The 72,089-nt window shown below is 36.6% G+C and overlaps 4 protein-coding genes across 4 annotated transcripts in view; 3 read left to right on the forward strand and 1 right to left on the reverse strand.

Annotated features, from left to right (window-relative positions):
• Positions 1-2,415, forward strand: part of LOC110889968 (kinesin-like protein KIN-14N) — a 7,217-nt gene extending 4,802 nt beyond the window's left edge. Inside the window, exons 11-16 of the mRNA XM_022137537.2 lie at positions 132-293; positions 385-587; positions 671-752; positions 1,618-1,722; positions 1,810-1,914; positions 2,007-2,415. Of these exons, the coding sequence (XP_021993229.1) occupies positions 132-293; positions 385-587; positions 671-752; positions 1,618-1,722; positions 1,810-1,914; positions 2,007-2,186 (837 nt within the window). The 3' untranslated portion in view covers positions 2,187-2,415. The remainder of the gene's footprint in view (positions 1-131; positions 294-384; positions 588-670; positions 753-1,617; positions 1,723-1,809; positions 1,915-2,006) is intronic.
• A 33,088-nt stretch (positions 2,416-35,503) lies between these two features.
• On the forward strand, positions 35,504-38,602 carry LOC110889969 (transcription factor ILR3). Its single transcript, XM_022137538.1, has 5 exons — positions 35,504-35,896; positions 36,652-36,708; positions 36,955-37,032; positions 37,120-37,282; positions 38,157-38,602. Exons 1-5 carry the CDS (start codon positions 35,745-35,747, stop codon positions 38,427-38,429), a joined length of 723 nt encoding a protein of 240 aa, XP_021993230.1. The 5' UTR covers positions 35,504-35,744; the 3' UTR covers positions 38,430-38,602.
• Positions 38,603-39,364: 762 nt separating this feature from the next.
• Positions 39,365-41,843, reverse strand: LOC110889970 (probable galacturonosyltransferase 12). Its single transcript, XM_022137539.2, has 6 exons — positions 41,482-41,843; positions 41,348-41,412; positions 41,109-41,267; positions 40,210-40,800; positions 39,831-40,133; positions 39,365-39,751 (listed from the first exon to the last, which is right to left on the reverse strand). Exons 1-6 carry the CDS (start codon positions 41,690-41,692, stop codon positions 39,467-39,469), a joined length of 1,614 nt encoding a protein of 537 aa, XP_021993231.1. The 5' UTR covers positions 41,693-41,843; the 3' UTR covers positions 39,365-39,466.
• A 6,452-nt stretch (positions 41,844-48,295) lies between these two features.
• On the forward strand, positions 48,296-49,096 carry LOC110888036. Its single transcript, XM_022135581.1, has one exon. It carries the CDS (start codon positions 48,296-48,298, stop codon positions 49,094-49,096), a length of 801 nt encoding a protein of 266 aa, XP_021991273.1.
• The last annotated feature ends 22,993 nt before the right edge of the window (positions 49,097-72,089 follow it).

The following is a 72,089-nucleotide window of genomic DNA, read 5'->3' on the forward strand; positions in this document are numbered from 1 at the left end:
AACAGGTCTTCATATAAACAAGTTAAAATCGCCACTTGTATCGTATTTCATTCTAAAGTGGAAAAGTAGCGTCTTTGAACTCACAAATCAAAGCATACTCGCTTATTCACCAAACGTAATTTTCTCCGTAGGTTTGCATCTTTGCCTATGGTCAAACGGGATCCGGTAAAACACATACAATGATGGGAACACCAGGAAGCTACGACGATAAAGGACTCATACCACGGTCACTTGAACAAATATTTGAGGCCCGACAAAAGCTTAAAGAACAAGGGTGGAAGTACGAAATGCAGGTTTGCAAATGAATTTCATAATCTTATATATCTTTTTCCAGATCATGTCATTGTTTTTTTGTGCGTTTTATTCAATAATTAAACTTTGTAGGTTTCAATGTTGGAAATATACAACGAGACAATACGCGACTTATTATCAGCAAACAAATGTTCGACAGATGGTAGTGCTAATAAACAACAATATGCAATTAAACATGATGCAAATGGCACCACCCATGTTTCGGATTTGACCATTGTTGATGTTCGTAGCAGTAAAGAGGTCTCGTATTTGTTAAACCGTGCCGCACAAAGCAGGTATCTTGATGTTAATAAAAGATCGTGAACTTTATGCACGAATATAGGTTTTTAAAATGGCTTCTTTTCCTTTTTGAATTTAGGTCTGTGGGTAAGACTCAAATGAACGAACAATCATCAAGAAGTCACTTTGTCTTCACTCTACGGATATTCGGCGTTAATGAGGTAAATCACAAGGGTTTGAAAGGAAACGGGTTGAAACCGGAAGTCACCCGAAGTGTATTTGAATTTTTAATGCATAACGCCTCCTAAATCATTTAATTTTAAACGTTGAATTTTTATTCAAGTTTAAAAAATTTTGAGTAAAGTACATGAATGGTCCATGTAGTTTACCAAATTTTTGTATTTGGTCCCTAGCTCGCGCAGGGGCGATGCTTTGAAGGGGCCGGGAGGGGCGCCCGACCCCCCGAACTTTTCGGCCAGTATTGTTATATATGTAGTTTTCGTATAGAAATTTTTGGGTATATATGTTTTCGACCCCCCCCCCCCCCCCCCCCCCCCCCCCGGTTCTATAGAAATTTTTGGGTATATACGTTTTCGACCCCCCGTAAAAAATTTCAAGCTTCGCCACTGAGTACGCGGATGGTCCCTGTAGTTTGCACTTTGTAAGGCAGTTGGTCCCGAGTCAACAAATTTAAAGATTTCATTAGGTCCAAGTTGAAGGCTAAATGTGTTACAAAGTACAAACCATAGGGACCATCCATCTACTTTTGGCAAAGTTGGAGACTAAATGCGTCACAAACTGCAAACTACAGGGACCATCCTTGTACTTTAAGAAAGCTAGGGACCAAATCCAAAATTTGGGTAAACCACAGGGACCATCCGTGTTTTGGAGATAAAAAAGTGTTTTGGCTCACCCCAACCTGACCCGATCATACAAAAATCTGATATGACCAACCGAACAGTCCAGTGGGGTCTGGATTATCACTGATTAGTCCAACCCAACCCGACCCGTTTTGACACTATGCACAATCTAAAATTAATGGTTGCTAACGACCTAACGTTGACCTCTTGGTTTGACTCTTTATAGACTTTGGAGCAACAAGTACAAGGTGTTCTCAACCTTATAGATCTTGCTGGTAGTGAACGCCTTTCCAAGAGCGGGTCAACCGGGGATCGGCTAAAAGAAACTCAGGTATATACTTCACATTCTAGTTCGGGCCGAGCCCGTTTTTAGTTTTCACATTTTATTAAACCAACTCTTACCATGGTTAAAAATCAGGCCATCAACAGGAGTTTGTCATCACTAAGTGATGTTATATTTGCACTAGCAAAGAAGGAAGAACACATTCCATATAGAAACTCAAAGCTCACATATCTTCTTCAGGTATATATAAATAAATAAAAAAAAACTATATTTGTTACAATTTATTTTTCCATCTTAAACTCATGCTGATCCTCTTCAATGGTCAAAACCAGCCTTGCTTAGGTGGCGATTCAAAGACGTTGATGGTGGTCAACGTTTCTCCAGCACCATCTTCGGTCAGCGAGTCACTTTGCTCTCTTCGGTTTGCTGCAAGAGTGAATGCTTGTGAGATCAGCATCCCTAGACGTCAAACCTCGATGAGATACATGGAGCCCCGACTGAGCTATGGTTAAGCGAACCGCTGGATTCAAGTTGTTAGTTATTAACATAGAACCAAAACCGAAAAGTTTGTTGTACGTTTTAACAGTTTGCATGTAACGTGTATAGCCGAAAGGATCTTACATGGTTTGTAACAGTGAAGAATGATAGGATTAGTTGTTTTATGATCATGAGATTTGTACTTGTTGATTTGATGATACTTGACAGTTATAGATCCTGATTAAACATATTTTCTAAGTGTTCTATTTAGTATGTTCCATTCTTTAATATTATAATTGTTTTAGGTTGTTTTGGACTTGGGTATAATGTTTTAGGTTGTTTTGGCAAGAAAAATACCAAACATAACAATGTAAGACACAATGCAGTGAATTCTATGCTTAAAACTTAAAACACCATGCCAATAACGTTAAGTAGTGTGTTTTAAATTTCATGCCCATAATACGTTGCATTGTGTTTTAAATTATTATGTTTGGTGTTTTTCTTGCCAAAACAACCCAAAACATCATGCCTAAGTTCAAAACATGATGCCTACATGTCAATTTCTATGCCTTCTCACACTTCTCACGAAAAAGGTCCTTTTTACAGGAACCTCAATATATATATATATATATACATATATATATAGGACAAAGATCCGTTAGGAACCACCTTTTATTGCGAGAACCGCGAGAACCAGTGTGAACACAAACAGTAATACCTAAAAAAATCTAAAAAACACCCAAATTTTTTTTTTATTTTTTTACTATTTTTTATATAAAAATCGCTACTTTTAGTATCCAAAAAAAAAAATTTTTTTTTTAAATTTTAAAAAAAAAAAAAAATTTTTTTTGGCTACTAAAAGTAGCGATTTGAACATAAAAAATAGTAAAAAATAAAAAAAAAATTTTAGATTTTTTTTGATTTTTTTAGATTTTTTAGGTTTTTTGGGGGATTTAGTTTTTAGCATTTTAGCTGGGGGGGGGGGGGGTGGGGGAGGGGGTTTAGGTTTTGGGGGGGGGGGGGTGGGGTGGGGGGGGGTTAGGTTTTTTTTAGGTTTTTTGAGGGTTTTAGTTTTTAGCATTTAGCTTTGGGGGGGGGGGGTGGGGGGGTTTAGGTTTTTGGGGGGGTGGGGGTTAGGTTTTTTTTAGGGTTTTTTTAGCTATTTTAGCTTGTGTTCACATTGGTTCTCGCGGTTCTCGCAATAAAGGTGGTTCTCGCATGAACCTTACCCTATATATATATATATATATATATATATATATATATATATATATATATATATATATATATATATATATATATATATATATATATATATAGGGTAGGGATCAAGAGTGAACCATGTTTAAATTGTGAACAAAAACGAACAGATCCTGGCCGTTGGATGATGAGATCTTGATTATAAGATTTAAATAGTTTTTTTAATTAATAAATAGAATAAAGTGATACATAGTAACCGTATAAGGGCATTATTGTAAATTTCATTCTCTGAAATCACATTGAAACCCACCTAAAAATGTAATGATTCAACGAAGAAATTTGAAACCCATAATCATAGGATATTAACTCAAGTAATAATAAAAATAATGCCGACGGTACTTAGTGATACAAGGCGTTTAACTAAACAAATTGATGAGTGTTTACGCCCTACAAAGTGAACAATATAGGTTAATTTTAAGAGCAAGTTTTAAAGAGGGCAAGTTTGTCATTCAAAAATTGATATCTAACAAAGCTAATAGTATGTTAGTTATCATATTCCGTTAAACTATCAGGATGCCCATGCCTTCTTTTCTTATCGGTTTGGCTCGTTACACTACCATTACATCAATAAAGAGGTCAAAATTCCTACTGAACAAATGCTAAAAAGATATCAGTTTGTTCGAAATTCACAGATGATAAAAAGATATCAGTTTACTTTGCAGAAGTGTCTTAGAAGTAAAAGATATCAGTTTACTTTATTGAACAAAATCTGCAACTGTAGCTGGCAATACAAACAACACATCCACATATACACCTCTAAAATGCTATCCTACTGGGTTCATAATACACTTATGCAAATATACCATTATAACCTACTAGACTACATGTAAATTTAACATGTAGCATATTTCGCGAGTCAAAATAGGACACGAGAATATTGTCAATAAACAAAGCATGGATAATGGATAAAAATTAAAAAAACTAAAAATACTTCGGTTGTATATGTTAAAACACATCTGAAGATAAACTACAAAAACATGAAATCCAAAACATAAACCATTAGAATGTTAAGAAAAAAAAGGCGAGTGTTGTTACGCTTTACGGAATCCTCAGACCCAGATTCTTGGGTTTCGTCATCTTTGTATATCTCTTCTTCTTCTTCGGTTGTTGAGTCGTCCTTAACCATCTCACCCTTTTTGAGCGGACAGTTCCTCTTATCATGATCCCTAACTCGTTTTTTTGCAGAAATTGCATTTCCTTCTCGGTTTTTTACTCTTCTTGATTGCTTTCTTTCCCGGACCAACTGTTCGTTTATGCTTTCCACATCCTTCGTATACACAACTGTTTTAAGATTATACTTCGATGTTGTTCTCCTGGTCGTTCAGAATTCTGATGAATTAGCAACTTCGCTGAAACAACATGCTGATCATTCGTATGTGTCATGATTAGTAAATCTTCAATGGAACAAATTCGCTGCTCAATTGCTTGTTGATTATCTGAAGAACGAAGTGAATGATGGTTGATGATATGAAGAACGAACTAGAAGATAGACACTGATTTTTTTTGGGTTGATCGATTGAATTTTGAATTTGTTCGAGATGTTGAATCGTGGGTGGTTATCATCATCTGGTAACTGCCAGAAAGAAATTAAAAAAAGAAAATTATATATAAAACTATAGATGTTAAAAGACGATCCTACCCTTGAGTTAAAGTTAAGAAGATCTATGGCCATGATTTGTTCGTTTTGTTCATCACTTGGGAAGTGTTCACAAAAGAACCTAAACCTATATATATATATATATATATATATATAGTGGGAAGTTCAAATGAGAAGAAAAAAATCTTGAGAAACAAAGAAGAAAAGTAAACCAATAAGAATACTTTATTCATAAGGGTAATGAGGTAATTTTAACATTATAATTAATGTAATAATTTCCTATAATCTAGCTATTCAAATTAGTTAATTTATGGTTTTCACTTTTGTAACTTAAAAATAAAACAAGATATATAAGTTAATTAATTTATTAATTCATTTAACCACCCTACTTCATATGACATACTTACTACACAAACATATAATTCAACTTTCTCTAACTCTTTGTGTAGGAACATAACCCTTAAAGAGGTTGTACGAATATTATATGTTTGTGTATGAACATCCAGAGGGTGTGTAGGAACATCCAGGGGGTGTGTAGGATAATAAAACACATTAATGACATATAATTCAACTTTTTCTAACTGTTTGTGTAGTAACATAAGCCTTAAAATGTGTTTAGGAACATTATATGTTTGTCTAGGAACATCTAGGGGTGTGTAGATATATCCTATTTGATATATGAGGTGTGTAGTAACATTTTTTTGTGATGTAGAAACATGATAAAATCCTACACAAACATTAACATAATGTAACCACCAAATTAACATAAATGTTCTTACACTAGTTAAAATATTGTAACCACCAAATTAATAACATAATGTAACCACCAAATTAACATAAATGCAATCTTACACTAACATTACCATAATACCCTTTTCAATTAAGAAAACTCATAAAAAGATTGTTTTATTTACATCTTTGCCACACTAATTTATAACCATTGATCATGTTAATTTATATGTTAATTTATGGCTAAGATATTCTTCTCATTCTTCTCATTTAATTATTTCTTCTCATTTGATCCTCTCCCTATATATATAGGGTCGGGATTTAGAGAAAACGGTGGAAAGTGTGAGAACGGTGAGAACGCTTATGGATCGTCCGATCAAAACAATCTATGGACTAGATTAGCGTGGTGGCGTTTTCAGAAATAACATCAATTTTATTACGTGGACGCGCTTCATTGAGGGTAAAAGCGTCTTTTGACTACTCCAAACAAAACGCCATCTCATGAAAATAAAACTCCAAAACAAAAATCACACACCATTCTAACTAAAAACGCCATTAGATATAAAACGCCAAACTTAATTATAGTAAAATCCCGCCTAAAAAAGCCGCCAAAAAATCCTATATATACAACAACTCAGACCTTCAATTAAAAACACACACAAAAACCCCAAACGCCATATTTAATATATACTATTCGTCTGATAAACGCCAGAAAACCCAAACATCAAATATATTGTTGTCAATAAACTGTAGCTGTATGGGGTGGACAACATTGTCAGTTATCTTTCTTAACTGAGGATTAACAATGTTATCCATCACTATACAGCAACACTTTATTGATATTAGCATGATCAAATTTACAGTTTTAAGATGGTTTATTTTGTGGCGTTCTTTTTCTCGGTAAAACGCCAAAAAAGATAACATTTTGGCTGAAAGGGTGTAAACTCAATAACATTTTGCTGCATGAGATGGACAAAAATTATAGAAAAAGAGGCTGATTTCAGACTTTGTGTTTCCAAACGGCGACAAAAAAACTACTTCAAAAAACAAAAATAAAAAAATCATACGAAAGTCGAAACAACCAGTGAAGATGCTTCAAAAGAAGAAAGAGACTGGTGACAGTGAAGATTTGGAAGATCAATATGTATTTTGTTTAATTTTCTTTTTCAGTTGATTGTTACATAATAACAACACCATATTTAATAAAAACGCCAAAAAGCCAAATGTCTTACACCTTTGGCGTTTATCAAACCATCATAAAATTACTTTGGAAAAAGTGTTAAAAAACCAAAAAAAAAAATAATAAATAAATAAATAAAAAATAAACTTGAAAATGTAACTAGAAACAGTAACTGCAAATCAGTAATAGTGAAGATAGTGAAAATTTCTTATATTAGAATCTAAAACACCAAACTTGAAAGATGAGACGTATTACAGACTTCAAAGATAAAGCTTGTGAAAAACAATAATTACAAACAATAACTGAAAAGACTAATACTTTATTATAATAACGCACCGCCTAACTTAGACGCCAAAAAGAGATCCTATAAAATGATACCGTCTCAGCAACTTCCATTTGATCAAACCAAAAAAACAAACGCCAATGCTACTAAATACTACTCACTGTAAAACGCCAAAAAAAAAAATCAAAGATGGCCAATATGCTTTCTTGGATATTCAGTATTGTTATTCGTGAAGTTTCACTGAATGAATTGTTAGCGGAGTCGAGTAACTCAGTAAGATTTTGCTGCATGAGATGGACAAAAATTCAAGAAAAAGATACTGATGCCAGTCATATGGCATTTTGTATTTTTTGTTCTTGAAGAAGGCTTGGATGAGGAGAAGAGATCAATGACACTGAAGAGTGGGATGATTATAAAGATGAAGATCAACATGAAGAAAAAGCGAAAAACCCACCCACACGTCATAGATCTATTTCTCCAAACATCCACAAAAAAAGCCACTTCAACAGACGAGCAGACAAAAAAATCAAACCGATGGGTTTGTTAAGTTTTACATAAAACGCCATATTTTTTTGTGACAGTTCTTGTACTATTAAAGAACAGAGAGACTGATGACAGTGAAGATTGTGAAGAGAGATCCGATTAAGATTATTAATTTAATTTCTTCGCTTGTATTTTTTTACTGCGACTGAAATATAATCTAACAATTATAAAACGCCAATATAATACAAACGCCAAAATGTTTATAAAAAATAATAGAACAACGGGCCATCTTTTTAAAATGCCTTGAAAAACGCCATTCAGATAGATTTCCTGACCACCCTGGGTTCCAATGGCATACGATTTGAATAAACGCCATAAACGCCAAAATGTTAATACGATGAAACCATTAAACGCCATTAATTATTGAATTTGGTTAACGCCAAAAATCTTAAACCCCAAAAATTAAAACAATATTCGAAAAATCGTAACTGGAAAAGCAGAAGATAAAAGGACAAAAAAGCCCCTCCGCACTTCTCTATGCCGCGTGACGCGTGTTGGGCCAGGATGCGTTCTCACCGTTCTCACACTTTAGTGCGTTTTCTCCTGATCCCGTTTATATATATATATGTATATGTATATATATATATATATATAGGGGACCGCTAAAATGAAAACCACCTCCAGTTGTAAGAACCATGAGAACTACACCGTACGGGGCGAGTTGGACCAAAATTTTTTTTTTCATACATGTAGATGCGTGTATTATAAACACATTTGTAAGAAAAAATTCAAAAAAAAAAATGTCGTGTGTGTAGTTTTGAGCACCACAAGTTTGTGTTTACGGGCACCGTAAATTTTACGATGCCCGTAAACACAAACTTGTGTTGCTCAAAACTACACACACGACATTTTTTTTTTACAAATGTGTTTATAATACACGCATCTACGTTTATGAAAAAAAATTTTGGTCAAACTCGCCCCGGATCAAAAAGTTCTCATGGTTTTTACAACTGGAGGTGGTTTTCATTTTAGCGATCCCCTATATATATAGTGGAGAGTCAAATGAGAAGAAAATTTTTGTAAGAAGAAAAAAGAAGAAATTTCAACCAATAAAAATGCTTTATTTTACTTCATTTAATATAAGTATTTAATGTTACTATAAGGGTACATTGGTAAATCTACATAGGTCATTAATTTGTAGTCTTATACATACATACATACATATATATATATATATATGAACCACCTTTTATTGCGAGAACCAATGTGAACACAACCAAAAATACATAAAAATAGCTAAAAAACACATATTTTTTTCATATTTTTTATAAAAAAATCGCTACTTTTAGTAGCAAAAAATTTTTTTTGGCTACTAAAAGTAGCGATTTTAATGTAAAAAATATATTTTTTTTTGTGTTTTTTTTTATTTTTTTAGGTTTTTTTGGGGTTTAGTTTTTAGCATTTTAGCTTTTTTTTTTGGGGGGGGGGGTGGGGGTTAGGTTTTTTTAGTTTTTTTTAAGGTTTTTTTTAGCTATTTTAGGTTGTGTTCACATTGGTTCTTGCGGTTCTCGCAATAAAGGTGGTTCTCGCATTAACCTTACCCTAGATATCTCAGAAATTTTTTTGTATTGAATGTTGATGTACACCTGTGAATTACTGTACACATATGTACGATGCTGAGTACACATGTGTACTGTTCTATTTATATCCAAGTACACATGTGTATACCGTTGAAATATGAAGGTTACGTGGATCTTAAAAGTCAAAATTTGAATTCTGGTGATGAAATCTGAAATAAAAATTAAAATTGAAATTTGGTGATTTGTTGTTAGTTTTAATAATTATCTTATTAATAAATAAACATAATGTGGATAATGAATTTAAATTAGGAAAGATGTAACTTAATTCAATTATTAAAATAATGATTTAAATCTAATTTTTTATATAATTACAATCCTACCTTTAACAACTAAAAAGGAAATCAAGGGTCTATATCTGTTCACGCAGTTCACACTTGGGAGGTTGTTCAAGCTGGAACCCTACCCTATATATATATATATATATATATATATATATATATATATATATATATATATATATGGGAATGTTTAAATGAGAACGCTAAATATTGCGAGAACCGTGAGAACGAATGAAAAAACCAATCAAAACCAATTTTTTTTAATACAAACCTCGTTGTAATTAAGATACAACATCAAAAAAATAATTTACAACATCAAATAATTCATTTCTTCTCTAAAAATCACTCTAATTAGATTTTTACACATGTGTAAATATAACAAATTTACACATGTGTAAATGGCAAACTTACACATATGTAAATATTCTTTATTTACGAATTCATGTTAATTTAAACGTGTAAATTAAATCTCTAACATTGTATTGGAATAATAAAGATAAGTGTAAAAAGAAATTTTGAATTTGAATTGTTTTTGACCAAGTTATCGCGGTTTTTATAATCGTTCTCACGGTTCTCGCGATATTTAGCGTTCTCATTTAAACCCTCCTATATATATATATATATATATATATGTATATATATATTTAAAGGCTAACATGGAATAGAAATGTAATTTTTATATTATACTATATACATATAGTTTACGAAAGATGATGAATAATAACTTTACTTTAAAATAATATATTGGTGTGAAACAACGACCTACTAGCAATGTATAGAGAAGAATGAGAGAATGGAATGTGGATTTCTTATTGATGTAAAATATGGATCACATATGCCTCTATTTATAGGCTTACAAGATGGGAGTTAAGTACATGAAGATATGGGAGTTAAGTATATGGAGAGTCATAATATAATGATAAACACAAGTGGATAGTTACACAATAAATAGATATTAATTCATAACTCCCCCTTGACTATCCACTTGACAAAACTATCCACATGATATACCATTCTTTAATACGCTTGGTGATGCTGCCTCGTTAAAAACCTTGCTAGGAAAACCCAGTGGGACAAAACCTCACCTAAGGGAAAAAGAGTGCAGCGTGTATTGTCTCCTCCTAATACTTCTGGATCAGATATGCCGCCTCATTAAAAACCTTACTTAGAAAACCCAATGGGACAAAACTTAGTCAAGGGAAAAAGAGTGCAACTTGAATAAGTCTCCCCCTCATTTTAACATATATCCTTTAAGTGACGTGTGTCCATCTTCCTTGAAAGTCGAATAAAGCTTTTGTAGCGAATGATTTGTCGCTTGATCCCTTAATGTGCAATCCGTTATGTTGAGCAATGTTGTATAATATTCTAATGAGACTTTAGGTGCCTCCTTCCAAAAATTATCACATGTCCACTACTGTGTTTCGTAACATTTCAACATCTACAAGACTAACCAAACTTGTTTTGATGGGTTAGTAAAATATAATCAAATATCATTTATACTTGAAATATTTCTTTGAACTCATTCCAATGTCTCTTCGCTTGACAAAGGTTATATTGTCACACCCCCGAAATACCACATACGGGGAAAACTCGCGAAGCGTGTGACGTACCAGGATCTAGCCACCAATCACATTGAACTCATAATAACAATTCGAATAAACTTTCATTTATTAAAATAAGGCGTTACAAAACATTATTTATTATTCAGCGGAAGCATAATACAACAGTTAAGGGTTTCATAATGTAACACCCGACTTAATTAATCAAGAATTTAATAATAAAATACACATTTTAATGCTAAAATGTGACTTTACAAAAACTTTTTTTTATACTAACATTCCCACATGTTTACAACATTTCAAAAATACGATATTTTATATAAGTTTCGTAAAAATGCATGTTTATACGATTACACGTAAGTATGTCCATACGAGTTTACTAAAACTTTACAATAAAAGTTTAAGAGTAACTTAATGTGATTGAATTCGTCGTTTAAAAGATACGACGAAATGTCGCGCGGAAGCTTTTAACTTTATCGTGTTCGGTTCTTCTTCGAGCTTGATCTTCATCCGGGCACTCATGGCAATCACCTATGATCAAAACCAACTTAAAAGTTAGTTTTGATAGTTAAATAACAAGTTTAAACAAGTTATATGGGTCAAACAATCAAAATTAAACGTTTTTCAAGTTCAGGGGGGCTAGGCGTCACGCATAGGGGCTAGACGCCCCACCTAGCCCCCTTTTTGGCAGAATGTTCTTAATATGTTGCTGTACATACCCAGCATGACTCGATTTCACGGAAACGAGCATAACTCTCTCGTTTTTAATCCGTTTTACCCGATTCTTTTTCCTACGCATCCGTAAATTTAATTCTCCATCATATGGAGTTAAAATCCAACATCCAACATAATAAATTTTGAGACTTCTAAGCCTTCGACTCGTTACCTTTTTATCGACTTTTAACCCGTTTATGCATTTTATCAAACAAACATATTTGTTTGATCCTTATATCCCTTACACGTCTTCAATTTAAGGTTATCTACCATATTAGGTTCTAATCACAGGTTTATTACACAATTTAAACCCGTTTTCGCTCGTATGCTTATTTTGACCGGTTAAGGGTAATTAAGCCTATTTTATGTATGAGTCTCTTTCATTCACATCAAGCATTATATTACGACATTTCTTGTCCAATAATCTTTCTTCGCAACTATATTTGTATTGTATTAAGTGTGGAAATTCCTAAACTCCGAGTTTTACCCCTCGAATCATTATTTTACGGCAAAGACTATTATGGAGTCAAATGACTAAGGATTCACATCATTCGCTTTTGTTTACTCATTCTAAGTGTTTAATTATGCATACTACTCTTTTCCGAACAACCCTTATAGGTCGTTCGCTCGGTTTAGCTTTCAAGGGCATTTTGGTCAATTTTCATCCTTTTTTTTACTACAAGGTCCTTTACATACTTGTTTGACCCCAAAACCCTACCCTTTTAACCATATCCTTGTTTATAAACCCATGTGCTTCTAAACACCATAAATGTAATACAATTTATTCGGTTTACCAAAAAGGTAACCGAATATCTATATCTTAACCTTGCCTAACTCTTATAGAATCTCAAGTTCTACATGATGAGTTGAACCATTATACATACCTGGCTCGGATCAATATATTGACCTGTTTCAATACCTTGACTTAGTAGCCGCTAAGCAATAGCGATGTACGTATCCATTTGATATTTATTCCTATAAACATGTAACTCGACAAACCATTAGACAATATTGTCAAAGGGTGATAATTTCACCTTTTGACCCGTTGATTTACCTAGTGACCTTCGTCACTTCAAGCAAATGCCAATTTCATGTATTATGCTAATTTAAAGTCTACTAGCGAAAATACGGGATCAAGCATAACGTAACGGAATCGTAGTTACGTACCTTTAAAGCGCTCATTTCTAACGCGTGTTTCCACCGGCTTGTCCACTCGACGATCTGGAATCCTTGCCTATAGAGTTCAACCAACACTGTTTAGAACTCCTTTCACAACATATCACGCATAATTTGCCGTATAGCTCAAGCATGCGTTTTTATCCCTATTTTCCTATGTTAGCTTTTTCTTAAGCGTTTTAACAAACACCTTGAGTCAATAATTTTACACATTTATAATCAAGTTCATAACTTGTTATTTTTGCCAAGCTTAATCATACATTTTAACTCCATTATGTCATGCATGCACATTATCATCAGAATCATCTTGTAGAATTCAAGTAACACCACTTATTATAGCCATAATTCTTGTGTTCATCCTATTTCTATAAAACCCATTTAACCTATAAATGGATTATCATGAATTTCATAGTTTGAACATAATTTCAGCAAGTTATTAACTAGGATTCACTCCTAGACACGTTCTCATTACAAGATTCATCTAAACATCACATAATCAAGCTTTGATTTTCGATATCACAAATCATCAAGAATTTGAGATGTAATTAAACGATAAAATTTAGCATACCTTATGATCCCTTCAACGAGGTGATCATGAATTTGTGCTTGAAAATCGATTTGGAACTGATTAGGGCCTTCAATTTGATGGAATTTGCATGAACTAGGGTTTGTGGGGAACCCTTGTGTCGCCCCTGTGTCTTGAACGACCAGACACACACATCTAGTGTGTGTTTGGTATTTTTCTTTTATTTTTATAACATCAAGTTTCCAATTTAGCACTCTTGGCCCTCCAACTATTGCCAAATTAAACCTTGGGTGTTTTAACCAAGTTTCTTTGTTACATCTAGACTTATGACTAACTAGGTTAAACAATCCTAGTTAACTTAGTGGGTTCGGGAAAATCATAACCTGTTTTATTTTGAAGTCCCGTTAACTCGGGTCTCTTATGAATTTTATTTACTCAAAAACTTTTATTCTCTCTTTATTTACTACGAGGTTTATTTATTTAAATCCTGTTAATTACTGGGTTAATATTTATCACCTACGACATCTTACCCATTCATTAATATTAACGTGGTTTGATTACTTAAACCCGTTTTTGGGGTGTTACAAGTCTACCCCCCTTAAAGAGGTTTCGTCCCCAAAACCTTCCTTTTGTAGTTCATTATTGTTAGTATTACCTGAAAAAAATACGGTAATATCTTTTTGGTTATGAAACAACTACGTACCTCATACGACATAATGTAACTTGAAATAACGTGATTCCGTTATTTCTACTAGTTTAGTTAACTTAGCGATATTCATCGCTTTTATATATTATCGAACTCTTTGTGAATCCGTGACCTTGACCCGTTTAAAGGTCTTTTAGTGAAATCTTTCACTTTTAGCAACTATTTCTTTTGTTTTCAAATTCGTTTATTCGGTTCAGTTACACCGAATCCTTCGCTTACGAGCAAACCAAATTTCTCGATTTGAATTGCTGAACTTCATCGGTCTCACTAACTAGACTTATTAGTCCAGTTACTTTTTTCCGCTCGCTTGGTTATAATGCGATTCTACTTCACATTACATTTCTTAACCGTGATCGTGTCGCATCATGTTTAATTTATATATCTACCTTTCATTTTTGAAAAGATCACTTTTCGAATATATCGTCTTGCGCCTATCAGCGTCAAGACTCGAATCTTTCATGCTTACTATTCAAATTCCTATCAGAATTTATATTTGTAAAAATGTTATTTCTTACTAAAACTGAATTTTAGTTTAACGTTTTTCTCTTTAACTATGTCAATTACTCATATCAAGGAAATTGATAACCCATAATTTATTGTTTTTCGTTCCCGTTTTACACGTACATCTTTCATGTGTAAGGTCTCGCGGGCCGTTACTTTCAGCTTATATCCTTTATCTTTATTGACCGAGTTGTCACATGTCCGCTTAGTCTCATTAGTCTGTTAACAGGTTTATCACGCACTTGTCTTATATTAACAAGCGTTTTGTATTTGTCATGACATTTTCTTAACTTTGAATAGTTTTGCCGGCTAGACTAATTAGCCACCGTCACTTCATACCCCGTCACACGGGTATACTATTTTGCCATCTCCGGCCTTATGTGTGTTTAAGATTTTCTAAACCATCTCATACTACTTATGTTTGTTAAAACATTGTTTTTGACTAAAAACTAAATTTTTAGTTTACATTTTCTCCTTGTCTTATATCTTTTTCTCATGTCTAGGAATTTCCGTTCTAAGTTTTATTCCTGACCGTTATTATTTTACACGGAGAATTGTAACCAGTTTCCCTTGCTTTACAATATTGACCCGTAGGTTTCTTCACTTAGACTCATGGGCTATTTCTTTATATGTTTCACCTTTTAAGGTGAAACCCAACAGTTCGTCTCTTTCTATTTATGACCTAACGGTCTCCTTGGTCCCGTAGACCTTATCACTACGTTTTATCCCGTAGGTTATGATGATCCCATAGATTGTCTTTTATTCACGTCTACATTCATATGTCTATTTATACATATATAGCTTTAAAGCATCCTTTGTTATATTTGAAATCATTTAATTTTGCTTTTGAACTTTAGTTGACCTTGACCGTAGTCTAAGGTTTCATTTGTTTACTTTCGGACTATCTTTCCGACTTTACCACTTCTAACGTCATTTACACGTCGGTTTGGCCTACGCTTACCGTTACCCGGTTTATACTTATACTCCAACCCATTACCCGGGTCCTTCTATCTTATTGTTTTTAGCTTTCCGATTTCACCGGTTTGCGTTTTCCTATTATATTAAGCGTTATTCCTCAATTGACTCGTTTGACTCATTTTGGGTGAATTTTCATCACTTATGAATGTCAAACTTCATTCTCTATTTGACCCGTCCAACTTTGAAATGGTTGAACGTAATTACCAAAATTTATGTTTGCGAAAATTCTTGTCATCTTTTAGTCATGACTCGTATTCCGAGTCTTTTGACTTTCTATTTCGCGTTCCCGTCTCTCGGTTTGCGCATTCACCCACAATCCTACCCGTCCATCGGGTATTTTTTTACCATAATCATTATCAAGTAACCATTCTTATATGGTTTTAGACATCATTTTAATTTATTTGGTCGTCTTAGCGAAATCCATCGCTTTTATTCAATTAAGTCCTTTATTCATTATTTAATTCGTTTGACTTGTCCACGTGAATTTCATCACTTATGTCGATAAAAATTTTATCCCCATGCCTTAGCATTCTCATTAGTTGGTTTGTATTTTCATTTACTTCGATCTTTGTCCCTTCTCTCGGGCTCGTCATTTTAACGTAATACGCTTCCGTCGTCCGACTTGCGTTTACGTTTACTATCAAACATCTTATTTATTTGATTCATTTGGGTACTATTTAATTTAGTCCCATTCACCCCACCCTTACTACATCAGACGTAAATGTGTCCGCTACAAGAAGTTCATGGTATCATATGCCACTACTTACTTGGCCAGAGTAAGCGATCGACACATGATACAAATGACCTTTTTATAGTTTTCACATTACACCCTATGCAAGTAACGCCTCTATTTATTTCATACCTTTTATTTCATTTAGTAAAACTTTATTTAATTGCCAAAACAGCAATCATTAGTTTTACTAGTTTTACATTTGAACATATAAAATGTTTTTCTTCTCTATCAAATTATTATATAATCGCACCCGTTATTGTGATCGCTTCTCTTCTCAATAGTATTATATTGAGAGTTTTCCACTTGGAATATTACCACCGTCCAAGTTTCCATATGAACTAATCCTCTTATTTCTTTGTTATTCATCATCGTGAATAACACATTTTCTATTAAATTTTTCTTGAAAATATCATCCTGAATAGATATCCTATTCAGGTTTTCTAAGTTCTATCATATATATGCAACCGTCATTCTTTACGTGTTTGTTGCATATGACTACTTGTGCGATTAAATTTAAAGCGTGCACCTGTAATATTTGCCCCGACGGGCGTTCCTTGCCATTATCCCTATTCGCGATTGTTACGCAATTTGGTCCTTTGTGAGCATGCTCCACTTGTCATACTTCGGACCGTTCTTCTATCCTATCCGTCACTTGTTACACCCTCGCCATCTTCAGATGCGAGTATCCTTTCATTTAAAACATTTACAAAGATTAGTAATGTCAACTTCACTAAACGCCTGTATCATAATACAAGGCTTTTCAACCATACGTGTCAACACGCGTAGTTTCGTTAACTATATCTATCAATTATCGATTTGATTGATGTAACTTGAATTACACCATAACTCTATGTGTTTGTTCACAACACTTTAATCGTATAAAACCATTAATGTACATGTACTTACCGGATTTGCGATCAAGCCTCGAACCGAACACCAATCCTTATCAAGAGCAAAAGGTTTAAGTCCAAGCTTGGTTTTCCCCACCGTACTTGAATCCCTTAAACCGGGGCTCTGATACCAACTTGTAACACCCGACTTAATTAATCAATAATTTAATAATAAAATACACATTTTAATGCTAAAATGTGACTTTACAAAAACTTTTTTTTATACTAACATTCCCACATGTTTACAACATTTCAAAAATACGATATTTTATATAAGTTTCATAAAAATGCATGTTTATACGATTACACGTAAGTATGTCCATACGAGTTTACTAAAACTTTACAATAAAAGTTTAAGAGTAACTTAATGTGATTGAATTCGTCGTTTAAAAGATACGACGAAATGTCGCGCGGAAGCTTTTAACTTTATCGTGTTCGGTTCTTCTTCGAGCTTGATCTTCATCCGGGCACTCATGGCAATAACCTATGATCAAAACCAACTTAAAAGTTAGTTTTGATAGTTAAATAACAAGTTTAAACAAGTTATATGGGTCAAACAATCAAAATTAAACGTTTTTCAAGTTTAGGGGGGGGGGGGGCTAGGCGTCACGCCTAGTGTAGGATCGTATCGCGACCCGAATGAGTCGATCAGAGGCGTTTTCGTCAATTACAGGTGCGGAAAACAAGTAATCAACGTAGGAATAGCTTGCAATACACTTTAAACTCTTTCTGTATTGATTTGACAGCAATTACATTCAGTTCTCAATCCGGCAGCACTTCGGTACGAGATTCAGCAAACATTACAAATGAAATCGCTCATAGGGTATTTATAGGCAACTGGGATCGCTTATTGGACAGGCCCAATAAGCGGTCCAGAAACTTGACACATGAGCGGTTCAGGTCTTGGTCATTCGAGCGATCCAGCTCTTGACGTTCGAGCGGACCAGACATGTCCGTTCGAGTGGACCAAAGCCAAATGAGCGATCCAACCATCTAAAACCTATACAATATCATTATTTCTCGTATTTCGTGCCCAGATCTAACAATCTAAGACTATGACTCGATACAAGACGTAATCAGCAGATGTAGTGCACCAACAGACTCCCCCTCAGATGTTGATGGAGTCGACTATCGAGTCACAACAATGCTGTGTCTTCACATCTTCAGTCTTGATCAGTCTTTGGGCTTCTATCTCTCTATCTTCAGACTCCCCCTCTCGATTTGCTGGCATTCCTTTGATCTTCAGCAACATCTTCAGGATCATTGTCTGACATTCCTGCATAAGCTCTACCTCAAAGTAAATTTCTTTCACATATATTTCAAACATAAAACTCTGCACCAAATCAGACTCTCCTTCAAAACAAACACAGATTTTGATGAACCACTTGAAAGATTAGATTATGAAAACATTTAAAATTCACACAAACACTCCCCCTCAAGTATTGCTCATCATGTTTAGCACTCGGAATTTTGAAAATCAGCTTTTCAACATCAGTTGTCGAAAATCTTTTTGACTTTTTCAAAAATTTATGCTAAAACACCCTGAAAATCTTTTTGGATTTTTCTGAAAGAAAATAAAATGCAGGAAATGAAATATTTACAGACAATATTTTTGTAAGCTCGTGCAAGAGGATCATATCAGTTTTTGAGACAAATCACCAACACCGTTAAGCTTTAAACATTTTAAGTTCTAAACAATTTACCTAGATTGTCAGTATGTTTGTCCACTTAAATCTTCACACAAATTTCAATTGATTCGAGATACGATATTAATGTTTTAGAGACTTAAACTTAATTGTGTATCACTCCACTTGAATATACTCCCGTATCCAGATCCCAAATATTCAGTCTTACAGGTGAGTATACCACAGATGATATCTGTAAAGGGGTTATGTGCGAGGGCCGTGAGAGCTCAGGTCGATACTTCCGTATACGCAGAGAGATGACGGCTTCGACTTTTGGTGGGTCCCCTTTAGAGGATCTTTTTTACAACAGCAATGACTATCAATTTTATTGTTTAATCAGATTGCTGAGGGCGGTGCTTTTTCAAGCATTTTGCAGAAAGTATTATCCGGGGACTAGGTCAGTACTTCCATACAGCAGAAGTCCCGGGATAATACCCCAGATATCACTGAGTATAAAGACCTAGTATCTCAGAATACGGGACCTTTCAAACAAGATTTCGGGGGTTACCCATATATTCAAGAATAGTTACCCACGAATTAAGCAAGTTTGATTTAGGTTTATATCTCGTTTCAATTTACTAAATGTGCGAAAATCTACTGACACATCCGCAGTAAGATCGTTTATCACATTTAAACTTTCCAATTCTTTAGCGTGTTGTGATAGTCCACTGATGTACTATCATTTCCTCTTTTTCGCAACAAAACTCATTTTTGATTTTATCATGTTTTTGGGTTTTTCAAATTTTCTGATGTTTTTGGATTTTCTAAAAAATTCTTACTCCCCCTAAAATTCAAATACATCTAATGAAAACTGAAAACAAACTGTACAGAACATGACAACTGATATTGAATCTCCTCAACTCGCCATTCACTTGGCATAAACAATCAGACCTCCCCCTATCAGCATACTATTTTCCCATTTAGATTTCAAAACACTTAAGTTTGTTTTAATCAAAATGGTTTTTCCGGAGAATAAGTTTGATTGATTTTACCAATTGTAGGTTACCATTTGTAGGTTTAACAACAAGTGTTCGGGGGTGTGGTTCATCATCTTGTCTATCGACCAATGTAGGAAAATACAAGTACAACTTAATGTCCTTGATTTACCATTTTCAGTTCAGAAACCTCTGTACCAATTGTAAAACATCAAACATAAACAAACCTCTTTACCGTTTGCATAATTGACATTACCGAATAGAATTTTGAGAAAGATGCCGATTCATGCTCCACGCTTACCAACCTGGGAGCTCCGGCAAGTCCTGAGACTTACTGTTCATAATATGTACCATCCCAGTCACAAACCAGGGATGGTTCAACCTTTTCTTTCTTTGTTTTCTTCTCGTAAAATTCCTTAACTCCGTTGACTTTTCGATCAATCATTTTTCCAAAGATATTCTTTACTTTGGAGTTAAAGACCTTTTCAGCATCAAATTCCTGTCCATCATGATAAAATTGGTTAGAAATTTCAACTTTACCAATTTTCTTTTTATAATTCTCAGCCCGAAGTAATGGAAACTCCTCATCATTCACACTCGAAATTGAGTTCTCATCTTTTACATCAGCTTCACATTTTGAGACAACTTGTGGCTCAACTGACTTTGTGGAATCAGTTTCATCGCCCGAAGATAGCTCCTCTGATTTTGATCCATCAGAATCATCGCTAGAGCTTTCACCAACCTTCTTAACAACCCATTTCTGATTGTCAGATTTGGCTCTCTTTTTGTAAAACTTGTTTGAACTCTCACCAATTTCAAAAATAGAATCTTTGAACAATTTTGTTCTATCAAGAGGTGATTCGAACGCAAACACCTTTTCTGAGATTTTGCGAAAAACTCCCTGTTTTAATTGTATCGCATTCGAACAATCTTTTGCAATGTGTCCAACAGTGTTACATCGATAACAGGTTCTTGTATCTCGCTTCTGTTCGTCTTGCTTCTTCGCAAGAAACTCACTATTTGATTCCCTCCAGAAACTTGTCTTTTCTTCTTCATCGGTTGATGTACCTGAAACAAATGACATTTTGGATTTAAAATCATGAACATATTTTTCATTTTTCTGTTTTTCTGTAGGAGTAAAGCCTAAACCTTTCTTTTTGAAATTACCATTATGGTTTGATTTCTTTTGGAAACCTGAACCAGAACTGTAATTCCTTTTCTTGTTTAATCTTTGTTGAACCCTTGAGGTGTAATATTTAGGTTTTTCATTAAGACATAAGCCTTTTATTTCAGAAATATTGATTTCTGTGAGTATAAAAACCTTTTTTATCAAATCAGTTTTGACACCTCTTATTGGAAATTCATTATCAGAATATAATTTGTCAGAATCATTCAAAGTGTAAGCCACTTTAAACAATCCATCATCCAAATTAGATTTTGACAACAAAAACTTTCTATCATAAACTAATTTTCCCTGTTTGTCTGTTTGCACCGGAGTTTTTGACTCAGATTTTGACTCTGACACGGACTCCGACTTTAACTCTTCACTATCACCACTATCTAACACATGATCCACGACTTTCTTCATCAATTGAGACTGTTGATCAGTGTCAGATGATGTAAACACAACATCAATACTTTCTGGTAGATTAACTGATGACTCTGACTCCCACTGTAAATTTGTGGCCTTTTTGACTCTTTCATCGTTAGGATGTTTAGGCAAATATCCATTTTCCAGTGGAGGTGGACATCTGTTATAACTGACACTTTTCTTCTTACCAGATGACGTCTTTTCAGTATCCTTTTTCTTGTCACTCTTCTTCTTGTCAGCAATCTTTTCTTCAACACTAACTTCAGCTGCTTTTTCTTCAGTTATCTCATCTTCTTCCCAGACCTTCATGCTTTCAACTGTAGGATAAATCCTGTCAATCACATAGGAAGTACATGAGTAACTCTTTAATAAACGATTAACTCTCTCCGTTTCGATTCGTTGCAGCTCAAGCTTTTGTTCTAAAGCAGCACATTTTTCAATATAGTTGTTTACAACTTTTTGTTTTGTCACAAATGCTCCCTGAAGTGTCTTCATAGCAACAGCTTGCTCTTCACTCGTTTGATTGTACTGATTCATTGTTTTGTTCAGCACATCATACGACTCCTTCAGACTGTTCAAGTTGTAAATCAAAGTGCTATTCTGTTTCTTCACAATCTCACAATTTTCACACTTTACCGGAACCTCTTTCGCATCAACACCTTCTTCAACCTTGAACTTAGGCACTTCTTTCACAGTTTGCCTTTTCACCACCGGCACTTCTTCATCATCACTACTCACCGGCGTCTTGATCTTTTTCTTTTTCTTCTTTGCTCTTTCATCTTCACTATCACTCTCAGCAAGCAGCTTCATATCTTCTCTGTATTTCCTCGCCCAATACTCTGTATCATCATCACTATCATCTACAATCTTTGCTGTAAATGCAGTGTAAGCTGTGGTTTGATCAGGAATGTAATCATCCCAAGTAAAATTTGCCCAGCTAAAACCCTCTGCTAACTTTTCATCTTCTTGATCAATCAAACAAGCTTTTCCATTTTCTGGAATGTAATTATCCCAGTTAAACGACTGTTTTTGATTTGGATTAACTACACATGCTCTTTTTCCGGTATCTTCAATCACATCCCTTCCATGTGTAGTCTGAGCCTGATGTTTTTGTTGTTGAGATGATTGACCAACTTGGTGATAGATGGCTTTGCGATAGTAATCATTGTTGTTGTTAAACGGATTTTGAGCTCCACTTGCTTCTCGGTTTGTGCACTCCCTCTTGAAGTGTCCTTTTTCCCTGCATCGAAAACAAGTGACTTTAGATTTATCAAAACCTAAAGTAGAAACGTTCGCATCACGAAGATCATCTCTCCCCATGATTTGTTTAAACTTCTCAGCTCTCCGTAAAACACTAGCCAGACACCACTTTATGTCCATCAGTTCCATCTCTTCAGCATCTATCTGGTCGTAGTCTTCTTTGGTTAACATTGGATTGCCGATACGACCTGCAACAAAACAAGTGTAAGATTCCAAAACCATTCCTAATAAAGACATTTGGTTTTTGGCAATTTCCTCAGAATAATCTTGATCATTCTCAAGATTCAATACAATGTTACACTGTAACTTTCTCCCATTCTTAGTTGCTGAGATGTTTGGATCAAACGATGGAAATGAAGTAAAACTGGTTTTGCTGCTTGATCCAGATGATGGACTTTCAGATACACTTTTGGCACTCATACCGGTCACAATCTTGGGAGATAAATTTGATGATTTCTCATTTACCCCTGCTTTATAATATAACCCGATGTCTTGTTCACCATCGAAGTCTTTCATTCTAATCACTTTTCTTTGTTCCATTTCTTAAGCTTCAATCTTTTCGATGAACTTACTGAGCGTCAGATTGCTAAAACCTTTCTTGTTTCTGAGCATCATCAAGTATGTACCCCAACTCTCATATGGCAATGCATCAGCAAGTTTTTCAATCAACTCCTCATTACTTTTTTCAATACTCAATCTTTTCATATTTGCAAGTAGATTACAATATCGTTCAATAATCTCTCTCGTACTCTCATTTTTCAACCCTCGGAATAAATCGAATTCTTTCTTCAGAAGTCACTTTTTACTCTTGACCATTTCCTCACTTCCTCTAAACTTCGAACATAATGCTTTCCAAATTGAGTACGACGTTCCATTATGCTGTAAAAGAACCATGATATCTTCCTTCACTGCCTGTTGAAGAAGACTAAGCATCATTTTCTCGTCTTTGTACTTTTTCCGAACATCAGCAGTAAGATCTTTGATCGGAATGGGTTCTTCATCATCGTTCAATGGTCGAACATACTTTGTTTCTACACATTCCCAAGCATCAAGATAATTCGCTTGCACCCAATTCTCAAACCGACCTTCCCAACCCTTATATTCTTCGATGTTCATTAATTTGGGAGGTTTTTGCATCGTCCCTGTTTCGTTTTCTAACATTGTTGTTTGAATAGCGGTGATTGGGGTACTTGGAGTAGCGAACGCATTATAAAAATCCTCGTCCATTTTCAAATTTTTCGAAAAATATTACAAACAGCCTAAAAAGCGAACTGGGGATGTCAACTGTACACAAAAGCGGTCCAATAAGATCAGATAAGCGAACCGGATGGGTCCAAATAAGCGGGCCAGAGAACAAAGTGTCAAATAAGTGGTCCAAGTTCTATCCGTTCGAGCAGTTCACACCAATGTCCGGATAAGCGGTCCTAAGATGTTCGATCGAGTGGTTCAAGAAATGCTGTATGAGCGGTTCAAGAATTGTCCGGATGAGCGGTTCCCAATCGACCGAATGAGCGGTCCAAAGATGTTCAGAAAAGCGGTCCAAAACTGTGAAATTTCGAGCGATCCAGAGATGATCAAAAAAGCGAACAGACTTCGGACATCATTTTGACCCACCTTTTCTTCGAATTTCGACACCAAACTTTCAAGGGTTTGTCTCTATGTAGTTGCACACAATCCCTGAGATTTTGAGCTAATTCTGACCGTTGAAAGTGTCTGAATCTGAAAAAGAAGGTGTAGAAGACAGAAATTTCGATGATTTTCAGCTATTCTCTGCAGAACTCCTCCTCCTGAAGCTCTGATACCACTTGTAGGATCGTATCGCGACCCGAATGAGTCGATCAGAGGCGCTTTCGTCAATTACAGGTGCGGAAAACAAGTAATCAACGTAGGAATACCTTGCAATACACTTTAAACTCTTTCTGTATTGATTTGACAGCGATTACATTCAGTTCTCAATCCGGCAGCACTTCGGTACGAGATTCAGCAAACATTACAAATGAAATCGCTCATAGGGTATTTATAGGCAATTGGGATCGCTTATTGGACAGGCCCAATAAGCGGTCCAGAAACTTGACACATGTGCGGTTCAGGTCTTGGTCATTCGAGTGATCCAGCTCTTGACGTTCGAGCGGACCAGACATGTCCGTTCGAGTGGACCAAAGCCAAATGAGCGATCCAACCATCTAAAACCTATACAATATCATTATTTCTCGTATTTCGTGCCCAGATCTAACAATCTAAGACTATGACTCGATACAAGACGTAATCAGCAGATGTAGTGCACCAACACCTAGGGGCTAGACGCCCCACCTAGCCCCCTTTTTGGCAGAATGTTGTTAATATGTTGCTGTACATACCCAGCATGACTTGATTTCATGGAAACGAGCATAACTCTCTCGTTTTTAATCCGTTTTACCCGATTCTTTTTCCCACGCGTCCGTAATTTAATTCTCCATCATATGGAGTTAAAATCCAACATCCAACATAATAAATTTTAAGACTTCTAAGCCTTCGACTTGTTACCTTTTTATCGACTTTTAACCCGTTTATGCATTTTATCAAACAAACTTATTTGTTTGATCCTTATATCCCTTACACGTCTTCAATTTAAGGCTATCTACCATATTAGGTTCTAATCACAGGTTTATTACACAATTTAAACCCGTTTTCGCTCGTATGCTTATTTTGACCGGTTAAGGGTAATTAAGCCTATTTTAAGTATGAGTCTCTTTCATTCACATCAAGCATTATATTACGACATTTCTTGTCCAATAATCTTTCTTCACAACTATATTTGTATTGTATTAAGTGTGGAAATTCCTAAACTCCGAGTTTTACCCCTCGAATCATTATTTTACGGCAAAGACTATTATGGAGTCAAATGACTAAGGATTCACATCATTCGCTTTTGTTTACTCATTCTAAGTGTTTAATTATGCATACTACTCTTTTCCGAACAACCCTTATAGGTCGTTCGCTCGGTTTAGCTTTCAAGGGCATTTTGGTCAATTTTCATCCTTTTTTTACTACAAGGTCCTTTACATACTTGTTTGACCCCAAAACCCGACCCTTTTAATCATATCCTTGTTTATAAACCCATGTGCTTCTAAACACCATAAATATAATACAATTTATTCGGTTTACCAAAAAGGTAACCGAATATCTATATCTTAACCTTGCCTAACTCTTATAGAATCTCAAGTTCTACATGATGAGTTGAACCATTATACATACCTGGCTCGGATCAATATATTGACCCGTTTCAATACCTTGACTTAGTAGCCGCTAAGCAATAGCGATGTACGTATCCATTTGATATTTATTCCTATAAACATGTAACTCGACAAACCATTAGACAATATTGTCAAAGGGTGATAATTTCACCTTTTGACCCGTTTATTTACCTAGTGACCTTCGTCACTTCAAGCAAATGCCAATTTCATGTATTATGCTAATTTAAAGTCTACTAGCGAAAATACGGGATCAAGCGTAACGTAACGGAATCGTAGTTACGTACCTTTAAAGCGCTCCTTTCTAACGCGTGTTTCCACCGGCTTGTCCACTCGACGATCCGGAATCCTTGCCTATAGAGTTCAACCAACAGTGTTTAGAACTCCTTTCACAACATATCACGCATAATTTTCTATATAGCTCAAGCATGCGTTTTTATCCCTGTTTTCCTATGTTAGCTTTCTCTTAAGCGTTTTAACAAACACCTTGAGGCAATAATTTTACACATTTATAATCAAGTTCATAACTTGTTATTTTTGCCAAGCTTAATCATACATTTTAACTCCATTATGTCATGCATGCACATTATCATCAGAATCATCTTGTAGAATTCAAGTAACACCACTTATTATAGCCATAATTCTTGTGTTCATCCTATTTCTATAAAACCCATTTAACCTATAAACGGATTATCATGAATTTCATAGTTTGAACATAATTTCAGCAAGTTATTAACTAGGATTCACTCTAGACACGTTCTCATTACAAGATTCATCTAAACATCACATAATCAAGCTTTGATTTTCGATTTCACAAATCATCAAGAATTTGAGATGCAATTAAAGGATAAAATTTAGTATCCTTATGATCCCTTCAACGAGGTGATCATGAATTTGTGCTTGAAAATCGATTTGGAACTGATTAGGGCCTTCAATTTGATGGAATTTGCATGAACTAGGATTTGTGAGGAACCCTTGTGTCGCCCCTGTGTCTTGAACGACCAGACACACACATCTAGTGTGTGTGTGGTATTTTTCTTTTATTTTTATAACATCAAGTTTCCAATTTAGCACTCTTGGCCCTCCAACTATTGCCAAATTAAACCTTGGGTGTTTTAACCAAGTTTCTTTGTTACATCTAGACTTATAACTAACTAGGTTAAACAATCCTATTTAACTTAGTGGGTTCGGGAAAATCATAACCCGTTTTATTTTGAAGTCCCGTTAACTCGGGCCTCTTATGAATTTTATTTACTCAAAAACTTTTATTCTCTCTTTATTTACTACGAGGTTTATTTATTTAAATCCTGTTAATTACCGGGTTAATATTTATCACCTACGGCATCTTACCCGTTCATTAATATTAACGTGGTTTGATTACTTAAACCCGTTTTTGGGGTGTTACACGTAATCCAAGTGTTTTGAAAACCATTAGACTTGTCTCGTAATTCCATGTACTCGACCCATGACTACTCCAGCCTCCCAGATAGCAAGTTCCAATGATATGAACCTATAGACCTGCAAGCATGCAGAAAAGTGTATCAGACAACGCTGATTAGTTCAAAGTTTGTTAACACGTTTAGTTACCAGATATGAGTTTAGAGCATTTCAGAGATTCGATGTTGTTAATAACTCGATTACCGCCGATGGCTCCAGATTATTTGCCCTTCCCCAATGCTCTATCAAACATTGGTCAAGTGGTTAAGGTAATTAGTTCATGACCATCCTCCCCGGTACGGTGTGAGGGTGCCAAACCTAATAGTGCTATCAACTAATAACCCCGTTGCCTCCCCGGCAACCTATTCGGTATATGCTGGGACTTAATGATAGATATGAGTGTATTAACCAACATCCCGAGTTTAACATGCGATTTTATATACATAGGGTTTTATTATAGGAACATGCGATTTTACGTGGTAAACATGCGATTTTATATACATGAGGTTTTTAATATTGTAACATGTGATTTAATGTGTTTCCATGCTATGACATGCAATTTATGTTAATTTGTATGTCTTACCAACATGCGATATTTTATAAATGTCACACCCCAACCGATGGCGGAATCATCGGGGCGTGGCACTGAGCGAAACAGATTGTTCAGAAGTTTCCATAACAACTATTTATATAATCCAGTTAAAGATACGTCCCATACCGTATCCCGAATAAACAAACATGTCATTACAGATAATCATCCAAAGAAGAAATTCCGTTCCGACAACTCAGATTCAAATATTATTACAGCAATTGTTTATCTGCTTCTAGACCCCTATTCTGTTGACTTTCTGGCTGTAATGCCAGAGGACAAGATCTACAGACAACTATGCCTTAGACGCTTGTTCTTGGCAGACAACTATTTGTTGGGGGCTTCTAGAAACTTATTCAAGCCTCGCTTTCCTAGCAAATAAGCATCCTAATTACCTGTCACATACGTTAAAATAAAGTCAATACATAAAATGTAAAGGTGAGCACACAAGTTTGATAATAGCATATAGAGTTCGAATAGTTTACGCATAACCAGGCACGTACACGGAGGAAAATGATGCATGTTAATTATCGACATGGGACCATCGATACCAACGACTGCGGGCTGACCGTCCGAGACGGTTCGCAATACATGATTACCACCGTAATCCATGCAAGTAATTGTCCTTAACAACCCCCGTGTGAACGGGTGCTGAGTCCAAACTATAGTACTATGTTGCTAAGGCAGGTAGATAGCACTCCACGTGTAACCATAATAAACAGCATTCATTTAGTCAAGTAGCACATGCAATTTGGTTAGCGTTCAAATAGTTTGTGTTTGATTGTGATTTGATAGGTAACGTATGTAACACCCAAAAGTGCTAAAAGCAAAAGGGATCGAGTATACTCACAGTGATTGATTGTGGATTGAAGGGAGCGCTGAGAGTAGTGTTAGCCTGAATAGTTCGATAGCATAACGATAAGTAACGCAGAAAAGTAAACAAGTGTGAATGGATCGAATGGGCTGGTCGATCGAACGGCAAGTTCGATCGAACGGGCTGTCCGGTCGGCTGGTATGTCCGGTTGGACAGTCTTGTTCGATCGGCCGGCAGGCTCGATCGGCTGGACCATTCGAGTGGATTGTTTCTTCCTCTGGTGTGTTTGTGTTTGAGGATTTGAACTTTTGAAGTTTTCGTTGTAGTATATGAGAACACTGAAGTGTTCCTACTTTTCAAGTTGATCGATCGAACGGTTCGTTCGATCGGCTAGCTCACTCGATCGGCTAGCTCACTCGATCGGCTAGGATCTTCAGAATTAGTCCTCAACTGAATGTCACTCGATCGAACAGGCTGTTCGATCGGCTGGAATTCCCTACCACGAACGAGTTGTGAAAACGATTAAGTGTTGAAGCATAGTATCTCATGATCCGAACAGTAATGTTTACCAATCGAATGACCTATTCGATCGAACATTACTTCGTCAATACTATACTTCAAAAGTTTGGAAAAGTGGGATGCCATGTGCTAGCCGATCGGCTGGCCCGGTCGATCGGCTGGTGTGTCCGATCGGCTGGGCTGTTCGATCAGCCTAGCCGTTCGGCCAGCAAGTCTGACCTAGTCGGCCTCTCGTCTAACACTTGGTCGTCTGGTTACTTGTCATTATATCGAGGTAGTTTGATAACGAGTTGAACTATGATACCTTCGTTCTTACCCGTCTCTCCGGCTCGGACAGGAATCACCCAAGTCCGGCCGGTGAACGGTTCGGAACGTTGGTTTAAAGTTTAACCCAAAATCAGTGAACCTTGTTTATAGACTCCGAATCTTGAACCTTTTAACTTGTTAGAATGATTAGTTAGCCGGTTCAAGCTCCGTTTCTAGCGGTTTGAAGGCATTGAGTGTAAAAGAGTTGAAAGAAAGTTGGGATTCCTTCTTTCAATCCTTCACAACTTGTGGATGTTTAGATCTTTGATAGATCTTAACTTGTTTATGTGGAAATCGGTTAGATTTAAGCTAATTCATAGTTGAATGAGGCCAAAACATGATGTTCTTCAAGAACACCATGATGACATCACCCAAGAACACTTAGATCTTGGTGATTTCACGGTTAGAATCCAAGTTTTGAAAGATAGAAAGGTGTAGAATCAAGTAATGATAATGATAAAAAACGTACAAGAATTAGAGTGAAAACTTACCGGGATTGAGAGAAATCTAAGAAAAGGTGAAGAATAGGAGCTGGCCGGTCAGAACTTTCCAAAAGTGGAAATGAAGACAAGGACAACCCTATTTATAGGCTTCCAAAAGAGGAAAGTGGCAGCCGATCGGCCACGAGCTCCGATCGAGTGGGCTGCTCGATCGGCTGGCCTGTTCGATCCTGGTGCTTCCTGTTCGATCAGCGACCCACTTCGAGTATTTTGCGACGGTTTTCGACGTTTCGATTTCGATGGACGATGATACAAATACGATAGGGTTCCTAGTCAAATTACTTTTAATCCCAACCACTATATCTATGTACAAGCATCTACTTTTTGCGTTTCGTTGTCGGTTTCGATTGAGTTCGATTGCCTTTCGAGTTTCGATTCGATTTTCGATTGATTTGCTTGAATACCACACCAAACATAAAGTAAACACGCACAAGTAACACATAAGGCACACACACACGTATAACAATACCAAAATTCGCATAATTCGAGTCTCGAGTTCGATGATTGTTAGATCGGTTTGATTACTGATTAGTTAACTTTATCGCGTTGTTACTTCCTACTATTCACAGTCGTAGATCGGTCGCATTGATTAAACATTCGATTACTTCGATTCTTGCTGATTACAACACTTACTCCACATAATACAACTAAAACACAAAATAGACTATCTACAGTCAAGAAAGTCAAAGTTGACTTTGACTTTGACATTCGAAAACACGGGGTGTTACAATAAATTTAAGTGATGCGATTTTATATAACACATCTGCAAGATCATAAGCATACAAAATAAGCATACTTTTTAAATTTAAGTAGAGTTAAAAGTGTTTAAAATTAGAACCATCAGAAGTTAAAATAATCATACAAAATAAGCATACTACTATTGTTTTAACACAATAAAAGACAATAAAATGATCAAGAGAAACCTTGTTCCTTGAAGCAAAGATCTTGTCACGTTCTGTCGAGCTGACCCCCATATTCTCTTTCACTGTAGACAGAGCATCCTTCAGAAAAGAGAAGACCAAGTCATCAGCTTGAGACTGTTCCTTAATGTGCTCCAATGCGGTGTCTCTGAAGCTCGATGGTAGTTCTTCAAGGAGTCTTTCCCACATGTCTTGATTAACACAGTCGGCACTGTTAGGGTATTACAAGTCCTCTTTTAACCTCTGCGCTAATATCAAAACACGATTCTTTCTCCTCAACCCCAAACCCTATCACCTCTCCACCCCTTCTCCTCACCAGCCACCACCCTCCCACCTGCCGCCACCCTCCCACCGTTTGCCACCATCCCACCGTCCGCCACCCTCCCACCGTTGCACCCCTCCCACCATTGCACACCTCCCACCGTCGCACTCCTCCCACCTTCACACCCCTCCCACCATCGCACACCCTCCCACCATCACACAACCTCCCACTAGCTGCCATCATCATCAACAGCCGCCATCGTCAACAATCGGGTATGTTTTGTGCTTATTTTATTTTTTTTGGTTGTTAATTTCTAGAAATTTGGTGCTAGTTTGCTGAATTTTTGGTGTTTGTTTGCTGAATTTTGGTGCTACTTTGCTGAATTTTGGTGTTAGTTTGCTGAAATTTGGTGTTAGTAGTCTGAATTTTTGGTGTTAGTTTGCTGAAATTTGGTGCTAGTTTGCTGAATTTTTGGTGTTACTTTGCTGAATTTTGGTGTTAGTTTACTGATTGAGAAAAATGCCCGGATAGTCCCTGTGGTTTCGCCTTTTTTCACCTATAGTCCCCAACTTTCTAAAACTACCTGAATATTCCCCAAGTTTTCATTTTTTGTTCCTGGATAGTCCCTGGGTCTAACTTCAGTTACTTTTCTCTGTTAAAATGATGTGAAATGACAAAAATACCCTTTCCTTAAAAGGCCAAACCATAGGGACTATCCGGGCATCTTCTTCATTTTTATTTATAAAACCCCACCACCACACTTCATCTTCAACCTCCACCCTCCTCCACCATGTGAATCATAAACCACCCTGTGAATCATAACCCGCACACCATGTGAATCATAATCCGGACGGTATTTTTGAAGCTTATCAGTTCGATTCCATTGCTCATCCTGCGGAGAGTCTCCATTCGGAAGTTCTGTTTATCCAGGGTTTGTCGTTGTTCATTCGTTAAAAGTGGTTCAGTCTTACGGATCAGCATAAAACAAATCTGTGTGCAAGGGTCGATATCAGTATTGTTTAAAAACAGTTTCACAGGTGTTGTTGATAGCGAACAAGAATATTTTTTTAACAGATCTGTTAGAACAAATCAGTTCAGTTTGAATCAACTTCTGAACGTTGCTGGTTATACAGATCTGCATAATAATTGCGAATACATCCACATAATTTAGATGTTTGAAACAGTGTTCATTCGTTGAAACATGGTTCATTCGTCCTATCTGCTGATAATCTGAAAGTCCGAGTCTTGTGTGTTAATCACTGATCTGGATATTCACGGATAAACACTCTATTGATCTGTATGAATCAGTTGTCTGTTTATATTCAAGTAAATCTGAAACAAGAATAATATTCACGATTCAAGATTGATTCGCCCGGATCTGAAACAGATCAGATTGTTGACCAGTTAGCGTGAATCGACGTTGTGATTAGTATTGTTGCAGTGGATTTGTTCTGCACATATTCAGTCACTTGTTGTTTACGCATCCGCGTAAATATGTGAATTTGCAGAGTCAAGAGTTCAGTCTATTTGCAGATTAATATACAGTCTATTCGCTCGAACAGAAACAGTAAATCTGTTGTTCATTATCTGAAATCAGTAAATCAAATCCGAAACAGTTCGATAACGCCGCAGAATTAATTACAGTCGCTGAAGTTTGCACATTCATTGAGTTAGTTTTGTTTGGTTTGGTTCAGTTTGGTGATAATTCAAACGAATCCGGTGGAAGGAGAGGGCACAGGGGTTTTGTCTGGTGTGCGGGTTATGATTCACCGGGTGGTGGGGGAGGGTGGAGGAGGGTGATGGTGGGTGGAGGTTGAAGATGAAGTGTGGTGGTGGGGTTTTATAAATAAAAATGAAGAAGATGCACGAATAGTCCCTGTGGTTTGGCCTTTTAAGGAAAGGGTATTTTTGTCATTTCACATCATTTTAACAGAGAAAAGTAACTGAAGTTAGACCCAGGGACTATCCGGGAACAAAAAATGAAAACTTGGGGACTATTCAGGTAGTTTTAGAAAGTTGGGGACTATAGGTGAAAAAAGGCGAAACCACAGGGACTATCCGGGCATTTTTCTCTTACTGATTTTTTGGTGTTACTTTGCTGAATTTTGGTGTTAGTTTGCTGAATTTTTGATTGTTATTCATGCCTATTATTTCAGTAGCTTGCAGAAGTTGAAAACAAACAGTCTTCTTCTTGCAGACTCCAGAGGTTTGGTCTACGTCTTCTGGTTCAGATGTCTACAAACGTGGTCCGCAGACTGCATACATTTTACCTTTGAAAAACAAACAACACCTTAGTCTTTTCACATGGACCTAACTGAGAAAACTAACAACCATTCACGCATGGGGCTATCCGAGTAACAACCAAGCTAACCAATGGAACAAAAGTCTAGTTTTAGAAAGTCGAGGACTATTGGTGAAATTTTTCCAAACCACAGCTACCTGAGCATTTTTCTCTTCTAGACTATGTTTCTATGTAGAGAAAATTACTTTTGGAGCCCCAATATTTTAGAGGTGTTAATCACTTGACTCAAAAATTTAAAACTTTAACGCCCCAAGTCCCTAAACGCACTTTTAGTAATACTTGGAGTCCAAATTTCTAACATCGTTAGAATTTTTTGGTTAACTATTATTAAATAACCAAGTTACCCCTATAGTTAAAAAGTAAGAAAAATGATTTTATTATTAATATATATATATATATATGTGTGTGTGTGTTATCTACACCATAACACACAATAGAATCCGAGTCTCTCTCTCATCACCTTCTCCCTTCCATACCCCTCTCTCAAATAAAGCTTCCCACCACCACAACCACCATCACCACCACCACCACAATCACCACCGCACCACCACCACCACCATCACCACCGCACCACTACCATTACAGTCACGACCGCACCACCACCATCTCCTCCACCACAATCACCACAGACTAAGATAGAGCAGCTTGAGGTCATACATTCAACATCCAATTCAAAAAATCATCATCGATTTTCACAGATCTCAAAATTTACCATCGATCTTCACAGATTTGGTAACATTTGACAAGAAAATGAAATCGGAAACCCTTCGGTGAAGCTTTGTGGTGACTGTGAGTTTGTGACGGTTTTGGATAGATGGAAACCCTGATTGAGCTGGTGAAACGTCTGATAGGGATGGAGGAATGGAAAGTGCAGCTGGTGAAACGTTTGGTGACGGTTTGTGGTGATATTGATGGACAATTTTATGATCTGATTCAGCTGTTTCGGACAGGTGGAAGCCCTCCGGTTGTGGTGGCTCTTGGTGGTGTTGTTTAGGAGAGAGAGAGAGAGAGAGGGTGTGTGCGGGAGGGGGGGGGGGTTGTGTATATAGTAATAAAAATAGAAAAAGATCCTGTAAATACCTCATGCATTAAAGGGTTGTATCAACGTATAAAATGACTGAAATACCCTTTTACTTAACAAACTTGATAGACGATGTTGAAAATTTGGACTCAAAGGAATACCAAAAGAGAGTTTAGAGATTTAGAGCGTTAAATATTTTAGTTTTGGACTAAAATGATTAACATTCCTAAGGGTGGACGGTATGCTCTCGGTGAGTGGAGCGGGGAGCTCACTTTGCCGCGCGGTGAACCATTGCTAGCCCTTGTTCGGTGAGTGGGGAGTGTCCAACTCGGTGTATACTCACTGAGTGTTTGAAGAGGAGAGAGGTGGTTAATGGTGGGTCCCCATTAACCAACAAATCACATTTTTTTTTTTTAAATTGAGTGAGTGTTTGACCATTGTTAGTGTTTGAGTGGAAAATGAAGAGTAGAGTGGAGACTTGACATGGCATAAGATTATTGGATAGTGAAAACAGAGAGTGATTCTAAAACACAGACTCAAAAAGTAATTCTCTTCTATATATCAAAGTTAAATCCCTTTAATTTATAAAAAAAACTCAATAAACATCCCCATACTTTATTTTTAAAAGTTCTTACTTTTAATCAAACTAACTTTTTTTATCATTATTTTCATATCACAAATTCAAAAGATGAAATTATCAAAACATGTAGAATAACATTTCCCCACGTTTCCCCTTTAAAATATGATCATGATTGGGCTGGTCTGGTCACAACCCTCAAAATCACACGTCAACTCACAAGTGTGCTCGGTGACGATGAGCCACTCGCCGTAGTGGACGAATAATAATAATAATATTATCATCACCGAATTATTCCCTTTAATCCTCTCTCTATCTTCACCCAACAACAAATCCTCCACTTGTATTATTATTATTTCACCGGAAACACACACACACACACACACACACACCAATTGTTTATGTTCCGGCAATGGTTTCGCCTGAGAACAACACCAATTGGATCTATGAGTACGGTTTAATTGAAGATATTGCGATAACTGATACTAATAGCTTCACCGTTCCGGTTTCTGGATTCACCTGGCCGGTTCAAACAGCTTTCAACGGTTCATCATCTAACCCTAGGTGATATTTTCTTACTCTTTTTGTTTAATATTGTAACTGTTATCATAATTGACCTGTTATTGCTGAGAATTTTGTTTGCTTGTTGAATTTAGGGTTTCATGCTTTGATGTTAGTTATATTAAATGTTAATAATCGTAAGAATCGGTAGATTCACTAGCGATTAATCGATTAATCAGAGTGGGATTTTATATGTAATGTTCAGTTTTATATGTATATACACATTTTTATATGTGATTTTTTTGAAGTTGACATGTTTTAACACCTTTTTCAACCCATATTTTGAAGCAAATAGGATTAATAGCCGGAATTTGCAGATTTTGGCTGAAATTTGGCCGGTATCGCTAGACTACCACAGATTTTTGGTCTATTAGGACCGGATTTGACCGACTAAGCGAAGGCTAGGCGTGATTTTTACAACCATTTTAATAATAATAATAATAATAATAATAATAATAATAATAATAATAATAATAATAATGATGATGATGATGATGATAATTTGTAAAGTATGTAGTGTACGGTTTATGGTCTTGATTATAGTTTAAGCTGATTATATTTCAGTAGGTTTTTTTTTTTTGTTTTTTTTTAGGGGGGGGGGGGGGGATTGATTGAATTGTGGAGATTTAATGTGGTTGACTAAAGTGATGAATTTGGGTTATGTGTGGTTTGTAGATTAGTAAACTGTTTGTAAATAGTTATAGAATAGGTGTGAGAGTGGATTGATTTTTATCTGACTAATTGTGGTTCGGTTTTAGTGCTGACGGGTCAATCGTGGATTCGGATGGACATAATGAATCTAGGTCAAAGAAACGGTAATCATTTCTTTCTTCTTAAGTTTGTACGCGTGTGTGTTTTTATGGATGGTTTGTGAAATTTGAAAGCACATTTTTTTGGTTGAATGTGTGAACCTTGATTTTAGAAAGCACTCATGAGGCGTGAGACGATCGCTTTTTAAACGCCTTGCAGCGCCTTACGCTTTTTAAAACCAAGGTGTGAATAATATTCTTTTGTAGCGTTACATATGAAATTTTCTTGGCTGTTTGACTCATGTACAACAGGGGAAGGGCTGAATCTTGCAGTGGTACAAGTAGCAAAGCATGTCGAGAGAAATTGAGGAGGGATAAGCTAAACGACAAGTATATTATTATCTGTTACAGCCTTTTTTCTATTATTTTCTATTTATCTTTTTATGTTTTGGCACTTACATTATGCCATGTGCTTAGGTTTGTTGAACTGGCATCAATTCTTGATCCGGGAAGGCCCCCTAAAATCGATAAAGCTGCTATTTTGGTTGATGCTGTCCGCGTAGTGACCCAATTACGAAAAGAAGCCCAGAAGCTGAAAGACTCTAGTTCAGATCTTCAGGAGAAGATTAAGGAGCTGAAGGTATTCCTGTCTGTTAGTGACTGTTACCTAGATGTGGCAATATGGGTGGCTTGGTTGACAAATTAAATGGGTAATGTGGGTCGGGTCGGGTTGACCCAAAACACGATTTGTCTATAAGTTTTACTTTTTTTAACGATTATGCATGTGGAGGCACACAAATATGTACCTGGTTTCGCTTATACCAAATTGAGCTTAAAAATAAAGAATGATGAAAACGCAATAAAAATCTTGAAAAGACTAAAATACCCTTGGTTACCTTGTCCGTTCCGTGAATTAAAAACCTATCAATTTGTCAAAATATTTTAGGGCGTTTTTGTCACACATGTTTTTTGCCGGATTTGGTTCAAACTTCAAAAGGGTAAATCGCTTTTTACGTCCTTTAAGTTTCAGCAAAATTTCAGGCGCTGTTCTTTAACTAACAAAATTACAACGGATGTCTCTTATGTTTTAATTTCTTTACAGCAGCAGATGCCCTTTATGTTTTAATTTTTTTTACAGCGATGTACTTTATTTTTGTAATCTTTTTAGGGAGAAAGGACACCTCCTGTAAAGAAATTAGAACATATAAAGGATATCCGCTGTAATTTTGTTAGCTAAAGGACAACGCCTGAAATTTTGCTGAAACTTAAAGGACGTAAAGTGCAATTTACCCAAACAAAACTGAATAGTCTGAATAGGCCAATTCATGATTGGGCGGTTTAGACTAGTTTTGACATATGGGATTTAATGCATTTTGGGCTACTTTCGAACACATTTTCTCGTAAACTACTTTTTTTAACCCGTTAAGAGATAAAACAATTTGAATTTGACCCATTTTGGAGAAACCGAAGAACTTGTCTGTTTTCATGCTGCTTTTGGTTTTGACTTGTGATAGGCTGAGAAAAACGAACTTCGTGACGAGAAACAAAGACTGAAGATGGAGAAAGAGAAGCTTGAGCAGCAAGTAAACTCTATGAACCCACAACCTACTTTCATGGCTCCTCCACCCGCAATGCCTGCCGCTTATGCTGCTGCCGCTGGTCACGTTGGAAATAAGTTGGTTCCAGTCATCAGTTACCCAGGAATGGGAATGGCCATGTGGCAGTTCATGCCCCCTGCTGCGGTCGACACCTCACAGGATCACGTGCTCCATCCGCCAGTCGCTTAATTCAGTGATCGCTGGATGTGCAATCGGTTTGTCATTAATCTTATAATCTATGACTGTTAGGTTTGTGTTTGTGTAAGTGTAACTATGCTCAAATTTGGAATTGTACTCTTCATGTTATACTTTTGGCATGTATATGAAGTTAAACCAACTGTTAATGTGTGTGATTTTTGTTAGTTTTTTGGGTTATGAGCATAATCATGCCATCACGATCGATTAGAATTTCTTTAACAACTTGCACTCAGACTTTTCGATGATACGCCCCTTAGAAGAAAAAGGCTCTACAGTTAGATGCTAATAGACTAACACTATTACCCGATTCTGCACTTACTTAAGTGGCCAATAAAGTTGGAATCCCACCATATTAGTTGTCGATATTTGGTTGAATATCATTGCCTTTATTGATCCAATAATATTGGAGAAACTATAGATAGTGTTTCGTGTTCTACTAGGGGTGGCCACTGGCTAGTTGAATTGATGAACCCTAACACGACCCATATATTTGTGTGTCAGAGGCATCGATCCTAACCCAAACATTTTATAATTGTTTAACTCGAATTGTTTAACTTGAACACCATTTGAATGGCAAGGAATCTCACGTGTAAACCCACCCTGGTCGGGGCTATGTCCAAGGCCGACTCCTCGACCCCTAGACCAAGTTCTCAGGACTCGAACACCATCCTTTTAACCCATTTATGTAATGACTCAAACGGGTTGACAGGTCATAATGAAGTTTTGAGCGTGTTAAACGGGTTGTTGGGCTGTAATACATGGGTTAAATGTAGTAAACGGGCCGGCCTTCCGACCTTGTAAAAAAATCTACTTTTAAACGGGTTGTTGGGTTGAATTGTTTGTCCTGGTTATTAAACGAGTTATATATAACAACTCAAAACCTAATTGTTTTCGTGTTTTGTCAGACAGAATGACAAGAAAGATCATGAAAGAATTTTATGGATATACAAAACATACAAAACCTCATGGGTATGATGATACACATGGCAATATACCAAAAAAAATGTAGTGTGATTGTTGTATCCTTTCTAAGCTGCTGTAATGTGGCATGACTTGATAAACTTATCTGAGTAATTGACATACTTTGTCCATAGTTTCTTTAGCTCCGGAAACGCTATATCTAACCACGGTTTTGCTCGACCGTTAAAATGAATAACCGCCGCTCGTTCAACATCCACTGCACTTGTATTTTCTTGGTACCCGAGCCCCAACATATGCCAAAACGGGTCGATAACATGCACATGACCATGAAACGCTATCAAACCAGGAGGTAAAGTTCCTAGCTGCCACAAACTCAGATCCGACTTCAAGTTCTGCATGAGATCAAACAAACGGTTAACTTGTGTGTGTTGTGTAGTGTGTTTTTGTGAGTTTTCTTGGTAGATCACTTACCTCTTCAAGCCAGTAATGGTAATTCTCACTTATGTTAGTTTTTCTCCAGGCTTCAAGATCAAATATGTTCATGCCATAAGCCCAAGCACATTCATTTGGATCGAAGTTCTTCGATATTAATGGGTGAGAAAAGTTTAAGTAGCTCTTGAACCGCTTTGACATTACAAATTTATCGCTCCCTCTACACGTTTCAACGGCTCCGTTCACTTTTCCGTTCATGTCGATCTCCCATAGAGGTGATAAATCAGATTGAACCACAAGGTCGTCGTCTAGGAACACGACCTTGTTAAGACTCGGAAACATCTGCAAAGATGAGTGTAAGGAGAACGAAGAGGGTATAATGGTCAAATTATAAATTGTATATGAGTCTATGACTTACCTGTGGAAGATAAATTCGCACATGGTTCATAAGTGAGTTGTACTTGGGACTCATAGCTTGCAACTTAGAAGCAATGACATGCAGTTTCTCGGTGTTATTAGCCACAATCGCCGATGACCCACCTCTAAACTGAGCCCGAGCCTTTTGATCCTTCTCCATAGCCTCCAAAACCGGGACCTTTCCCTTTGCAAACCAATCAAAATGGTGCAACGCCTTGACCTCAATCACTGCGGGTGCTAAACGGTGCAAAGAAAACCATGCTTGCATTGGGGAGTAAGTTTTTCTGTCAGTGATTATATGAAGAACCACCATTTCGGGTCTTAACGAGTTGTAAACAAGAGATGTTGCTACAACCGATGCTGCAAGAACGTTATCTGATGCAAGAACAAAGTGGAAGTAGGAGTTGTTAACGAGGGTCGGGACAAGCTCTGGCACAGGGAGTTGGAGGCGTGCGGCGGCATTGTTGGCGTGCTCGTGGGCTAGCCGGAGGGCTAGACAGTGGAGGTTTTTCGGTATGCTACTGGATGCCACGTGGCGGTAGAGGTATTCTTGGATTTTAGCTGTTCTAGTCCTTTGTTCAAGAAGTGTTATCTAAGAAAAGAAAAATAAAACATGTTTGTCAGAAGAAAGAAAGATTTGATACCACTTACTCTATCTGCCTTTCAAAAAAAAAAAAAAAAAAAAAAAACTTAATCTAGCTTAACGGGCCTAGGACCGGGCTCAAGGAAACTATTAAGGACCGAGTAGATGTTCCATGGCTAACTAAACTTTTTGGGCTTTATTGGACCAGTGCTGGGCCCAACATGATACTTTTTTAAAGCAACCTATTTTGACCCGAACCTTTTTTTACTTGACCCGTTTTGACCCGTTATCTAGATTGACCCCACTGTAGAGGATACCATGTTTTTAAGCTTGATGGCAAAGGTCTTTGCATCTGGTCTATTGCTGCCTTTCATACTAGTAACAAATTCTTCTAAAGTTTGAGGGATATTTGGCCCTCCAACTATCTCATCATGGCTGGATGGCTCTTCCAAGACTTGATATATTACTTGTGGTACCTTGCAGAAACCAAATGAACATTTTAGTCCCTAAACTTTTAGAATTCATATGACATAACATGGAGGTGTTAGCATCTTACAGCTGAAGCTGACTGAAGGTTTCTTCCCCTTAATACAGCGGGTGATAGCTTCTTCCCCAAGCAACCTGCAAGACATTTAGGAACAACGGGCTTAGCGTGTGCTTGACCGTATGTTAGAAAAGGGAAATACGTACCAATGGTGGAGCATTTGGTTTGATCATCAATGATGTCAACCGAGCTTAAAACATAGATGAATCGCATAAGGAAAGTGAACAACAAGAGTGAATAGAAAAGTGTCTTGTAAGACAATTTTCGAGACCCGACTTTAACTTTTATGAACTCCCTCACACCTTTCCCAGTCATCACCGTAACATGTCGTAAACTTGGAGATATATGTAACTGCATTTTGATCAAACTATACAAAACAAGAAACCGAGCCCCCGAGCTTCAAAGAGTTCACAACAAGCACCTTTTGGTTCGGGTTGGGCTACGGGTTGGGTTGGATTTTGTGGTGATATATACTACAAATGTGTGTTTGGGTAGATAGTGTGGAAAGTGTTTGTGGAGATGCTAGGAGGGGTATGCCTTATGCCTATGTTCATTGTTGTTGAGAGTTTCCCATCTTGCACCTAACCTTTACCTTGCTTAAGGTTTAGTATAGTGTCTCTCTCTCTCTCTCTATTATATATGTATATATTATATTATTTTATATTCCTTTGAACTTGAAACAAGAGGTTGGACAGAAACTAAGCGACAAGAAAACCTTAGCCATAACGAAAATAAGAATTAAAATAATATATTTATGTCTAAAGTTAAAGAAATCCAGATTCATTCTCGATAATAGAAGTGAATTTAACAGAATATTTACTATAATATATAGACATACATATATAGGGGTCAGTACGACTGGCCTTAACGTACAATACGTACACGATTAGAAATACCCACGTTATAAACCTCAAAAGACGAAAACCCGCATGTTGTATTTATGAAACCCGGACTTCCACAAACTCGGAAGCCAAAAAAATACAAAATCCGCATGTTATAGTTATCAAAACCCGCATGTTATATTTACCAAACCCAGACTTCACAAACTCGGAAGCCAAATTGTACAAAATCCACATGTTATATCACTCAATCCGCCTGTTATATATTAATCGCGTACGCATCGTACGTTAAGAATATTGTACAATATACTTTCTCTCTGTGTATATATATTCTGTGATGTATTATTTAACTGAGGTACGTCACGTATAAAGAATAAAAAAAGAGTGAGATGTTTGGTGATGATTTGGCTTTCAAGTTATTTACCATCCAAATAATTTAAGTTGAAAAGCGAACATGTGTTATTCTATTTTTAGTTGATGTAACGCCTCTTCCAACTAGAAAAGGACGCTTTAATAATATATGTTGACTATCAATCAGTAGAGGAATGTGATGTTGAAGCCCCAACATTAGTTATTCAGCATGATCCAGGGTTGTTAAATGGGATTTGTTTGTGGGTTGACGGTTTAAACCATATAGAACTCAAAATCGTATTTGACACATGAACTTGTTCTGTTTAACTTGATATTTTTATATTATTGTTCTACATATTATTATTATTCTAAAATTATAAATTAAAAATAAAAGGTATGAATGTATATAAACCAATTACGTTTGATCAAAACCGATGCTTATTATTTTAAATTTAATTTTTAAACTTTTGGCATAATACAAAATCAGTCTTAGTTATGACATAATATATTTTTTCAAGAATTTATAAAAGAGACGGATTAAACATGCTAACCCGTAAACCCATATAATTGACCTGAACATGGCTTATTTACCTTCATGTGCTTGTGAGTTTGACCAAAAAATAATCCAAACCTCTTGGACTAATCTCAAACCTATAAATTCTATATCAGAATTATGTAATATGTAATGCTTTTTATTAGCAAAAGTTGTAATTTTTTCGTCAATTTTCCTAATGGATAGTCGTGGATATATATATTTTTTTGTTAAAATGTTTTTTTGGCAGACTTAACAGGTGGATGGTATATTTTCCAACGAATTTCCGAAAACGAATTTATGCGACTTTTTAATTATAAATAAAGTATTAGAAGACATTTTTTATTGTTTACAAATGTTATACAAACTAGGTTTAAAGAAGTTCGTCGCGTTGCGGCGAATTTCTTTTGTTATTTAGTCTGTGTTTACATGTATTTTGAAATCACTACGAGCGTGTTGCGAATGGAACTGCTGATAAGAATAAAAAGAAAATGTAGAAAAAAACACTAAAAGATAATCGAAAGAAAATCAACCAAAAAAGTTGTATGGTAACGATGTTGTTCGTATGAAACCCGTGGTCAAAGATGGGCAAATTGTTCTGGCTCTGGGTACCGGTACCAAATTTGCCGAACCGAAAGATCTTAAGTACCAATTTTGTACTGACTTTTGGCGTTCCTGGTACCGGTTCACTACCGTTTTTTACCTTCATATACCGGTATCGTAACCGGTATTTTCGATATCAATACCGATTCTGTATGGTTGGCACCAAGCTCATCCCTACCCCTGAAACTAAAAAAATAAAAAATTAAAAGTTGAAGAAAATCAACAAAAAAAAAGTTGTACGATACCGTTGTTCGTACGGTAATCGTGATCAGGGATGAACAAATGGTACCGGGTAGCAGCACTGAATTTCCCGAACCAAAAGATTTCCAATATCAATTCGGCACCAACTTTTGGCGTTTTCTGTATTAGTGCCAGTTTTTACCTTCATGTATTGATAACGAACAGGACCGTCCTGGTATTTTCGATACCAGTACTGGTTCAATACCGGTTGACACCAAGCTTATCCCAACCCCTGATATTAAAAAAAGGATTAAAGTTAAAAATTAAAGAAAATAACTATTATTATAATATTAAAATCACTATTCATTTAAATTCATTTATTAATATATATATTATATTATATATATTATATTATATATTATTATATTATATATATATTATATTATATTATATTATATTATTATATAGAGAGCGGTTAACATACAAAAACCCTTATCATACTTCACGTACGTGACAATACTGACTATGAGATCAACTTATTACGCACGGATAAGTAATCGCGCAAGTATCAATTATCACGCATGGGCATCAAATTAACGTGCGTGATTTGTACGTGTGTGCGTAATAATACACAAAAATTGCTCCCATGCGTGATTAGGTTTCCAAGTGCGTGATTTTCAAATGCACTTGCGTAATTTGGTCGCGTACGTTATGTAGGTTAAGCCGTAATGTACATTATACTTTCTCTTATTATATCTAATACTAATAAAAAAGTATGATTAATGCCACATGGCATTCTTATACTAAAACAAGAGCAACTTAATGCCACATGGCATTCTTTTATTCAATTTACTACTACTATTATTATTAATTAATTAATTAATACAAAACAATAAAAAAATCCTTAACAACTTAATACTAACAAATACTTAGATAATGACTATTTACTTTTGATTTATCTAAAATATATAGTTAATTATTAGTAACTCTACTTATAATAAACAATTTCAAATAATGTCAATGTGATAACATCTTATTCTTTAAAATGATTTTTTTACTATATGTTTAAAACATCTATTAAATAAATTATAATTTTATATTATAATAATAAAAATGGTAAAGAATGGGTTAATCCGATATTTGAAAACCAGTTTACTTCCGTGCTTTGAAAACACTTTTAATGTTATTAGACTCGTGTAATAAATGGGTTTAAGGATAGAATATCTTCATAATGATTTTGAAGCAAGTCTATACTCACCGGATGTCCTAAATGGAGTTATATTTTTAGGCTTGCCAAACCATTGATAATTACCAAAGTTCAGTGTTCCAGTGACGTTATCAAGAAATATTGATCGAAAGAATCGTTTATGTAATGGAACTCGACTACAGGTTCTATCACTGGGTGACCAGGTTATTGAGACACTCATATTATCCGGAACTAATACTTGCACTTGAACGTTTATCCCTAGATTTCGTTTAATACCGCGAAATAGAAGGATTCCATTTAAATTGAAAAGAATACAGTTTTCTCTCGCTTTATGTTTTGTCATTACGATAAATAAAAGTATAGAACAATTTCTAAGTAAAGTTGGTGTGTTTCTCAAATAATCGGTTTTTACACATGACCAATTATTGTGTTATCTATGGTAAAAAAATTCACTTATGTAAATTTTTGAAGAGAATATAATTTATATCCTTAAACCCGTGTAGTACACGGGTCTAATAATCTAGTTTAATATTAATAAAAGACTATAGTTAATGCCACGTGGCAATTTCTCCTTCAACTTCATAATTATATTTTTATATTTATTTAAAATATTTTGTTATCCTTATCCTTATCCTTATTATTATTATTATTATTATTATTATTATTATTATTATTATTATTATTATTATTATTATTATTATCTCTTAATTTCAGTTTTAATATTTTATATAAAAATTTTTTGTTATCCTATTATTATTATTATTATTATTATTACTATTATTATTATTATTATTATTATTAAATCTCTCAATTTTAATTTTAATTTTAATAACATACGAAGGAATAGTATATTTTTTGTCTTTTTATCTTCTTTTTTTTTCTTTTCTTTTCTTTTTTTTGGGCATTATGATTTTTCATTTTGTAATAAAACTTTAGTTTTTATAATCTGTGTCACAAAGGTTAAATAATTTTAGTTTTTTTATTAATTTTTGTTTTACGTTTTTTCTCGAATTTGTTCGTCGTTCATTGCTATTTAGCACAGTGTAGTCACATTTGAGCACTCATGTTTTTTTCATTCGTATTTGATGATCACATTTGGTCTTTTAAGTTTTTTTTACCCCCTCCACTTTCTAATACACATCGTTATAAATTCGACTCCTTCTACGTATTACGTCACATAAGTCACTTTGTGTTGGACATTCGTGTTTTTTTACGCTTTACCCGGTTTTGGTCATTGTTTGATGTTACTTAGTATGGTTTTACGTCCCCATCTCCTCAACGTTGATAGCACGTTTTTATGCCCACTGGCCCGCAACGCGGGTAGGTTAAGACTAGTATTATTAATATTAATATTAATATTAATAATATTAATAAAAATATTAAAAAAACTATATATTTTTATAATATTAAAATCACTATTCATTTCAATTCATTTAGTAATATATAGTAATATATAGTAATATATAGTAACTAGCAAGATTCAATTCGCCCGTTGTCACGAGTGTGTGACGGAATTCGATAAGTATTGGGTTGGTTTGCTATGGTACCCACACGTGCTACCTGCGCTCCACGATGAGGCTTACTGATGTTAAACAAATGTAAATGGAAACATAGACGCAATGTTAAAAATAACATTTCGGTCTTTATCGGTTCGGTTCGTTACGAAATAGATACAGTACCAACACTCGGTATAGGAACGGAAAAAGAAAAAAGTGTTGCGATACACCCAAAAGAAGATATCTAAATGTGTTATTTTTACATAAATCGAAAACCATAAAAACGAATACCAGTAACGATTCTGATGATAGTACTCATACAAATACTGATGCTCGATGAGAATCGACGTCGTACCATTATTGTTATAATTATAAAACAACAAATAATGTTTTTCATCGATCGTTTTAATAGTTGCATAATGTAATGCACACTTTTTTGTGAGGACCGTGTTCGGTTCTTGAACGCTCCGATCGGAATTTAGAATCTACTTGCAAGTGCGGAATCCATGAAATAGATTGAGATAATCACTGAGAGACCGTGCAAAGATTGTTTCATTGATGTAGAAAGAAGTTACAATGCCTGGAAACAATTCGACCAAGTTTCCCCTCTGTTTGCCAAAAGTTGTTTAAAACAAGACCCCAATACCCATATATATAGACAACATGCCTTCGTACGAACCTGCCTAGTGACTTCGTACGAACCGGGTGTGGGTTGTGACTTCGTACGAACTGACTAATATGTCTGTTGAAATATACACAATATCCTTTTCTTTTCAATTCAATATTTTCCTTCTTTGTGCCTATCAATTTAATCAATCCTTTCCTTTTTTTGCATGTTACCGTTGCTGTTTTATGGGCTTTTGAGAGCTGCTGGGCTGTTTTCTTTGGGCCGCTTGTGCTTAGGGCTGAAGCCCTTGCTCGTTAAAAGGGGACGCTAGCTTGAGTTCAAGACAACAACAACATTGACAGCCATATCATTGCAGGCTTATCTTTCTCATTCAGAACCTTCTAGTCTGGTTCTTTCTTTCAGTCGTCTGGAGATCGTTTTTGGTCTTGGTTCTGTAACAGATCATTCTTGATCTGGGTTGTTTGTTTAAGCCGGTAATTTTGCCGGTTTCTGTTCTGTAATCTCTGGATTCAAGCACGCCGACTGGTGTTGTAATAAAGTCTTTGTGTTCTTGATATCTTGTTGTTGACGTGGTATCAGAGCACTAGGTGCTCTTGGGGTTCCTGTTCTGTCATCCGCTGCATTCTAGGGTTTCCGGTCAGATCCGTTTTGGTAGTTGAAAGCCGCTGTTGGTTTCCGGAGTCTTGGTAGCTTCGTTTGATTCTGCCGATTCCGGGTCTGGTGGCGTTCATTCTCTTGGAGGCTGCTGTAGTCGTACTGAAGAATCAAACCCTAATTTCAAGGTTTCGTTACTGTGCTGTGAAGGGGTCTCGTTGGTCTCTGTTAAGGGCAAACCAACAGACCTTGATATTTGTCTTCTAATCAGTTACTTGTAGCCCTAAGTGAAGGTTACAAGCCTGATCCACTGAAGTTATTCGCACCCACTGTGAGCGTATTCTGACCCTTTCCTTCTGTTTTCTGTTTTTTGCATCACTGTGTCAGTGTGTCTAGGCATATTGATACCTGGTTAGTAAAGACCGGTTTGATTTGGGACACAGAGAGGATTCACTCTGTTGCATTCTTATTGATTAATTGTTTTTCTGTTTAATTATCTGTGTTGATCTGTTCTTTGACTGCCTGTTATCATGCCTGATAAGAATAATGATTCTCTTGTTTCCACTAGTGGCACCCTTGTTAGTAAAATTGATGCTGGTGACCCGCTTTACCTTCATCCTAGTGACTCGACTAATCTGACCATTGTTAATATTAAACTGAAAGGCACCGATAATTACAATGTTTGGGCTAATGCTATGAACCTGGCTTTACAAGTTAAAAATAAATTAGGGTTTATTGATGGCTCCTGTGCTAGATCTACTACGGATGAAGTGTTAGGAAAACAGTGGGATCGTTGTAATTCTATTGTTCTTACATGGATTTTGAATTCTGTGTCTGAAGAATTATATTTGGGTCATGTTTATTCTAAGCTTGCCTCTGTAGTGTGGAAAGAACTAAAAGAAACTTATGATAAGGTTGATGGGTCGGTGGTCTTTAATTTGTATCAAAAAATTAATTCCTTTTCTCAAAATGGCATGCCTGTATCCGGGTATTATCATAAACTTAACTGCATGTGGAAACAATTAGATCAAATTCTATCTCTACCTACGTGTACTTGTGATGCTTCCAAACAATTTAATGATTTCAATCACTTGATTAAATTGATGCAGTTCTTAATGGGTCTCGACAGTGTTTACCAGTCTGTAAGAACTTCTCTGTTAACTAGGCTAGTTCTTCCATCTGTTAAGGAAGCCTTCTCTATTGTTTCCAGAGAAGAATCTCACAGGAATTCAAACAAGTTTTCTGAAAAATTATCTAATAATCCAGTCGGCTTTGCTGTTAAAACCAGTCAATCATTTGATTCAAAAAGGAAAAATGTTAGACCCCCCTAACCCAAATCTTAAATGCTCACATTGTAACAAAACTGGACACACTGTTGAGAGATGTTATGAACTGGTTGGTTACCCCTCTTGGATGAAATCTAAAACGAGTGGTACTAAGGGAGGCAGGGTTAGTAATAATGTGGTTGTTGATGCTTCTGAAACTGCTTCATCGTCTACTGTGAATGGTTTAACAAATGAACAGATTGCGCAATTACTTAGCCTGTTGAATGATAAGTCCAGAAGTGAAACTCAAGGCAATAACTTTGCTGGTAGGTCTAATTATGTCTGTTTTAATAGTTACGCTGATGTTTTTAAACCTACATGTGATTTTAAACCTGCTTATTGTTTTTCCAACTTTAGAAATAATGGGAAAACGGCTGGGTGGATAATTGATTCAGGGGCAAATCAACACATGATTACAGATGACACTAACCTTATAAATCAAATGGATGTTACAGAATATAACATCAAAGTTAAACATCCCAATGGGACAAGTGCTTTAGTAACTAAGATTGGTGATGTTAAATTAAGTGATAAGGTTATCTTATATGATGTGTTTGTTATTCCTGATTATTGTGTCAATCTTGTTTCTGTTCATAAACTTGCCAAAGATTGCAATCTGACTGTTTCTTTTGATGAACATAATTGTTATATTAAGGATTCTCAAACAAAGAAAGTCCTGGTGACTGGTAGTCAACTTGATGGTCTATATTTCTGTGGTAATTCTACTATGTCTAACAAGGTGTGTAATGCTAGTCTTGATGTTAATCTTTGGCATGCTAGATTAGGCCACCCTGCTGAACCTGTGTTGCATGTTTTAAAAGACAAACTAGATATTAAAAAGGATGTTAAACTTGAACCTTGTGAAACATGTCATAGGGCAAAACAACATAGGGAACCGTTTCCTTTAAGTGATCATAAGACTAAGTCTTTAGGAGATCTTGTACATCTTGATGTATGGGGTCCTATAGGGTCCAAAGTAGGGATGGCTTTAGATATTTCCTCACAGTGGTTGATGATTACACACGAGCTGTTTGGGTCTGTCTTATGAAAAATAAAGATGAAGTGTTTTACAATATAAAAGGGTTCTTCAATATGCTTAAAACCCAATTCAGTAAACACATTATAATGTTCAGAAGTGATAATGGTACTGAGTTTATAAACAAACAAATGAAAGAGTTTTGTTACAATAATGGTATTATTCATCAAACCTCGTGTGTTCATACTCCACAACAAAATGGGATAGTTGAAAGGAAACATAGGCACCTTTTAAATGTTGCTAGAGCGTTATTGTTCCAAGCTGGGTTTCCTCTTAAATTCTGGTCTGAGTGTATTCTAACTGCTACCTATTTGATTAACAGGACTCCGTTTTCTGTCTTAAATGGTAGGTCTCCTTATGAGCTTGTGTTTGGTTTTGCTCCTGTGTTGAGTCAGCTGAAGATTGTTGGGTGTCTTTGTTTTAGCACTGTTTTAAACAATTATGATAAGTTTAATAGTCATGCTGAAAAATGTGTTCTACTTGGATATTCAAATGAGAAAAAAGGGTATAAACTATGGAGTCTAGATCAAAGAATTATGTTTTATTATAGGGATGTCAGATTTTATGAATCTGTTTTCCCGTTCAAAGAAAAGACAACCTCCCTTGATCCAGATCCTGAAGTTAATACTTTAATTTTTTTTGACTTATTTGACCAAAATGACACCCAAAACTCTAAAGCTGACTCTAAAGCTGACTCTACTCCCTTGATAACACAAGCATGAATCCTACAGTTCTTAATCACTCTCAGCAACCTGTTAATAACTCTGACAATGCTTTAGGAAGGGCTGATATACAGCAACCAAGTGATGTTGAGTTAGAACCTGGTAGGGTTGAGACTGATTTAGACGTTGAGGAAAACATAAGCAATTTTGAGGGAGATAACGTAGGGCAACCTAGCAGTGTTTTAAGGAAATCTTCTAGGAATGTAAAATTTCCATCTAAACTTGATGACTTTGTTATTGATGGTAAAGTTAAATATGGTCTTGAAAAAGTGTTAAATTATGCTAATCTTGATTCTGAAAGTATGTGTTTTTCTTCGATGCTTAATAAGAGTTGTGAACCAAGAAACTATTTTGAAGCTAAATCTGATAACAATTGGGTTACTGCCATGAATGATGAATTAGAAGCCTTACATAGGAATGATACTTGGGAAATAGTCGATTTGCCTCCCAATAGGAAAGCTATAGGCTGTAAATGGATTTACAAAATCAAATATAAAGCCTCAGGCGAAATAGAAAGGTACAAGGCTAGACTTGTTGCCAAAGGTTTTAGTCAAAAGGAGGGTATAGACTTCTTTGAAACATTTTCACCGGTTGTGAAAATGGTTACAGTTAGATGTGTTCTAACTGTTGCTATTAACAAAGGTTGGGATATACATCAACTAGATGTAAATAACGCTTTCCTATATGGTAATTTAGATGAAGAGGTTTATATGACCCTTCCTGATGGTTATAATCCCAATCATGTTAATAAAGTTTGTAAACTTAAAAAATCCCTTTATGGTCTTAAACAAGTTCCTCGGATGTGGAATGAGAAGCTTGTTGATGTTTTAATTGAACTTGGTTTTGAACAAAGTAAGTGTGACCACTCCATGTTTGTCAAAATAAGTAAATCTGCGTTTATTGTTTTACTTGTTTATGTGGATGATATAGTCATCACTGGTAGTTGTTCTACTGAGATTTCTAAAATTAAATCCCTTCTTAAATCTAAATTCTTAATTAAGGATTTGGGAATGTTAAAATATTTCCTTGGGATTGAGGTTTTCAAAACCAAAGATGGCCTATGCTTATCGCAAAGGAAATATTGTCTTGACTTACTTGCTGAATATGGTTTGACTGGGTGTAAACCAGTTAACAGTCCCATTGAACCTAATCATATTTTAACCCATTTATGTGAAAAAAATAATCAAGCTTTACCTGATATTTCTGTTTATCAAAAATTAGTGGGAAAACTAATATACCTTTCACATACTAGACCGGATATTGCCTATTGGTTCAATATCTAAGTCAACATATGCACAGTCCCACTAATGCTCATTTTAAAATTGCTTTAAGACTTTTAAGATATCTTAAGGGCTCTCCTGGAAAAGGTTTGTTATTTAAAAAAGGGGATTCCTTAGAACTTAAAGCCTTTGCTGATTCTGACTAGGGCAAATGTGTTAACTCTAGGAAGTCTATCACAGGTTTTTGTGTCTTCCTAGGTAACTCTCTTATTTCATGGAAAAGCAAAAAGCAGTCTACCATTTCTAGATCTTCTGCTGAGGCAGAATATCGTGCTATGTGTGCTGTGACAAGTGAAATCATTTGGCTCCTTAACATTTTAAATGAACTTAAAATTGACGCCAAACTTCCTGTGTCTCTTTTCTGTGATAATACAGCTGCTATTTCAATAGCTGCTAATCCTGTTTTTCACGATCGTACAAAGCATTTTGAAATTGATCTCTTCTTTTTAAGAGAAAAAATTTCAAAAGGTGTTATTAAAACTGTTAGTGTCGCGTTTGAAGATCAAACGGCAGATGTATTTACAAAAGGGCTGCTCGTTCAAGCTCACGACAAGGTTTGTGATAAACTTGGCCTGTTCAACTGTTTTGCATACTGAATTGAGGGGGGGGTGTTGAAATATACGTAATATCCTTTTCTTTTCAATTAAATATTTTCCTTCTTTGTACCTATCAATTTAATCAATCCTTTCCTTTTTTTTTGCATGTTACCGTTGCTGTTTTATGGGCTTTTGAGAGCTGCTGGGCTATTTTCTTTGGGCCGCTTGTGCTTAGGGCTGAAGCCCTTGCTCGTTAAAAGGGGACGCTGGCTTGAGTTCAAGACAACAACAACATTGACAGCCATATCATTGCAGGCTTATCTTTCTCATTCAGAACCTTCTAGTCTGGTTCTTTCTTTCAGTCGTATGGAGATCGTTTTTGGTCTCGGTTCTGTAACAGATCATTCTTGATCTGGGTTGTTTGTTTAAGCCGGTAATTTTGCCGGTTTCTGTTTTGTAATCTCTGGATTCAAGCACGCCGACTGGTGTCGTAATAAAGTCTTTGTGTTCTTGATATCTTGTTGTTGACAATGTCCCTTCGTACGAAGGGACTGTTACATCACAAAACCTTCAGTTCGTAACGAATAACATACAATTAGATACATTAAACATTAAACTAAGACTCAATACAAGACGGAAGCTACAAACATATGCATTCACAGACTCCGTAGCTGTAGTCGTCTTCTTGTATAGTCTTCATTAATTCTTCTTTCTGTATCTTCTCTCTCTGCTTCTACTTCCTTTCTGCTTCTCTTTGCGCTAAGTTTTCTTGTCACTCGATCCTTCCTTTCTTTATTCACCATTCATGATATTCTTTACATCCATCGAAGAACTTTGACCATCTGGGAATCTTTCTTTCCTCTTTTTTAATCAGTGTTTGGTTAGTTTCAAATGTCCCTAATCCCAATCTCCATCTTGCTCTCTTTGCAGCTTCAGCCATTTTCTGATCCATTCTTTCATTGTGACGTTCTTCTTTCAGGAATTCTTCAAGCTCGAGATCTCTCCAATTTGGCTTCCAATAGTGGCCTGAGTTGGTGTCTTTTTCAAAGCACACAGTTACCAACTTCTGATATTGCAGTGCTTGTACTTTGTCAGCTTCGTAATACACGATCTTATTGAAAAACAAGCACTCAATGTCTTTTTTCGAGCAGTTAACTAGCCACATTGGATCAATCAAATATATACGCCTCCAAGCACCATCTTTGTCTTGCAGAGCAATCACCGCCTGACATGTTTGAGGATCATATGTCAAACCTTTGAAGTCTTTGTAGAAGTCTTGTTTTCAGAGGCATATTTTTCATACATCTTGGACGTTTAACATGCAGCGTGATGTCTTTCTCTCCAGTTACTGGGTCAACTATTATAGTACGCTTCGGATAATGAGGTTTCCATTCAGGAAAACCTGCTCTAGCTTGACCACGTATGAATTACCAAAGCTTCTGCTCATGATACCTCACTTCAGGACCCCATAGACACTGTTGGATATTCTTTGTTTTCATAAGTTCTTCTATATCCCACCAAGGTAGTGTCTTCAAATCTTTCACAAACTTGAAGTATTGAACTCCGAATTCTCTTTTGATCGCATACACCTTCAAGTCTTCAAGATATCCCCAAGACAGAATGTCTCCGAGGGATTGGTCAGGATGACTGGTGAAGAATTTCAATGGACGTTTAAACTTTCTTTCTTCCACCATAGGCTTAAACCATTTCTTCCTCTCCTCGCGAAGTTCTTCTTTTGTTAGAGTTCTTGGAATACCTCCTTCACTGACTTTCTCAGCAACCTTTCTTTTTAGTTCATCTTCATTATGAGTTCGGAACAATTCAGCGAATGTAGTGAAGTCAGCGTCTTGGCCAGAATAATGGAATGGTACGTCTTGGTCAGACCCTGAGTCATCTTCAACCACTACATCGTTGAATTTGTCTACTTCATCAACCATCTTAAACACATATTTACTATCCGGAGCATCTTCCATATCTTTCTCAAAATTGAAAGTGAAATTGTCATCAGCTATGCCCAATGCTTCCTTCATACTTTTCCTTGTCCAGTTCTCTACTAACTCTCCCTCTTCAACATCGTGACTTAAGAAGATTACCTTGGGAGTAGATGAGAATAGATTGACTGGGTCAACATGTTTAGCCCCTTAGGATGTACTTCCTCTCTTTCTTCATTCTGTGAGTCATCAAGGAAATCAAGATCTTGATGATCACCAGTTGGTTTAACAATCAATGTACCACCGTTTCCACTTTGATTATCATCATCATCATTATCATCTTTATCATCGTCACTGTAATGATAATCATTAGGGCCGTGAATTTCTGACACGACCCGAAAACCCGACACGAACCTAACACGAAATTCGCGGGTTTAGGTTTAGTCTAAACGGGTTCGGGTCAGTTTCAGGTTGAACCCGCGAACCCGTTTAGGTTAACGGGTCGGGTTCGGGTCAACCTGGTCGGGTTGGCGGGTTGACCCATTTAACACATTTATACTATATTATATTTTTTTTACAATATATATTATGTCATAAATTAAATGGGGTGTGTATTTTATGCAATGATTATAACTTAAAAAGAGAAATTAGAATAGATTTTATAATTTAAATATGATATTATTATATATATTTGTGTTTTATAAGTAAATTTTAATTTCAATATATTAATTTCAGAAAAAATAAAAAAAATCGGGTTGAATGGGTCGTGTTCGGGTCAACCCATGAAACTTCGGGTCGTGTTTGGGTTCTTATGTATGATACGATTTCTGGGTTCGGGTCGGGTTCGGGTTTGTGTAAAATTTTCGGGTTCGGGTCGGGTCGAACCCGCCAACCCGCAAACACGACCCGTTTAGCACCCCTAATAATCATCAACATCATAAAGATCATCATCTTCATCCTCCTCTTCGTCTTTGTCATCTTTTTTATCTTTCTTTGACTTTACACGTCGTCGTTCAACCTCTATTCGCCTTGTGATGGAGAGGGTGAAACCCGAGCATTAAAGTGCCTATTTCGTGAGTTTTGTATATGATTTATGTGTTTACTTGCCTTGAATGAGATAACTACGAGTATTCGTTGTTTTGCAGGTTAAACACGTAATTCGGTGAAGTTATGATGGTTAGAGATTGAGTGAAATGCATTGGAATGGTTATTGCAGCTTTTGGTATGGATTCAGAATTTGTTCGGCTGGGAAAACAACTTGAGAATACGAGAATCATGAAAGAACAAAGTTCAGGGACCATTCGGTACTTAATTGGAAGTTGTTTTGTGCCTAAATATACAAGAAACAAGAGTCTACAAAGTATAGGGGCTGTTTGGTAATTAATTGAAAGATTAATGATGGTTGAAATATGAAGAAACAAGAATTTGTAAAGTTAAGGGGTCTCCTGGTCATTAAACAAAAGTTATATGATGAGTATATGTGAAGAAAATAATGGGAATAAAGTTGGGGGACCAATCTTGCCATTTGATGAAAGTTGTGCAATTGTTGGAAGGAAGCTAAGATATTCACGTTTTCACCCATGGTAGGGAAACCGTGACGCACGGTTGGGCATGCAAAGAAGGAAAAACAAACAGGGAGTTTATACTGTGACCCACGGGTCAGACCTTCACCCACAGTGGAGGTAATTGTGCCAGCTCTGATGTAAACTGTGGCCCACGGTTCTCAACCGTGGGTGAAGCTGGGAGATAAGGGGCGTGATGTGTGTAAAATGCAACATATAAATTACATCAAATGAGGCATAAAACTAACTCTTTTTTTAGTACTAATGTTGGAAAAAGTGTGCTTTTGTCTTCCTTTTGTATTTTCAGGACCAAATGAGCTTAAATGAATAAAAGGAACAAATATGCAGCAAAATCTAACATAAATACAAAGAAAATGAATAAACGTGGCATGCCCGACCCCACGACAATATCTTCCCAAGCAAAAACAAGAAACAGAAGGCTGACCACGGCCCTGTGCCCAGCGGACACGGGGGCGTGGTCAGATGTCTGCAGAAAATGACAAAGTTATAGAAGCTTCTATTCCCAGCACAGGGGCGTGCCCAGCTCAACACAACACGGGTCGTGGTCAATGCTAAGATTCGCAGAATCTTGCAAATCTTGATAGTACAGATACGCTTCTGCACACGGGGCCGTGCCCAGGGAACACGGGGGGCGTGTGGAGCCTAATGCAGACAATTGTAATTATGAAGAAAGAGAAAGAGAAAGAGGATGGCGACGGGGCCGTGTCTGGGCTTCTGTACAGGCTATAAATAGGGGTGCTTGGTTCACCTCAAAGGCATCCTTTGGCAAACCACCTCTCTCCCACTTCACCACCACTCCACCACCACTACAACACCCACATCCACCACCATCATCTATCATCCACCTTAGAGTGTGTGTAGTAGTCTCGGGATCCAAGATTGATCGTAAGAGTTCTTGTCAATCAAAGGCCATGTTTAGCTAAGTCTCTTACATCACTTGGTGAAGACAAGCATTTAATGTAATACTTTTGATTTTTAATATTTTTGCACTTTTTATTTGGTTTTGTATTAATGACTTTAATAACTAGTTTCTTATGTTGAAGTTGAAACTTCTTTATCATTTGTCCGTGGTGTCTTGGCATTACTTTACTGTCTATATAAAGTAAAAGATTTTCACCATTCATATCTCTACAGTCTATATAGAGATATGTTGGCTACCTGGTCGGGGGTTAAGGGAATGGTTTAGTAAGGTTCTTGCCTTATTCAGTCTACAGATCCTGTAAGGACCTGGGTAAAGCTTACTAGGACCTCCTTCAATACCCATTGGTATTGGATGGCGGGGGTGCGAATAGCTTGATTCCCTCATATGTAAACTACTATTAATACATTAACCTGGCTACTTGGGATTGTATCCTTGCTGACTTAAACCGCTTAGATGAGGGTAACGTCGCCTTCAAAAGAGGGGCCTACCACTTTACGCATTAATAACTTAATTAATTATCTTTCAATATTCCGACCCTTTGGGATTATATCCTTGCTGATTCAAACCACTGGGTTGAGGGTAACGTCACCTTCAAAAGAGGGGCCTACTATTATAACTAAGATAATCTCTTAAAAAGTGCAAAAGTGCGGAAATCATCAAAGGTTACATTAAAGGCAAGTCGGATTCAAGTGATTCATCTTGTCTATCTGTTTTTATTTTATTTTTATTTTTCAGCATTTTAGTTTTTATTTTTCATGTTTATAACCTTTTCTAAAAATTTTTGATTTGATTAGACGTTGAGGATAAACCGGTACTAACAACTATTGTGTCCTTGGACGACCTCGGTATCTTACCAACGCTATACTACGCTCACGATGGGTGCACTTGTTCATGTGTGTATTTAGTGTTAGTAGAATATCGTGTTTTATAAATTCAAAACTTGACTAATGTGTTAAAAAGGGCTTAAAATACAAATAATAACATATCACACCCAACACACACCAGGGCGCGAATATGACGTGTTTGGTGGGTTTTTTATAAGAAAAAAACCCTAGTTTCTCATTATTATTCCACCAAGGGGCCGCGTCCGCCTGAAGATTCTTGTCTGACTTTAGGTTAAAATATGGACAAAAAGTCTCAGATTCTTGTCTGACCACAGGGCTGTCTCCAGCCGACACGGGGCCGTGTTCAGCGTGCTGTCGTTTTCTATAAATGTAACAAGATTCCTGCACTCTTGGACCCATTCCAAAGACAAAGATCTGGTGGGATCTTCACATATACCCTATAAGGTATATTCTAAAGAAGGTTCTTAACAACCATCTTGTCTTTTCTACTTTTGTCTATTGCCTTCTTCTTCATTTCCTCCTCAAAGCCTCCATTAAAACTTGAAATCTCCATGTTTTCAAGCTTTATTGTGATATTTGTTAGGTTTTTATTCAAGGAATCTTATCAAAAATAAGTTTTACAACACTATTTTAAGTTATTTCTACTTAGAAATGCTTCAAAAGTCAGAAAAATAATTTAAAGCTCCAAGATTCCTTGTTTCAAAAATCTGCAGAGAGGTGGCCACGGGGCCGTGCTCAGCGAGCACGGGGCCGTGGCCGGAGTACTGTTTCATTAAATTGAACCTTTCGACTTGTTTTCTTAGAATGTCAAGCCAAAATAGCAGAACCTCTTCAGCTCATTCATGGAACAGTCGCAGGGAACGGAGGCCTTCGATCGAAGCAACCCTTGTGCGTTATGTGATGGTACTAAGAGAAGCTCTCGACGAGATGACATCCGTAGAAGAAGTCCTAATCGACCGTATCAACTATCTAACGGTGGGGCTAGAAAATAGCTTCCAAGAAATCAACCTTTTGCACCAAAGGTTGAATATTCTTGCAATGCCTCCTTTGGAACCAATCTTCCCCCAAGAAGATTGGAACTTGGCACAAGAAGTTATTAACCCCACTGGATGTGATGACATCCCCGCGGAACCTCCTCTTGACGCCTTACAAGAGGTTCCGGTGGAAGTTGCACCCCCTCAAAACGAGGAAGACAATGAGCCCGCCTTCCTTCTCCCCCGGGAGATAGAAGAATGGCTTAACGATATATGAGGGGCCCTTTCTGGAGGAGAAGTTCTAGAAGCCTTGTTCAACCGAAAAAATTATCTTTTCAGAAATTTTGCTCTTAAAATAAAATTATCTAGGCTAGGACTTCTTTGTGTTTTGAGATTTCTTGTATTTCATGACCTATTTATCCAGAATTAGTTTATGTTTTGTTTTATTTTCTAGGAAATTATGTAATTCACTCTTGAATGAATGATGGTTTCTAAGTATTAATTGGTGTTTGGATGTTGTTGTAATGGTTAAAACACACTCGAAATGGCGGAGGTTACTAAGGGAAACTTGAACCCACACCCCATACACAAAAACAGAGCCTCCCGACATTTTTTCTTCATTACAGCAAGTTCAGCACGGGGCCGTGTTCAGCCCAACATGCCCCCGTGCCCGAGGTTCTGCAGAAAACGCCCAGTTCAGGTAACTGGACACGAGGCCGTATTCATTAAACACGCCCCTGTGTCCAGCCTTCTATTTAAAATGATACTGGCAATCTGAACACGGGGCCGTGCCCGGACCAACACGGGCCCGTGCCCAGACGCCCAGTAACATAACATTTTGTTTTACCTTTTTACACATTCAGTCAACCTAAAAACTTATTTTTTAGGACACATTGAGGACAATGTGTAATTTAAGTATGGGGGGGATGCTAAACCTTGAATTTTACAAGTCCTAATAACAAGCCTTACACAAAACTCTATTTGAACCGTTAATCACCACAATTTTTTTCAAAAACTTTTCGTTTTTCTTTTTACTTGTCTTGGTTTAACTTAGGAATAACAAGTTCTAAAAAAGGTTATATTTTTACAAATTTACAACCGATAGCATCGTGATTAAAAGAACCAACATAAGAAAATTATGAAACGACATGACAAATCTAGTTAAAATTCGATTGTATATACTTGATCACATTATAAACCGATTCCCACAAAAAGTGAGTTTTGAGCCTTTATTGAGCATAAAAGCATACATCTTTAAACTAAATGCTCATTTTTCGTTTCTTGTGTGAATAGCCGCTTGGTTTCTTACGACTCTAGAACTTGCCACGACAATAATTCCCGGTCCTTACTAACTTAAACCCAAGTAAGTAAATGATAGAGGCATTAGGACTAACCCATTTTTCTTTCAACACCACTATTTTTCATTTTTTTATCACCTACCCAAAATCCCCCTAGTTAACCCCTTTAAGCCTAAACCTTTTTCATTTCAAACCCACAAAACAAACACCCTTTACCCACCAAAACCTTTTTTTTTCTTTTAAACCCTTTATTTTAGTAAAAAGCTCGGTTTTTTTGCGACGTTCTCTATAAAAAAATGAAGTCTACCAATAAACAAACAAGTTCCTCAAATAAACTTTGTTTGAAAATGCTTAGTTTGAATAAAAGTCACAAAAACAAAAAGTTTTACGACAACCGACGCTTTTAGCCCTTTTTACTAGCCACTAACCCAAAACCACCTACCTTTAACCCAAGCCTAACCCTTCCCCAAGTCCTCTTGATATGAACAAAGGTTTATAGTTAAAAAGGAGGAGGATTGATTGCTTGGCAAGCATATGGTAGAAGTAAGTTCCATGCCGGCCTCGAGTGTTTCACAAAAATACATATTCGGCCGAGTGTTGAGTGATCTCCCGTGAGGTATGTTAACATGTATATAAATGGAATTTTAAAGAGGCATGTTATGCCCAAATAAGTAATTTCTCTTAACGTTCTAAATGAATCATAACGAATAGGATTGTAAATAGCATAAAAATAAAACCCAAAAAAGATCTTGGACTCCCGACACTCAAGACAAGCCCAAATCTTCTCTTCTACCCATTCCATTTGGGTGTGTAAGTCACATAATAAAGAGTTTTGCTTGAGGACAAGCAAAGATTCAAGTGTGGGGGTATTTTATGTGTGTAAAATGCAACATATAAATTACATCAAATGAGGTATAAAACTAACCCTTTTTTAGTACTAATGTTGGAAAAAGTGTGCTTTTGTCTTCCTTTTGTATTTTTAGGACCAAATGAGCTTAAATGAACAAAAGGAACAAATATGCAGCAAAAACTAACATAAATACAAAGAAAAGGAATAAACGTGGCATGCCCGACCCCTTGACAACATCTTCCCAAGCAAAAACAAGAAACAGAAGGCTGACCACGGGTCCACGGCCCCGTGCCCAGCGGACACGGGGGCGTGGTCAGATGTCTGCAGAAAATGACAAAGTTATAGAAGCTTCTATTCCCAGCATGGGGGCGTGCCCAGCTCAACACGGGCCGTGGTCAACGCTAAGATTCGCAGAATCTTGCAAATCTTGATAGTACAGATACGCTTCTGCACACGGGGCAGTGCCCGGCGAACACGGTGGCGTGGGGAGCCTAATGCAGACAATTGTAATTAATGAAGAAAGAGAAAGAGGATGGCCACAAGGCCGTGTCCGGGCTTCTGTACAGGCTATAAATAGGGGTGCTTGATTCACTTCAAAGGCATCCCTTGGCAAACCACCTTTCTCCCACTTCACCACCACTCCACCACCACCACTACAACACCCACATCCACCACCATCATCCATCATCCACCTTAGAGTGTGTGTAGTAGTCTCGGGATCCAAGATTGATCGTAAGAGTTCTTGTCAATCAAAGGCCATGTTTGGCTAAGTCTATTACATCACTTGGTGAAGACAAGCATTTAATGTAATACTTTTGATTTTTAATATTTTCGCACTTTTTATTTGGTTTTGTATTAATGACTTTAATAACTAGTTTCTTATGTTGAAGGTGAAACTTCTTTATCATTTGTCCGTGGTGTCTTGGCATTACTTTACTGTCTATAAAAAGTAAAAGATTTTCAACATTCATATCTCTACGGTCTATATAGAGATATGTTGGCTACCTGGTCAGGGGTTAAGGAAATGGTTTAGTAAGGTTCTTGCCTTGTTCAGTGTATAGATCCTGCTAGGACCTGGGTAAAGCTTACTAGGACCTCCTTCAATACCCTCTGGTATTAGATGGCGGGGGTGCGAATAGTTTGATCCCCTCATATGTAAACTACTATTAATACATTAACCCGGCTACTTGGGATTGTATCCTTGCTGACTTAAACCACTTAGCCGAGGATAACGCCGCCTTCAAAAGAGGGGCCTGCCACTTTACGCATTAATAACTTAATTAATTATCTTTCAATATTCCGACCCTTTGGGATTGTATCCTTGCTGACTCAAACCACTGGGTTGAGGGTAACGTCACCTTCAAAAGAGGGGCCTACTACTGTAACTAAGATAATCTCTTAAAAAGTGCAAAAGTGCGGAAATCATCAAAGGTTACATTAAAGGCGAGTCGGATCCAAGTGATTTATCTTGTCTATCTGTTTTTATTTTTTTTTTATTTTCAGCATTTTAGTTTTTATTCTTCATGTTTATAACCTTTTCTAAAAATTTTTGATTTGATTAGACGTTGAGGATAAACCGGTACTAAAAGCTCTTGTGTCCTTGGACGACCTCGGTATCTTACCAATGCTATACTACGCTCACGATGGGTGCACTTGCCCATGTGTGTGTTTAGTGTTAGTAGAATATCGTGTTTTATAAATTTAAAACTTGAATAATGTGTTAAAAAGGGCTTAAAATATAAATAAAATCATATCACACCCGACACACACCAGGGCGCGAATATGACGTGTTTGGTGGGTTTTTTATAAGTAAAAAAAAAACCTAGTTTCTCATTATTATCCCACCAAGGGTCGACTAGGGAAGCAAGGAGGCAACTTTTTGGCATTCAAGCTCAATCAATCATCCTCATATCTTCACATCTAACCGAATCAATCATGCAACGATCGTTTCTCCAAGCTTTTGAAGATCTTACTTGTGAGATGAGCGGCTAAACTCTTTTGGTTTCCTCCTGATGAAGGGTTTTTTTAAGTTAGATGATATCATGTGTTTGTGAGTATCGTTTAAACTCGGTGATCTAACCATTCGATACTTTTCACCATTGATTTGATTAATCGATTGTAACTGATTGCATTTTGTTTAACCCTAGTTCTTAATCATTCAATTTCCGAGAGTTCTAGTAATTGGAATATATTTGCTATGGGATTAGGGTTGGTAATTGCAATTGATAATTATTTGATAACTTCCCGTTATGTATTGACCGGAGTACCTAGTCGTTGATTATCACAATTGGTTAATTAGGTTAAACACTTATGTCTATGTAAGTGTTTCGATTAAACACATAATTGAATCTTGCTGCGAAACCTGAAATCTGGAGGTAGCATTGTTTCTCTATTGATTTAAACTTCATTTTTTAGTTTGTAATTTTAGATAATCAATCAAATCCACAACTGAGTTTTACTTTTTCTATAGTAGTTAATCAAAACTGAGCATTACACACTTTCCACAATCCTCATTTGGTTCGATATCTGACTTATCCTATCTATAGAGTTAGTTGGTTTTTGAATGTTCTTAACGACAGACATCACCTTGTAGTCTTTTCTTTACTATACGGTACAACCACTGGCGAACCTACAAGAATGAATTGTTGAGAGATGACCAGAGCATTATCAACATTATCACCAGCATTACTTGACTCTTGCTCTTTTTGGCTAGGGGATTCTAGAACTTCTTCAACTGATATGCCTTTGCCTTTGTCTTTCATAACATCAACATCTTCTTGTGCATCTGTTTTTCTCTTTCCATCCTCCGAGCCTCAGCTCTTCGGATTTCAATTTGATCATATTCAGCTTGCACATTCAGACCCAACTTGTCTTCAATTACTGCATACAACATCTCGATCTGCTTTGACTTGTTTTCTTTATCAGCTTTCAGATCTTCTAACACTTTCTGTACTAGCTCATTTTCTGGACTTAAAGACGCATTAGAATCATTTAAATCTACGTTAGTGGTTAATAATTCATCAATTATTTCATTCAGTGCATTGTTGCCGGCCTGAAGTTCCTCAACTTTCTCGTTCAATGCCAGAACTTCATTTTTGAGTACAACATTCTCGGCCTCAACATTTTCCACTTTTCATCAGAAGTTTTAAGCTTTTCATCAGTTTCTTTCAATTTTGCATCTGAAGCTTTCAGCTTTTCATCTGTCCCAGCTTTTGATTTCTCTAATTCAGCAACTCTTTTTGCAACTACATCAACGCTTTCATCATTGAAGAACGGTATGTCTCCAATATCTTCTAAATGTGTAGGACCAGTACCAAGGTTATTAGGAACATCTGGAAAACTAAGCCCCGAACCTTGTTGTCTTGGATTTGTGGCTTTCTTTGTTGTCGAACCTGGTTCTTCAATGTTTTGTGGTTGCTGAGGAGGAGTAACATGCAACTCCGTCTGAACTGGAATAGTTTCTTGAATTGGAGATGTTGGAGGTGTAGCAATATGAAATTCACTTTGAACCACCGGAACCTCTACCTTAGTTGTTTCAACTCTTTCAGCTGGAACTTGCATAGATTTACCAGATGTAGCTTTAACAGCTTTCGCTATAGTCTTTCGAATCTTGTGCTTCCTCGAAACATCATCAGCAGGTTGAGAACTACGCTTCAGTCTTCCTCTGCCTTTCTTTATCTTTTCAACTTCAGCAGCTGAAGGAACATATGAAGCATCTTCATCATCACTGTTCTTTCTCTTTCTAGACGGCCCTGCTTTTCTACCTCTTTTACCATTGTGGCCTATAGTAGGTGCAATCTATGTAAGATCAATGTCACTCTCTGTTTCGCTGCTATCCGTATAAACTACACCTTCAACTAAAATTTCACCAATAGTTTCACCACTAGCCTTTTCAGCATTCTTAGCCTTTTCAACAGCATCCTGATCAGCAATAATATCTTCTATTTCACCAAAGGTTATAATATCTGGCTGAGTTGATCCAACATCACCACCTTCAACATTTTCATCAACATGTTGAGCTTCATCTTCTGAAGGATCATCTACAAGACGTGGTGTCGTTGGTGTTGTTTTCTTCTTTATAGTTCTTTTTGTTGCAGCTTTTAGAGTTCTTTGTGTAGGAGTTTTCTTCTTCTTTTTCGTTTCGTTATCTTTCAACCAAAACTTAGATCTCTTGTTCACCAACAAGCACAACTTCTCATCCTCTGTACCCGAATCACGGTTCTCATGTCTCCATTTGTCATTTGATGGAGGAATGTAATCTAGTGTATTAATGACAACAACTTCCTTCTGTATGGAGGACCATCTTCTTGACCTTGGTAAACATTCAATCTTCTCAACGTTTCATTATCCATGTGTTCTAGTATCAACTCATCATTAGCTTCCTTTGGTAAGTTTGCAATCCGATCATCCAGAAGCATCTGTACAAATCTCGGGTACTGTAGAAACTTTTCGCCAGGCACATTATCCACCATATGATTGAAAATCACTTGAGAAATATTGAAAAGCCTGTTTAAGATCAAACAAGTCAAGATACACATGATAAAATCAGCAAACACATCAAATCCTCATTTTCTATGATGTAAATCATGAATTATGGAGTGTACAAGAAATTTATATGGTTTTGAGAGTTTGGACTTGAGATACTGCATATCATTCACAAACCCTGAGTATCCCATTCTAAACCATAGCCCCTTGCACAGACGTTCAGGAACTTGTATAGGATCATCGTTAGTTTCTTGAAATTCTAACACCCTACGGACATCCTCAAGTGTAAACTTCACTTCAACATCTATATCTTTGTCATTTTCATATTTCATCTTTAGAACAAAGAATATCGTCTTTAGAGCTTCATCGTATCTAGCATTATTTCAAAACCTTTCAACATGAGACTTGTAACATTTATGTGTGTCTGTCAAAGCTTTTCTAATTCTGTTTCTCTCAATAAAATCCAACACGTCAATAAACGAACCCATCTAATTTGAAAGTGTCTTGTCAAGTGTACAACAGATGTTGTGCCTTGGGTCAAAGTTAGAACTCTTTGCCTATACAAAACATTGTAATCATTTAAGCACCAAAGCATATTTATCGAGAAAAACATGACACTTAGAAAATATTCTAACATATGAAACATCATCTTTCATATGAACCCACTAGTATGAACCCACTAGTTACGAACCCACTGGTAATCACAAACCAACAGTTACGAAGGGACTTGTAATTATGAACAGACCTTTATAAATGAACAATAATGAATCTACAACAATGTATAACAAATCAACAATCATAAAAGGTCAAACAATAACTACGAATCGAGTCACTTCGTACGAACCAGCCGGTTCGTAACAACTTATCAAGAACAGTTCATGAGTTTAAGAATCAAAGTTCAATTTTCCGTCACCGATCATCAAATTGATTAAAGATTTAGATACTACAGGTTCCGATAAGATGATTTGTCGATTCAATTTCAAGATTTCAACATTAAAACATCCTAGATCTGAGTTCTTAGTGCCGACAGATTACGAACCAAAAATTGAACATTCAAACTTGTGTTAATCAAACTCTCACCTTCCCCATTGTGTATGTTGTGCTAGCCAACACCATAATTATAGAAATTTGGGCAGAGTTTCGGCTTGAAAAACGTTGAAAAATCAGAGAAAAAAGTGTTTTCTCCAAAGGCACAAAGTTACGAATGAGCGAAATAAGTACAAACCCACTATTTATACACCCGTGGTAGCTTCGTACGAAGCCACACTTTTCATAACTACGAACCCACTTTAACATTGCCTTCGTATGAACCCATCAGCTCCTGTGTTCGTACGAACCCATAACTTTGATTTTCAAAATTTTCAATTTTTGAAACTCTTTGATTTTAATAAGATTTTAATATCCACTCATGTATCCAGGTCCAAGTTAATGACCCTGGTTACTCGATTTGTCGACCAAGTCCAAGTTAATGACCTTGGTTAACCCGATTCATGAACCATCTAACGTTTTTGTTCAATTTTTCAATTTTTCAAAAATTACAAGTTTCAACTTAATGAACTTGTTCAACTTTTCATAATTCCATCATCCTCAGATTAACTCTCACCTAGATTGTTCAAGATCTGCTCTGCATCTTAGATTCTGAAGATCTGCCCCAACACAGGTTTGTCGAAAATAAAGGAGAAATAAAATCTTTTTGTATTTTACAAACTTTATGTTAAAACACACCTAAAATTTTTTTGGGTTTAATCTGAAATGAAATAACAACAAACTATTTATAGACATATTTTTGTGAGTTGTGTTAGAGGATCATATCAGGTTCTGACAAATCACTAGCACCATTGACCTTTAAAGACTTTAAGTTTTAAACGATTCACCTAGATTGTCAGTGTACTGATCCACTTAAATTCTCACACAATGTTCAACTGATTCGAGATACGAGATTAATGTCTTAAGCACTTAACTTATTTGCGTGTCCCACCTGAGAATATACTCCTGTATGAAGATTCCCTAAACTCAGTCTTACAGGTGAATATACTATATTGATATCTGTTCTCTGGGTAGTGCGAGGCCTTGAGAGCTCATGTTAGAACTTCCGTTCAGTTAGAGAGATGAAGGCTCGAATTAAAGGTGTGTCCCACTTAGGGATCTTCTTTACAACCGCACTTGATTTATATCTTTCAATATTTTCTCAAATTGTATGCAGAGGGAAAGCTTTAAGCACGCAAAGTATTATACAAGGTCTAGGCCATTGCTGACGCAAAATCAGAAGACCAGGTATAATACCCCAGATATCAAACAGTATAAAGGCCTAGTATCCCAGAATTAGGCAACCTCTCAAACGAGATTTCGGAGGTTATCCATATATCCGAGAGATGTTCTCCGCTAGATAAGCAAGATATTGATTTTATGTTTATATCTCGAGATCAATCTACTGAATGTGTAAAAAACTACTGGCATATCATCAGTGAGACCGTTTATCACTTTCAAGCTTTCCAATTCTTTAGTGTACTGTGACCGTCTAGCTGATGTACTATCATTTCCTCTTATTACACTAACTCTTTTTGTATTTTTCTATGTTTTTTACATTTTTTTATTATTAAATGTTTTTGTATTTTTACTACAATTTGCTCCCCCTAAAATCCAAAACATTTAAAGAAAGGTTGACAAACCAATGCAGATCGCTTCTCAACGTCCTCTGCTTTGGAATCACCATCGCTGTCGACTATTTCTCACCTTGATGACAAAAGCCGCATACCGTTAAGTTTCAAAAGATATTTAAACCTTGAGTTATCAAACGGTTTTGTGTAAAAGTCAGATTTCTGTTCGTCGGTGTGGATTTTTTCAATTCTAATCAACTTCTTTTAGTAACAGTCATGAATGAAGCGATGTCGAATTTCTATGTGTTTAGTCTTAGCGTGATGAACAGGGTTTTTTGTGATGTTAATTGCAGCCTCATTATCTACAAAGATAGGCAAGTTAAGAAACTGCAGACCATAGTCTCTCATCTGTTGTTGAATCCACAAGATCTATGAACAACAACTGCTAGCTGAGACGTACTCAACTTCGCATGTAGAGAGAGCGACCGTGGTCTGTTTCTTACACTGCCAAGTTACCAGATGTGTTCCGAAGAACTGGCAACCGGCTGTTGTAGACTTTGCATTAAGCTTCCAGCAACCATAATCTGAATCAGAATAGCCCTCAAGATTGAAATCACCGTCTTTAGGATACCACAAGCCTAAGCTTGGAGTTCCTTTCAAGTAACGCAAGATTCGCTTGACGATGATCAGATGAGAAGCTCTTGGACTCGATTGGTAGTGTGCCGCAAGGCATGTTGGATACATTATATCTAGTCTGGACGCCGTGAGGTACATGAGCGAGCCAATCATTGACCGGTACAAGGTTTCATCGACCTTATCCCCCGTGGGATCCGGATGAATGTCATGGTTGAGCGCCAATGGAGTAGACATTGCAGAGGTTACCGTCATGTTGAATTTCTCCAGCACATCGTGAACATACTTGGTTTGATGAATGAATATCCCTCCTGGCAGTTGATCAACTTGCAGGCCTAGGAAGAACTTCATCTCTCTCTCATCTCAATTTTTTTGCTTCATGACCTTCTTGAAATCTTTTGCAGAGTGCGTCATTTGTCGAACCAAATATAATATGATCCATGTAGATTTGTACAATCAGCAGATGACCATCAGCTTCTCGAGTAAAAAGAGTTGCATCTACCTTCCCGCATGTAAAGCCGTTCGACAACAGGTGCTGAGAGAGTGTCTCATACCAGGCTCTCGGGGCATGGTGCAACCCGTATAAGGATTTTTCTAGAAGGTCGACCTTATCCTTGTGGATAGGATCGGTAAAGTCCGGTGGCTGACCAACGTACACCTCTTCTTTAACCTTTCCGTATAGAAACATTGATTTGACATCCAGCTGATACACCTTAAAACCTTTCCATGATGCAAAAGCGAGGAATATTCTTATCGCCTCTAGCCGAGAAATAGGAGCATAAACCTCAGTGAAGTCAATACCCTCCTGCTGGCTAAAACCTTGAACAACCAGGCGAGCATTGTTTCTAACAACCAATTGACGGGTGCTCCATAGGACAGCCCTGAATGATGTTAAAAGATGAATTTATCCTTCACTTAATCACGTAATTATCTTGAATTAGATAACTACAGTTGCATATGTTTCAGGTATGTTTTGGGAGCCAAAAGTGGATAAAACGCTGCTTAGGATGGAACAGAGTGGAACGGGGCATGCATGGAAGGAAAGAAGGAAAGAAACAAGAAGATCAGGGCTCCACCGTAATTTACGGTGGGTACCGTAAATTATGGTAGACCCTGAAGTTGCCCAGATCCCACCGTAACACAGTTAGATCTCACCGTAACACTTTGCAGACCACCGTAATTTACGGTGGAGACCGTAAATTACGGTGGAGGTGACGGAAAACTTGTAACTGCCTCATTAAAACAGTTTTGGTGGTGCCTTTTCATCTTATCTCATCATTGGACGTTTTCTCTGCATATTGGGTGCGATTTTGGCTAGCTTTCTTGGTTCCAAACATTTCTAAACAATTGGTTTGTGTTTTCGATTCGTATGAACATTAATCGTTGTGTGATGATGATGTACCAAGTCATGCGTGGCTAAACTTTTGGGGATCATCCTAGATGTAAGGTTTGCTTTTGAAACACTATGTTTGTGCTTGAATTTCTAGAATAATAACTTTGAATGTTTGTTTAAGTTATTATGGTGTTTGAATGTTTGTTTGTAAAGTGTTGATTTTTGTTTGATGATAATCTAAACCATACGTTCTTGGTGCCGTTGGCAATCGAGATATCATGGGAGGGATTAGGGTTGGATAATTGTCAATTGATCATCGGGTAACAACCTCGCATTTTATAATTCGAGTACTTAGTTCCCTTTCATCACAAACAGGTAATCAAACATGAGCCATGTGTATGTGGTTCTTTCTAGTTAAGCATAAACATTAGTGTGGATTAAAACCTGAAATCTAGGATGATCGCTTGTTCCTAATCTGTTTACAAAACTAATCTTTGATTTGCAATTTAATTAGTTAATATTAGTTCTTAAAACCAAAACAATCAACTCTTGAATTTTAATTTCTGCATTTTAGGTTAATTGTAGTGAATCACAAAGCTATAACATAAACACATTTTCCACATACTCCCTGAGTTCGATACCCATTTACCACTATCTACTAGTAGTAATTTGGATTAAATTTGCGTGTACCGCGACCGCACGTCAAATTTTGGTGCCGTTTCCGGGGAGTAGTGCGCAACGTGTGTTAATTTAGTAGTTTTGTTTTTGTTATTTTCGGGTTTACGCTGGTTGTGTTTAGTGTGCAGGTACTTTCAGGTGTATGCATACTAGAGGCTCTCACAAGTCGTCACCACTATCGTTTGATCCGGAAATCGAGAGAACGCTAAGGCAAAACAGAGTTTTGTTACGAGAAAACAGAATTGCTGGTTCACCTACCTCACTTATTACACCAAGAAACATCATGCAAGAATCTCAAGTACCACCCACAACGGGTCAAACGACCTCAACTTTCATACCTACTGCCACACAACCATCACCAAACACCACTATACCTAATACCACCATCGAACCTACTCCACCATTTGAAGTTACACCAACCAACACCACGCAACCGATCACTACTCAAGTTGAACCCAATCTTACCTTTAGCCCTTCCGTTACAATTCCACCATTGTCACACTTCTTTCCTCCAACTACGGGACAATCATCCTCTAACTTCACAATCGTACCAAATTCAACTATTGTGCATGCTACTTCATCCTTTAGACCACAAAACCAATCGGGTTTTCAATATTCAACTCTTCCCTTTGGGCAATCTTCGGGAATTCAAGGGGATGGATACGACGATGGGTATGAAGAGGATTTTAGAGGGTATGAAGAGGAAATTTTTTACTATGGGGGTGATGGAGGATATTTGGGACTACAAGGGGAAGCGGGTCAACAAAATCAACCAATTCAACAATTTCAAAATATGGGTAGACTACCGGTGGGAGTGCAACACATTAGACCGCAAGGGCCACAATTGCGACGCCCTACACCGTTACATCAAGTGCGGCCTCAAAACATGCAACCTCAATTTCAAAGGCCGATTCAACAACAACCAATGCATCAACATCAATATCAACCACCGTTTGCTCCTCAAGGGCCTATGCAAAGGCAAATGGGTCAACCAAGAGCACCATTAGGTGCCCCTCAAAGACATCAACGGGAAGTAGTACGGGGAGTTGAAGCTCACTTCCGGCCCATTATCACTAACAATCTTTCGCCGGTAGTGATTCCTCATCGTGCGGATGGAAGAACTTTTGAAGTTAGAACAACCGCCCTCCAAAGTTTACCAAAGTTCAAGGGGTTAGCAACGGAAGAACCCTACTTTCATTTGGAAACATACGACTCCATTTGCAACACTATTGGAGGTCAAGGGTTTTCTGCGGATGATGTCAAGTTGGTCCTTTTCCAATTTTCCCTAGAAGATAA

This window comes from Helianthus annuus, chromosome 11, assembly GCF_002127325.2.
Source record: "Helianthus annuus cultivar XRQ/B chromosome 11, HanXRQr2.0-SUNRISE, whole genome shotgun sequence".
NCBI lineage: Eukaryota > Viridiplantae > Streptophyta > Magnoliopsida > Asterales > Asteraceae > Helianthus > Helianthus annuus.

Coding starts and splice junctions, on each gene's coding strand:
- LOC110889969 (XM_022137538.1), top strand. CDS start 35,745: ATGGTTTCGCCTGAGAACAACACCAATTGGATCTATGAGTACGGTTTA. Junction 37,033..37,119: donor AGGGATAAGCTAAACGACAA/GTATATTATTAT, acceptor CCATGTGCTTAG/GTTTGTTGAACTGGCATCAA. Junction 37,283..38,156: donor AGAAGATTAAGGAGCTGAAG/GTATTCCTGTCT, acceptor GACTTGTGATAG/GCTGAGAAAAACGAACTTCG.
- LOC110889970 (XM_022137539.2), bottom strand. CDS start 41,692: ATGCAGTTACATATATCTCCAAGTTTACGACATGTTACGGTGATGACT. Junction 41,413..41,481: donor AACCAAATGCTCCACCATTG/GTACGTATTTCC, acceptor AATGTCTTGCAG/GTTGCTTGGGGAAGAAGCTA. Junction 41,268..41,347: donor ACCTTCAGTCAGCTTCAGCT/GTAAGATGCTAA, acceptor GGTTTCTGCAAG/GTACCACAAGTAATATATCA.
- LOC110888036 (XM_022135581.1), top strand. CDS start 48,296: ATGCCTGATAAGAATAATGATTCTCTTGTTTCCACTAGTGGCACCCTT.